This window comes from Pagrus pagrus, assembly GCF_965226575.1.
Source record: "Pagrus pagrus genome assembly, contig: HAP1_SCAFFOLD_85, whole genome shotgun sequence".
In the NCBI taxonomy this organism is placed as follows: domain Eukaryota; kingdom Metazoa; phylum Chordata; class Actinopteri; order Spariformes; family Sparidae; genus Pagrus; species Pagrus pagrus.
The window spans coordinates 89,045-161,133 of record NW_028175378.1 but is presented as its reverse complement, the minus strand read 5'-3'; the positions used below and the strand labels follow the sequence as shown (position 1 = coordinate 161,133).

At 42.0% G+C, this 72,089-nt stretch overlaps 1 long non-coding RNA gene across 4 annotated transcripts; it reads left to right on the top strand.

Moving 5' to 3' along the window:
* Nucleotides 1-17,744: 17,744 nt before the first annotated feature.
* Nucleotides 17,745-68,261, top strand: LOC311253953. 4 transcript variants are annotated; one of them, XR_014622088.1, is made up of 8 exons: nucleotides 17,745-17,826; nucleotides 19,770-19,932; nucleotides 21,151-21,258; nucleotides 32,016-32,135; nucleotides 43,954-44,110; nucleotides 51,198-51,854; nucleotides 52,371-52,499; nucleotides 67,477-68,261. It is a non-coding gene; the product is annotated as an uncharacterized lncRNA (long non-coding RNA). The 4 variants fall into 4 exon arrangements; XR_014622089.1 differs by having other exon boundaries at nucleotides 32,013-32,135; XR_014622087.1 differs by lacking the exon at nucleotides 32,016-32,135.
* The last annotated feature ends 3,828 nt before the right edge of the window (nucleotides 68,262-72,089 follow it).

Sequence of the window (72,089 nt, the reverse complement as noted above, 5' to 3'; positions counted from 1 at the left end):
CAATTAAGGTATGGCTCACGAACACTCCATAACTACAGCACAGCAAAGGTCAAGGGTTTTTACACAGACTAAAAAGATGATGGAAATATCAGAGAGGATTGCTGAGCATGAAAGTGAGGAGCCGATTACAAATCAACATGTGAACCACACCTTAACAGACCCGAATGAAGGAATTGACCCAGATAATCACTTCTACTTTAACATGACTGAGAAATGCCAGTGCTACACTGAAGATCAATACAACGAGAGCATTGAGATGGATGGGAAACTGTCTAATTCACTTTAATAGCAGGAGTCTATAGACCAACTTCAACCACATCAAGGAATACCTAACATCACTTCAAAAATCCTTTCATCATTGCGGTGTCGGAAACATGGATTAATGAAGACGAAGGCACAGATTTTTGCCTGGATGGATATAAACTTGTTTGTGTTAACAGAAGAAACAAAGGTGGAGGAGGAGTGGCCCTGTTCATTGACAATAACATCAAGTATGAGACTGTACAAAATATGTCTAAAGCTGTTGAGCACTTAATGGAATGTGTGACAATTGAAATCTGTGACAAAAGGTAGAAATATAGTGGTAAGCAGATTCAAAAATAGAAGATATCAATGAATGTGTGGGAGGAATAATCTCAGAAACTAGCCAAAAGAGGGTTTTTATCTGTGGTGATGTAAATATTTACTTACTCAACCCAAAACAAAATACAGTGATTGATGAGTTCACTAATATGATGTATACGATGGGCTTACAACCTCTCATTACACGACCAAGCAGGATCACAACACACAGTGCTACTCTAATCGATAATATTTTCACTAATATTATATTATATTATATTATATTATATTATATTATAGGGAATGACATAATAAGAGGACTACTGATAAATGATACAAGTGACCACCTACCAATCTTTGCCATCTATGACTGGAAACACACTGTGAGACAGACACTGAACAAAAACACATATAGAAGGGTCAGGACTGAAGAAGGAATGAATACACTGAAAAATGAACTACTGAGGCAAAACTGGAACAATGTTTACAATGAAACAGATGTGAATGGTGCATATGATTCCTTTTTGCAAGTATTTAAAACGCTGTATAACAGACACTGTCCTGTGAAAAAAAGACAAATCAAAATAAGGAGGGGAAACCATGGCTAACAAACATTGCTAAATGCCTGCAGGAAGAAAAACACCCTGTACGGACAGTACATAAAATTAAGGACGGACCAGTCAGAAACGAGATACAAACGATATAGAAACAAACTAAATAGCATCCTAAATGATCACAAGAAAGAATACTACAGTAATCTACTAGCAGAAAACAGGAACTATACCAAAAAACTATGGGATACTCTAAACGATGTGATCAAGAATAAAAATACAAAACCTAGCTACCCTCCCTACTTCAAGGATAATACCATGAAGGAAGATAACATGAGAATCATAGCAGAAAGATTCAACAACTTCTTTGTTAATGTGGGGCCAGATCTAGCCAAGGACATTCCTGACTCATCCCTACACTGGGACCACTTTGATAAGGACAGAGGCAGAAATCCCAGCACAATGTTTCTCATACCAGTGAAGGACATAGAGATTAGACACCTGGTCAACAAATGCGTAGCAAAAACATCCACTGATGTCAATGACCTCGACATGAAGCTAATTAAGAAAGTATTAGATGGAATCATTTCACCTCTAACACATCTGCAACCTGTCATTTCAAACTGGGACATTTCCCACCAAAATGAAGTTGCAAAAGTTGTGCCACTGTTCAAGAAAGGTGACATACACGAAATTACTAATTACAGACCAGTCTCAATACTGCCACAACTGTCAAAAACTCTAGAGAAACTATTTAACAATAGGCTAGACAACTACATCAACAAACACAATCTGCTATACGATAGCCAATATGGATTCAGAAGAAACCACTCGACTGCTCTAGCTTTAACTGAGTCTGTGGAAATCATTACTGATGCTGCTGACCAAAAACTACATTCAATAGGAATTTTCATAGATCTGAAAAAAGCATTTGACAACATTAACCACGATATTTTGATAGCTAAACTGGAGAGATATGGTATTAGAGGTATAGTACTGGAATGGGTCAAGAGCTACCTACACAAGAGATCCCAATATGTTAAAATGGGTGATAACACAATAACTTGCTTGGACATAGTTTATGGGGTCCCACAGGGGTCAGTTATGGGTCCAAAGCTGTTTATACTATATATAAATGACATATGCAAAGTATCCAATATTCTGAAATTAATATTATTCGTAGATGATACTAATATTTTCTGTTCTGGGGATGACTTGAACCAATTAGTGGAAACAGTCAATAATGAAATGGCCAAGCTTCATATGTGGTTTAATATAAATAAACTATCACTAAATCTAGAGAAAACTAAATACATGCTGTATGGGAAAAAAGGCTACAAGAAGAGTATTAACATTCAAGTTAATGGAGTGAATATTGAAAGGGTTAGTGAGAACAAAGTGCTGGGAGTGATTATCGATGACATGTTAAGTTGGAAGCCATACATAAGACACTTAAAAAGTAAGCTGGCCAGGAGTGTGTCCATACTTTGGAAGGCACAAAAACTACTAAATCAGAAAGCACTTTATCTGTTGTATTGCGCACTAGTCTCTCCACACCTACAATACTGTACAGAGGTTTGGGGACACACTTATAAAGGCAACACACATGCCCTGCTAATACTCCAAAAAAGAGCTTTGAGAATTCTACATTATGCCAATTACAGGGAACATACAAATCAATTATTTATCAAATCAAAAATACTCAAATTATATGATTTAATAAACCAATTGTACCCAAACAATAGCTGACATTGAAAGCACAAATGTCAACTTGTGTGAAGAACTCAGCTGACTCCTGTAAATCGAGACACTAAGGAGAATCAATTGGTCCATGATGGAGTTGCTAAGCTGGTCACTGAATGCGATTGACAGACTGTTCTCAACAAGGCGTGTGGGTTCTGGTGAACCTACATGCCCGGACGGGACTTTCCTACCTTCCTATCGGAGTCAGGAATTGAGTCTCTAAACGACCCGGACTGATTTGAATACTCCAGCCCTCGCGCTGGGTATCTCCTCCCACACTATGCCAGCTACCTTACTCGCTTACTTGTAAGGTAATTGGCATAGTGTGTAATCTTAGCTGCTGGCATGAGAGACCAGACCTGAGAGCACCAAAACGTTATCTGCAGTAAAGCAATCACTACTTTGTTTTGGAGCCGGAGACAGGGGTTACACCTGCTACATGTCTGCTGTGCTACTATCAGTTATATGCAGGCACGGACACAGAAAAGTTGCTTTGCGTTGTGTATTGCTCGTTGCCATGGTCATGCGATGCCATCCTCACGTCTTCCTCCTGGCAGGAAGAGGTGGGAGGCGCATGCAGTAGGGAAAGGCACTCAAACCGGCCGCTTAGAGCAGGGCTGTGAAACTGGTGTGTAAAGAACCCTGCTGTGCTTAATCCTACGTTTTTTTCAACCAAAGCATGTTACTATCATTTCATTTAGACCATTTAGTCACCTTTAAAGGACACAACAGAACAGTACTCAGAAATCACCATTAATCATCTAATGAAGAGTGTAAGTGTATTTCACATCTCCATTTGTGCTAATCAAAGGTAATTTGGTGGGAGTGTAGCTGACGCTCGCCATAGCATCTATGTGTTACCATGGCAACACCGAAGTTGGGTTGATATCACATTTGACTTCTGAATTATTATTATTATTATTATTATTATATGATGAAACCTAAATGCAGTTTAATTCATGGTTCTGCTGTCAGACTTGAAATGTATGAAATGTTTAAGTTAAAATAGTGGTGAGAGATTACTTCCTGTCGGACTAACATAAGATGTGAGCTGGAAGTTGTGAGTGAGAATTGGGGAAGAGAGAAAGACGAGAGAAAACTGTCTACTACTGGCTAATCAGGTGCACACGGTAATTATTCTATACATTTGTGTACGTTTTGTTTGGGAAAATAATTTCTGAAAGTGATGTATGTAAAATGTGTTTTGTTGCAGTTTTCACAGTGCTCCGTAACTTTCAAAGAGAGAAAATAAATTGGTTGTGCACATCAGTAAGAGTAGTGATTCCTTTAACCAGAGTAGATACAACAAGTACATAGCATACATACAGACCACAGTACGAGTACACAGACCACAGTACATGCAGTCCACATACCACAGTATACATACCACGGAACATAGTATACATACCACAGTAAAAAGGATTGAATCCTCTGGAAGCCCGCCGCGAAGGCGCGGACCCTCTGGAAGCCGGCGGCGAAACCGGCAGGAACCCACTGGAGGCCAGCTGGGAAGGCTCGGAACCTCTGGAATACACAGTATGAGTACACAGCATAAATACAGACCACAGTATGAGTACACAGATCACAGAACAAGTATACAGTACGAATACAGAGGAGACAACACGCAGACCACGGTACAAACAACAAATACACAGTACGAGTCCACAGCACAAAATACACAGCAGGAAATGCATAGAACGAATGCTGAGTACACAGTGCAAATACACAATACCAAGTTCACAGACCACAGTATGAGTTCACAGCATACATGCAGAGCACAGTACGAGTATACAGCATACATACAGACCACAGTACGAGTACACAGACCACAGTACATGCAGTCTACATACCACAGTATACATACCACGGAACATAGTATACATACCACAGTAAAAAGGATTGAATCCTCTGGAAGCCCGCAGCGAAGGCGCGGACCCTCTGGAAGCCGGCGGCGAAACCGGCAGGAACCCACTGGAGGCCAGCTGGGAAGGCTCGGAACCTCTGGAATACACAGTATGAGTACACAGCATACATACAGACCACAGTATGAGTACACAGATCACAGAACAAGTATACAGTACGAATACAGAGGAGACAACACGCAGACCACGGTACAAACAACAAATACACAGTACGAGTCCACAGCACAAAATACACAGTAGGAAATGCATAGAACGAATGCTGAGTACACAGTGCAAATACACAATACCAAGTTCACAGACCACAGTATGAGTTCACAGCATACATGCAGAGCACAGTACGAGTATACAGCATACATACAGACCACAGTACGAGTACACAGACCCCAGTACATGCAGTCCACATACCACAGTATACATGCCACGGAACATAGTATACATACCACAGTAAAAAGGATCGAATCCTCTGGAAGCCGGCAGCGAAGGCGCGGACCCTCTCGAAACCGGCAGGAACCCACTGGAGGCCAGCTGGGAAGGCTCGGAACCTCTGGAATACACAGTATGAGTACACAGCATACATACAGACCACAGTATGACTACACAGATCACAGAACAAGTATACAGTATAAATACAGAGGAGACAACACGCAGACCACGGTACAAACAACAAATACACAGTACGAGTCCACAGCACAAAATACACAGCAGGAAATGCATAGAACGAATGCTGAGTACACAGTGCAAATACACAATACCAAGTTCACAGACCACAGTATGAGTTCACAGCATACATGCAGAGCACAGTGCGAGTACACAGACCCCAGTACATGCAGTCCACATACCACAGTATACATACCACGGAACATAGTATACATACCACAGTAAAAAGGATCGAATCCTCTGGAAGCTGGCAGCGAAGGCGCGGACCCTCTCGAAACCGGCAGGAACCCACTGGAGGCCAGCTGGGAAGGCTCGGAACCTCTGGAATACACAGTATGAGTACACAGCATACATACAGACCACAGTATGAGTACACAGATCACAGAACAAGTATACAGTACGAATACAGAGGAGACAACACGCAGACCACGGTACAAACAACAAATACACAGTACGAGTGCACAGACCAAAGTACGAGTCCACAGCACAAAATACACAGCAGGAAATGCATAGAACGAATGCTGAGTACACAGTGCAAATACACAATACCAAGTTCACAGACCACAGTATGAGTTCACAGCATACATGCAGAGCACAGTACGAGTATACAGCATACATACAGACCACAGTACGAGTACACAGACCACAGTACATGCAGTCCACATACAGTATACATGCCACGGAACATAGTATACATACCACAGTAAAAAGGATCGAATCCTCTGGAAGCCGGCAGCGAAGGCGCGGACCCTCTCGAAACCGGCAGGAACCCACTGGAGGCCAGCGGCAAAGGCTCGGAGCCTCTGGAATACACAGTAAGAGTACACAGCATACACACAGACCACAGTACGAGTACACAGCATACACGCAGACCATAGTAGGAGTACACAGACCACAGTACATGCAGTCTATATACCACAGAACATAGTATACATACCACAATAAAAATGCACAGGCCACAGTATGACTACACAGACCGAGTACACGGGTACGAACACCAAATCGCAGTACAAGTAAACCTACCACAGAAGGAGTACACCAACCACAGTAAACAGTACACCGCATACCACAGTGTACATACCTCAGACCACAGAACAAGTACACGGTACAAATACCGAGTACACAGACCAAAGAACTAGTACACAGTATGAATATCGAATACACAGTACCGAGTACACAGTCCACAGCACGAAATACACAGACCAGGGACCACAGTAGACAGACCAAAGTACAAATATACAGTAAGAGTACACAGCACGCAGATCACAGCACAAAATACACAGTACGCGGACCACATTACGAAATACACAGCATAAAGACAGAGTACACAGCATAAACACAGACTGCAGCTTGTTCTTCATGTGCAGCTGTTTGTTAAACAGGTAACAGACAGAAAATCACAGGTGCTGTCCACAGCACATAGCACACAATATGCAGACTGCAGCACAAAATACACAGCAAGCACAACAGTCAAGCAAAACTTTGTCGTCTTTTCAAAGATTTTTAAAAACGGGTATAAAGAACAGGATTGTAATCTAGGACAGTAGCTGAAATAATGCAAAGTACTAACTGGAAAATAAATCATATTTTAAGCCATCCCTGAATCAAGTTGATTTCCAAGTGCAATGTTATGCCCCTGGTCTAGGGGAACCCAGGACATAACTGGATGGGAATCTACCCATTCTTTTCACTCCAAAAGTCAGTGTCACAGAGGAGTCACATTAAAGAAGCATTTATTTTGCTTCAGAGGGAGAACAAGGCTAACACAACAAACAAAATCCGTTTACCCTAACTTCCTGCCTCAAATCAAAAATATAAAGACAAAATCTTCCCTCACTCCTAAATCAGTATAAACAGGAGAAAAATGGGTTATCAAAAGAAAAAGGCTTCTCCCTCCTACTATGCTAACACACAAGTAGTCTATTAATGAATTAAAAAGGACAGGTAAAACCAAATTCAACCAGTTCAGGCTATGAAACACCTTGAAAAACCTTGAAAAACCTTTTTTCAGTCAAATACAGCTTATGCTACTGTACAGTGCAAAAAGAGACTTCTCTCGCTCAAAATTGACATAAGCCAGTTTTCACCCTTAATTAATTAAAGGACAGGTAAAACCTTGTTTGTCATGAAATGGATCCAAATTCAACATTCAGGCCAGGAAACTTGCTTGAAAAACCTTTTTTCAGTCAAATGCAGCTTATGCTACTGAACAGTGCAAAAAGACTTCTCTCGCTCTGAATCACTCAAAATTGACATAAGCCTGTTTTCACCCTTAATGAATTAAAGGACAGGTAAAACCTTGTTTGCAATGAAAGATCCAAATTCAACCAGTTCATGCCAGGAAACTTGCTTGAAAAACCTTTTTTTCAGTCAAATACAGCTTATGCTACTGTACAGTGCAAAAAGAGACTTCTCACTCAAAATTGACATAAGCCAGTTTTCACCCTTAATGAATTAAAGGACAGGTAAAACCTTGTTTGTCATGAAATTGATCCAAATCCAACATTCATGCCAGGAAACTTGCTTGAAAAACCTTTTTTCAGTCAGATGCAGCTTATGCTACTGTACAGTGCAAAAAGAGACTTCTCTTGCTCTGAAACGCTCAAAATTGACATAAGCCAGTTTTCACCCTTAATGAATTAAAGGACAGGTAAAACCTTGTTTGCAATGAAAGATCCAAATTCAACCAGTTCATGCCAGGAAACTTGCTTGAAAAACCTTTTTTCAGTCCAATGCAGCTTATGCTACTGAACAGTGGAAAAAGACTTCTCTCGCTCTGAAACACTCAAAATTGACATAAGCCAGTTTTCACCCTTAATTAATTAAAGGACAGGTAAAACCTTGTTTGCAATGAAAGATCAAAATTCAACCAGTTCATGCCAGGAAACTTGCTTGAAAAACCTTTTTTCAGTCAAATACAGCTTATGCTACTGTACAGTGCAAAAAGAGACTTCTCACTCAAAATTGACATAAGCCAGTTTTCACCCTTAATGAATTAAAGGACAGGTAAAACCTTGTTTGTCATGAAATTGATCCAAATTCAACATTCATGCCAGGAAACTTGCTTGAAAAACCTTTTTTTCAGTCAAATACAGCTTATGCTGCTATTAAGTCCACAGCACAAAATACACAGCCCACAGCACATAGCACACAATATGCAGACTGCAGCACAAAATACACAGCAAGCACAACAGTCAAGCAAAACTTTGTCGTCTTTTCAAAGATTTTTAAAAACGGGTATAAAGAACAGGATTGTAATGTAGGACAGTAGCTGAAATAATGCAAAGTACTAACTGGAAAATAAATCATATTTTAAGCCATCCCTGAATCAAGTTGATTTCCAAGTGCAATGTTATGCCCCTGGTCTAGGGGAACCCAGGACATAACTGGATGGGAATCTACCCATTCTTTTCACTCCAAAAGTCAGTGTCACAGAGGAGTCACATTAAAGAAGCATTTATTTTGCTTCAGAGGGAGAACAAGGCTAATACAACAAACAAAATCCGTTTACCCTAACTTCCTGCCTCAAATCAAAAATATAAAGACAAAATCTTCCCTCACTCCTAAATCAGTATAAACAGGAGAAAAATGGGTTATCAAAAGAAAAAGGCTTCTCCCTCCTACTATGCTAACACACAAGTAGTCTATTAATGAATTAAAAAGGACAGGTAAAACCAAATTCAACCAGTTTAGGCTATGAAACACCTTGAAAAACCTTGAAAAACCTTGAAAAACCTTTTTTCAGTCAAATACAGCTTATGCTACTGTACAGTGCAAAAAGAGACTTCTCTCGCTCAAAATTGACATAAGCCAGTTTTCACCCTTAATGAATTAAAGGACAAGTAAAACCTTGTTTGTCATGAAATGGATCCAAATTCAACATTCAGGCCAGGAAACTTGCTTGAAAAACCTTTTTTCAGTCAAATGCAGCTTATGCTACTGAACAGTGCAAAAAGACTTCTCTCGCTCTGAATCACTCAAAATTGACATAAGCCTGTTTTCACCCTTAATGAATTAAAGGACAGGTAAAACCTTGTTTGCAATGAAAGATCCAAATTCAACCAGTTCATGCCAGGAAACTTGCTTGAAAAACCTTTTTTCAGTCAAATACAGCTTATGCTACTGTACAGTGCAAAAAGAGACTTCCCTTGCTCTGAAACGCTCAAAATTGACATAAGCCAGTTTTCACCCTTAATGAATTAAAGGACAGGTAAAACCTTGTTTGTCATGAAATGGATCCAAATTCAACCAGTTCAGGCCAGTTCAGGCCACTTGCTTGAAAAACCTTTTTTCAGTCAAATGCAGCTTATGCTACTGTACAGTGCAAAAAGAGGCTTCTCTTGCTCTGAAACGCTCAAAATTGACATAAGCCAGTTTTCACCCTGAAATGCCAGATTGTAGTGCAGCCGAGTTACTTACAACTGGTTTACGTCACAAACAAAACACTGGTCAAACCAGACACTGGTCCATGTTGGAAGTGGAAGATTGGTGGAAAGGGAGATTGCAGTAAGCCGGTGGTTTAAAAAGGGCTGCTCTCCTCCCTCTGACCAATCCCATGTCAGCAATCAAGCTGAGCAAGCCAATCAGCAGGTCCAACCTGCTCTCAATCAGAAACACACACAATCACACAGAGACTGCTCACACACAACACTGAGGAGGAGATTAAGATCAGCAGCAAATGAAAAAAAAAAAAAACACAATCATGACTCAGGGTCACAACAGTAGGCCTAAACTATATTCACTATATATTTAATCACATAAATGTCTGAACTGATTACACTTAAATTGCAGACACGTGTTTGCTTTTATCACTATTGTCACTACTATTTGATCACAGGTAGGCCATATCCATGGACACCGCAGGAAATCGGTGTTGGGCTGTCGAGGTCATAAAACAGCCGTCATCAGAAACGGACATTGCTTCACGTGACGCTGCAGATGAAAGGACGTCTCACTTGTATTCAAACAGATTTCTTTGGTCCTCTCTCCTCCTGTGGTTTCCTCGGGTCTCTCCCTGAATCCTTGGGGGCTGGACTAAGACACAAGGAAAGGACGCAAGAAAGGACGCAAGTGAGTGAAACGTGGATGCAATTTACTGGCCAAATTGGGGCCCTAAGCAGAATTTTATTTTGAGGCCCCCCCTCCCCATTACAAAATGACTCTTTCAACAATGGAACAAGCCTTTTACAGATGCACACGTCTGCATTTTCTGGATGCAAAGTCATCAATGAGGTCATCATATGACAGCTGCTGTGCCACTTCTGAGTTGATGCTTATGATAGCCAGGCCACTCAAGCGTTCTTGCGCCATTGATGAGCTTCAGTTTTTGCTCAGCAAAGGCAACTGTAACAGGGAGAGTTACTGCAATGGTGCTAGCCAAATGCAATTAATGCAAATACGACTACAACTAATAATAATATGCATTATGATTTGATTTGATGATATTTCTATATTTAAATATTTTTATGTACTTATTTATACATTTAGTAATTAGGTTCTATATTCACACTGCTGTTTGCTGCTGTAACGCTTTAAATTTCTCCATTGTGGGTCAAATAAAGGATTATCTTAATTTATCTTATTTTATCTAATCTTATACTGTTATGAATTAAATTCACCAAGAGATGGCGACATTTTACCTCCATAAAAACAGCCCAAAACTTCTACTGATAGCATAGATTGATAGGCTATAAACCTGAGCCAACATATGACCACCAACTGGTCAATTAACCGCTCCTTTTTCAACAGAGGTGAATGTAGATGCAGTTAACAAGACATTCAATGAATGATAATCAGGGCCGCTGGAAAATTTAATCTCCAGTCCACATCTAGACAGATGTGGAACCATCTTCCTGTTTTGGTCCGGGAGGCGGACACCCTCTCTACCTTTAAGAGTAGACTTAAGACTTTCCTCTTCGATAGAGCTTATAGTTAGGGCTGGTCCAGGACAGGCCCAGGCCTGTCCTGGACCAGCTCTTAGTTATGCTGCTATAGGCCTAGTCCGGGGGACAATGACACACTGAGCTTCTCTCTCCTCCCCTCTCCTCTCCTCTCCATCTGTATACATTATGCCTGTATACATGCCCCATCTCTGCATGTCACTGACTTACTTCTTCCCCGGAGTCCTTGTGCTTTCTAGTCCTACAGGCTCCCTTGGATCCTGGCCGCGCCCGGGTCGTGGATCATGGATGCGCCCACTGCTATGGCCCTGCCTGATCGTGGATGCGCCCACTGCCATGGCCCTGCCTGATCGTGGACGCGCCAACTGCTATGGCCCTGCCTGATCGTGGATGCACCTACTGCCATGACCCTGCCTGACACCCACCACTACTGTCGCTAATATTAGTCACATCTCTGTTACATACGTTACACTACTATTATCGTACTGCATTGCTACATACCATCCTTGCCATTGATCACTACTACTGTTATCACTAGTAATCACATTTCCATGTGCATTTCATCATTATTGCTGTAACACATCTTTGTGTACTTTCACTCCTGTCAACCATCGCTTATAATTGAATACATTGTGATCTCGTTGATCTGCTCTGTACATGCGACATCTATTGCACGTCTGTCCGTCCTGGGAGAGGGATCCCTCCTCTGTGGCTCTCCCTGAGGTTTCTTCCGCATTTTTTTTCCCTGTTAAAAGGGCCTTTTTTTGGGGCAAGTTTTTCCTCACTCGAATCGAGGGTCGAAGGACAGAGGGTGTCCTCTCTGTACAGATTGTAAAGCCCTCTGAGGCAAACTGTGATTTGTGAATTTGGGCTATACAAATAAAATTTGATTTGATTTGATTTGATTTGATTTGATTTGAATTATCCTCTCTTCTGTCTCATGATTAGCATGCTAGCAGCTGGGGTGTTTATGCCACAAAGTTTTCTTTTTTATTTCAACAACATACCCACCTTCAAGTGAAGCACGAGCCTCCTCTTGTTTAGACTTTGTCTTTCTTTTGCTTGCTCCCGATTCATATTGCCATTTGGAGGCCATCTCTCCACCTGCATACAACTGCCTGTTGGAGCATCTGACCGCTGATTGGTAAGATGCTGCGTGCTGTCAATCGTTGCGGCAACGTGCGCCATGTCAGATTACTCGTCTCTTTTTTTTCTCTCCTGCCTCGGGCTGACTCGGTGCTCTATGTGCCTCATGGCAGCGATGCGCATCCTTTGCACATTTGCAGAGAATGCGCCCCCTTGTGCAAAATGGGGCCCCCCACGGATCATGGGGCCCTACGCACAGCGCGTGTTCTGCGTTTAGGGAGGGGCGGCGCTGGCAATTTAGGTGAAATGGGATGCACTTCTGCTGTGAACGGTTGTTAAGCTGTCTAGGGAGGGAACTCAGAACTGCATTGTAGGTGGGTGATAGGTAATGTCGTAGACCACCTCCTCTGTTCAAAGATGGTTGTTCCAGTTTGACATAGATGGACTCTTTTACTCCTCTTTCAAAACATCTGTCTTCTCTGGACAGGATGTTTACATTGTTGTCCTCAAAGGAATGATTTTTCTCCTTCAGATGTAAGTGGACAGCAGAGTCTGGACCTGAGGAGTTGGCCCTCCTGTGTTGTGCCATTCTTCTATGGAAAGGTTGTTTTGTTTCCCCAAACAGTATTATTTAGTTGTAAAGCCTGAAGCTGCTCCTCTGTCACTAACATAGTTTATAACTCCATGGTATCATAAACTGTTTGATATAAATAATCTAAATTCAAATATACTGTTATATCCCACATTGTTATTTATTCAACTGAACATCACCCTGAAAGTTTTAGTGTAGCACAGAGTGTAGAAGATCAATTGACTACTGTGTTGTTGTTTTTCTTTACTTTTTCTACAAGTGGAGTTTTGTAGTGTATTCCTGTTAGTCATTATATTTCATATGACGTTGTGCTCAGAATGCCGAAAGGCCTTGAAATTGTAATTTCCTAGAGAAAGATATCTGTATACAGTAATTGATAAAATAAAATAATAATAAGTATAACCAGTATAATAATACTGGACCAGTACTGAGTGATAAACCTACACTTGAACCACAGATAATGATGATGGAATTAGTAAAGCTCATACCAACAATTGGAAAGTGTGTATGTTGCAGCTGCAGGTGTGCCACTGGAAGCACAATGACATCATGACTTGTAACCAGGCCACTCTTGTCCAGGTTCCCAAGCCTCCTCTGTACACCTCACAGCTCAACCGAGAGAGGCGTCACCATCAGAAGCAACGCTTAGCACAAGAAGCTCAGGTGTGATCCACATTAAATATTGATCGTTTATATTTTTTGCCTTGATGACAGAGATATACGGTGTTTTGTAGGCTAATGCTCACTGACATTGGACCTTAAATCTAGGCAAGCAGAAGTTCAAGTTTGTTATTGCTCAACACCTGTCATTGTTCACAGAGGGGATTTTGTTTCTGAGTCACTTTCTCTGTCAGGATGTAATTGGAATTCCAACTGATGGCCCTCTAAATTGATTAATTTGACTAAAGTTTAACAAACTTTTCTCCCAGCACAGTTGTTTCACATGTCAAACAAAGAAGAAAACAAATGAGTGACATGAGTTTGTTTGTCTTGCTGTTATTATTGTAAAGTCTGTCCACTTTGTCCATGTAGATGGTCCAGACTTAAATAGCCCAGTTTGAGATGAACAGGAAGAAACTGGTTACTTATGGCTTTGCTTCCTCATCAAGGCGAAAGAGAAAAAAACATTTCCATGTTAACATTTAAGTAGAATTATGTATTTTTTTAATTTAGTTTAAGGAGTTTTATAGCAATATTTACAATCATACATTAGAAACATGACATTATGTTTGATTAGAATCTTTTTTATTCCAGTGGTCAGCCCTTGCCTGGAGACTTTGCTCTTCCTGGCAGCAGTCAGGGCTGTGACGCCTGTTCAGAAAGCAGCTGTACCAGGAGCGGAGAGAGAAGGATTTTCAGGAAGCTCTGGAGAGAGAGGTGGTGAGATAGGATGAATAAGGAGGAAAAGAAATCCTCTCTATTGTCACTTCGTATTAAGCATATTAAGCACAGGCTTGACTTTGTTAGTTTGTGCAGTATCATCAACAGGGTGTTAGGTATTATGAAGAGAGAGAGAGGGGCAGGAGGCGTAGTAAGACTATATGACCCATTACATGAACAATTATATGTTTATGCTATGTTTATGTTTAACAGCAATAACAAATTTAGTTAAGAATGCACAGATACTTGCATAAACACTGTTGGGACCCACAGATGAAGTCATTCATTGTGGATTTCAAAATGGACTCTGAACTGAACTCAGTGTCCCAGAATTCCCCATTCTTCACACCTAGGTGCAAAATTCAGCTTTGAGCTACTATTGGTCAGGGTGACAGACCCCCCTCTGATCAGAGAGTCAAAACTCCAGCGCCTTCCTTTGTTCTCTCTCTTCTCCACAAGCTCTCTTCTCCTCGCGCCTCTCTTCTCCTCCAACTTCTTATCCTCAAGGGCTCCTCTCCATCTCCCCCCCCCCACGGGGCTGCCTGCCCTCAAGATCTCTTCTGGGCCTAACAGCTGCGGAGAGCTGCAAGCTTCATTTGCAGCAGGCCCAAAGAACTTCTCCTCACTGCAGCGACACGAGGTCCTGCCAGTATTCCTGATCAGTTAGCACCAGCAGCTGCGACGCAAAGCTTGCCAGCTAACTTCACAATCTGAGGAACATCAAGCAAGTTAGCACTGAGCCGCTATCCCTGCAAAGGAAAGGAGCGAACCGTTTCCTCCTCTGCCGACTTTCATCAGTCCTTGCACAGCAAGAACAACATTCAACAATGGAATCCCAACGTTCTCCTGCAACCACCAGCACCTTTTCTTCAAAGACTGGTAACGTTGAACTGGGCTTAGATAGCATAGCATAGCACGGCTAAGCACAGGACTTTAAACTCTGGTTGATGTAATGCAATTTATGTGTGTCCACTGTTTGAGTGCTATTGTGATCTCAGGTCAGGTTATTGGTAGTTTGCTTTCCTAGACGGCTAATTTGACATTAGTCGAATGATGCTTCACACAGACTCAGGGTCTTTGCATGCAACAAACCATCTTCTATAACCTGGCATCACGTCACACACACACACACACACACACACACACACACACACACACACACACACACATTCCTTAAGCCTGGAGCATATCACACCCACATGTGATATCAGTGACCACCATTGTTTCTTTGTTCTGCCAGACACACACTCACACACACACATACACATACACACACACCTGTATATAGTACATGTTAGTTAGTGTGTTTTCATCTTTGTGTTGAATAAAAGACTTTTTAACCCACATGTTGTCTATTTAATATTGTACAAGAGTGAATGTTGCCAACCTCTACTCTGTCAAGAGCTCCAAAATCCTTCGACCATTACTAGCTGTTATGGTGATATTGGTTGTAGTTATTAAATTAATTATTAATCAGAGTTACAAACAGTTTAGTACCTTTCCTGAGACTGATTTGGTGAATTGGCTATATTTTCCCTTCTTCAAGGGTGGTGCCCCAAGGTGATCTAATGTTAATTGGATCTTATTAGTAATCATAATTAATAATTGTCCCTGATAATCATTAATTATTATTGATAGCCAAATTTAACCCAAAACTCTTGCATGAAGCACTATATTATGGTGCCTCATGTGATGTGAGCACAACAACACTTTGCAAAGGATGATGGCTACAGTTAAGCATGGTTTCAGTGTTAAATACACAGTATGCTCGTCTTCATTTGTCCAACAATCCTAGAGCAGATTGTCGAGCAATTAAGTGTCAGACTCTGCGGTTATTTTCCATTTTCCAACTTTTTTAGGAGATTTAGGGAGAAAATCACAAAATCAAACGTACATCCATACTAGCAGTTTAATGAGTTATTAATTATGGTGTGTCCATTGACAAACTAGGGAGATGATAAAAATATTCCTTTCTTTTTACTGAAACCTTTAAAGGAAAAGTTCACTCTAAGTCCGGTGTAGTTTCTTATTCCTCAAAGTGCAGCTGGAGACCCGCGGGGGTACCCTCCGGCAGCAATAATCCATATAACGAGCGTTAATGGCGTCTGAAACGAAAAGGTCCATAAAACTACAGAAAAACTTTGTAATATTCCTCCATACTGCTCTTCCGCTGCAATCCAAGTGTCCTGAAGTGGTGACATCCAGAGTTTACTCGAAACAACGTCATTTAGTACATTTTTCTAGCCTAAACAGTCACTATACTATATTTGTTTGGAGGCATGCTCCCGCGTTCACGCGAGTCTCCCTCACAGCGTTTGCACTACGGAAGCCGTGCCAAACAAAATCAACGAGACTCGCGATAGATACACACCTGTAGTTACATCCTCCATTAAACCCCAACTAGTGTTCACCCAAAGGCATGCGGGAGACTCCAAGGTCAACTGGAAGAAGTTTCTTTGGTCTGATGAGATCAAAATGAATCAGACTAGATGCTATGTTTTGCAGACACCAAACACTGAACATCACCACAAACATACCATCCCCCCTGTGAAGCATGGTGGTGGCAGCATCATGCTGTGGGGAGAGGGTTTAATGAATGAAGCAAAATATAGGGAAATCCTGGAGGACATCCTGATGCAGTCTGCAACTACTACTTGGGAGAAGATTTATTTTCCAGAAAGACAATGACCTGAAGCAAACAGCTAATGCAGCACAGAAATGGTTTAAAGACAACAAGGTGAATGTTCTGGAGTGGCCCAGTCAAAGCCTAGACCTCAGTCCAATAGAGAATTTGTGGCTGGACTTGAAAAGGGCTGTTCACACCCGACCCCCATTCAACCTCACAGAGCTTGAGCAGTTTTGCAAAGAAGAATGGAGTAAAATTGCAGTGTCCAGATGTGCAGGCCTGATTAAGATCTATCCACACACACACAGAGTCGGTGATTGTATTGAGGCCAAAGGTGCATCTACTAAATACTGACTTTAAGGGGCAAATACTTATGCAGTCACTTATTTTACATTATATATATTCAGTTAATTTACATCAATTTGTAGAAATCTGTTTTCACTTTGACACTGAAGAGGTTTTTTTTGTTATATATTTTTGTTTTGTATATATTTTCTATATTGTCCATGATTCCATTTCTAAAAGCAATGAAAAGCATGTTAATTGAGATATGAGATCTCAATATCTGCTCTTATGGCAAGCAAAATGATTTGTGACAAAGCCCCTGCAGACCAGACTAGGAAACCCGTTTAATTCGCTGAGTAGCACGTTACCTTCCCTTCATTAAATCGCCATTACATTGTCACTTCCGCCGGTAGGCTTTTAATGTGAAATCTAACAGGAAGTGGACTATCATACAACCGCCAGCGTTACAGCGCCGTGCCACCGCTGAAGTCGATGAAACAGGGTATAACAAGCAGCGTGTTCAGTAAGTACTAAGTATTTCATTAAAATATACAGTAGCGTAACCATGACAAGCCATGACAGTTTGATGCGTTGTGTAGCCATTTTTTATTTACTAAAACTGTCGGCTTTCTTGTTTAAAGGTCGCTTGCCGAACACAGGTGTATCATAAATTAGCACTTGCTAACACTCACAGTCAGCTTAAGACAGTTATCAGAGTTTTCGGTCACCAGGGTGGACTGACTCGTTAAAATTAAGGTCATTTGTATGTTCGGGTGTCAGTTATTTTATTTATTTTTTATATTTTATGTTTGCCACGGTAGGAATGTAGCGGCTATATTCACTGAGTCCATCACACCTGGTGTGGGGGGATGGGTGGTTGGTTTCGCAGCACAATGCACTTGACTTGATCGCAATTTGACCTGAAGTCATGCTTATGTGGGCTACGATAATCCAACCATATTGAAGTGGGCGACGAGGACGAGGCGCAGTTAATATCGAAGATTTAGTGTTGGTTGGTTATAGTCATTAAACAGTGTAGCAAGCCAGGTTTTGCTTAGAATATTAATTAAGAATGTAGTGGACGTGTAACCTAAATCATGCCAGTGGAAATCAAATTCAGAGAATGTATGTATATATATATATATATATATATATATATATATATATATATATATATATATATATATATATATATATCTCATAGAAGAAAATAATAAATGAACAATATGTTAAATGAAGGATTTGGGGCCCCCACTGTACTGATTGATTTCATTACACAATAAACTCAATATTTCACAACTAAGTTCAAGCTGGATTTAACAGAAATTGAGCTGGAATAGCACAATTAAAAAAAAAAAGAGATGGTAAAAATGGAATGTTTACGCTTGCTGTTTTTCAGTTTGCTAAGGGGAAGAGTCCATATGCTACTTGGGTAACATATTGTTTAAAACCCTGTAACCTTATTTTACTAGAACTGATGCCTAAGCTATCTCATTTTTTATTAATTTCTTTGCAGTTTGATCCCAATCTGAGTCATTTAATATTTAGTATCTGCCGATACCAAGTCCCGATCCGATACTTAGCCCAATATTTTCTTAGAAAAATTTTTCTTGCATTACGAAAAAAAACACCTGCATCCAAGCTGTTCTTAATAGCTTTTTTTTATTTTGTTGAAACAAAGTAAATACTTTCATATGGCTCTTTCTTATTCTGCATACCCTATTGCAACATTGGTTTTCATTAGTTTAACAAAAACAACAAGTAAACAAAGTCAGTAAGTAAACCCTGATCCTCTACCACAGAGGTGGGCTGGTTATCCAGAGCGATGAATTCAATGACCTCTGTAATATTTGTTGCCATGTCGCTGACTCGAGGATATTTCTTTTTCCTTTGGAAAGTATCCACGAGTGTTTGTTGCTTCGGTGCCTTTGCCTGTATTGCTTGAGTGAACTCGTGTTTTTGTTTATGTGCTAAACAGATAATAAGAATTTTTTATCTATTATTATTTATTGTTTCTAGAGCAGCAACAGTAAACAGCAGGAACATCACTATATAAACTAATATATCACTGGAAATGAGTCAAAATGTAGGTAAACATAAATACATATTCCTTAAAATCATAATATTGAGTGAAGTTTAGAAAGGATAAAGAATACAGACGTCAGTCAGTAACAGCCATTCACCCTGTCCTCCTCCCTCTGCTGAGGTGATGCACTGCCTGCATGTATCACCTCAGCAGCAGCTTCGTGGCTGAAAACATTTTTTTCTCATGTTGACCCTTTTCTTTAAGAGCCCCAGCATATAAAGACAGGGCATGAGCACACCACTACCACTTTTTCATAAATTCAAATTAGTCATTATTCTCGCTCTTTATCTACAGTGTGTATTTTTTAATACATTAAGCAACAGATCAAAAAACAATTGTAGTGGACATAATTTTTTTTTTGTCTTATTTTTTTCTTTCAGGACGTGGTTTATTCACCCAAGGTTCATTCTGCAAAGGAGACTTTGTAGTTGAATACAGGGGAGATTTGATTGATGATGACAAAGCCCAGAGGAGAAGAAGCTCTGACCACTCCTCATGCTCTGCATTTTTGTTTGCATTCAAGTGGAGAGGGAAAACATGGTGGTAAGATTTTCAGTTACTATACTGCTTTATAGTTATATACATTGTTAAATTTGACATACAGGCTTGCACAATCAGTGATCGCCATTTTGCCATCTGCTAATATGATCCTGCAATGTAAATGAAATACATTTCGAAATGTATCAAAGTTAAAACAAATAATTGTATAGGACCTGTAGGAGACTATTTTCATTTCTGTAATATTTTCCCCCTCCCTTTACTTGTTTTTTTATCCTTTTTAAGTATTGATGCCCCAGAGAAGACGGTTTATTTGGGTGTTTAGTTAATGATGATGCTCTCATGGGTAACCACTTCTTCTTTTCTACTTTGTGTATGGACTTTTAACTTTGATGTGAAGCAAGACTTATTTTTTGTAAGATTTCTACATGTTTTATCCTGCCTTAGGACAACGGATAAAATTTAGCAACTGTGCTAACTCCGGCATATTTACATTGATGCTTTTCGCTGATATGTTGATTAATATGCATTGTCCTAATCAAATAGATAAATAAATAAATAAAAATGAACACAGACATCCAAATTGTAAGATGAAAAAAATTGATGTGGAAGGAAGACCACACTTGTGTGACATAAAGGAAGGTGAGGAAATTACATATGACTATGGAGGAGATGACTGCCCATGGCGAATGCAAGTTTGTGTCACAACTGCACAGTGTTTAAGTGTGTAGGGTTTATTGTCTCAGAATAACATGGTGGTTGAATGTAGCGTCATTTGAAAAATAAATGAAATCTAATCAATCTGTGTATGAATACTTTCACGAATTTGACATTTAGGACAGATCTGAACTTTAATAGACATGTTTTCCTTTGGCAGAAATATTACTCTAATCGGGGACATTCACAACGTCCCCACAGTGCACTTTTACTCTGGTGTACGAGTACAAACTTTTTTTGTTTCTGATGACCTGGAGACAACTGGTCCCCATAAATGATGACAACGTGGTGTGTGAAATGTCCCCACTAAGCTTCTTGTTTTCAAGATGTGTGACAGCACACAATAGCTGAAGTAATTGTAGGAAAAATGCAGTAGAATTGGGTGTTTGTTTTCCTCTGAAGTCTGGTGTGTAGGCATGTCTTTATCTTTAGAGCTACGTCCTTAAGAAAATGTATTACTCTAATTGAATATTATTAGTGTTAACATCAAATTGACCAATTGCTTAACATATTTTTTATTTTTTTTCTTCCATGAAATCATTGCAGACGACCACAACCACAAGGGATGTTCCTCCTGTCACAGGCTCCAACCATGCTGTCGTTACAGAGATGGAGATAACTGATGCTTCTTGTCCACAGGACACTTATCAACAGGTACGTTCATAGTTGATGTTAACTTCTGGAGTCTCTGTGAGTCTTCTTTTAGTGCTGTTGTTATCTTTAAGCAAGTAAATGCAACAAGTAAGGTCATTATGAGGGAAATCTATTGTGAATCAGGTGAGCCATACAGTTTGATCTACTGCACCCATAAGGCAGATGATTTAAGGGACATTTAGGATAGATCTGAACTTTAGTAGACATTTTCCTTGGACAGAAATATTGCTCTAATCAGGGAAATTCATGACGTCCCCACAATGCACTTTTACTCTGGTGTACGAGTACAAACTTTGTGTGAGGTTTCTGATGACCTGGAGACAACTGGTCCCCATAAATGATGACAACGGGGTGTGTGAAATGTCCCCACTAAGCTTCTTGTTCTCAAGATGTGTGACAACTAGACTTTTAGTCAAGACTGCCTAAACCGAGACCAAGACACTACCAAGACCAGAGAGTATCGAGTACCAAGACCAAGGCAGACCAAGTCAAGACCAAGACTAGTTCAGCTCAAGACCGAGACCAAAAGAAAGCTATTTTTTTTTGCCATTTTGCATGAGTTGTAGAACATAAGCACCATATTGGGTTCAGCTGCTTAGTATAAATATGAGATTGTATTATTTCAACTACAGGCACAATAATACAGAGACAGTGCATGTATCATAATGCATCAAATATGTGTAGCAATTGCATGACCGCTATTTCTACACTATTTGAGGATTGACTTCTTGAGTGCTGTTAAGGACTGACATGACTATAGTCCCAAAGTCATCTAACAAAATAACAAGCCTCCAACACCACCCTGCACCTCAAAAAAAGTCTATGAGAAATATGTTATGATTTAAATTAAATATGATTTAAATTGTACTTAATTTGTAGATGAAACGTGAATTTTAAATATAAAAGATACACACAATTATCAACTTGAAATTGCATTATTTCCAATTATAGTAGCCAAATTACACCGTATAATATCAGCATCACTGAAATGGCATAGGCCTAATGCTTAATCAATCACAACGATATGCAAATATTATTCAAAGGCCAATGATGCCATATATTTATTCAAAGGCCATTATATGGAGGGTTTCCACACTGTCCAGGCTGACAGGGACTGCACTATGAGCGGTAAGCGCAAAGGAGGGGGGCTTGCTGTTTATGTGAACAACAGGTGGTGCAATCCTGGTCACATTACTATCAAAGACCGCATCTGCAGCCCGGATATTGAACTGTTAGCTGTGGCTCTCCGTCCCTACTATGCACCCCATGAATTCTCACATGCTATTGTCGTGGCTGTGTATATTCCACCGTCCACTAACCCGACGTCGGCATGTGACGTCATCCACTCGACAATAGCCGGACTACAGACTGCTCACCCGAGTGCTCTCATTATAATCTCGGGTGACTTCAACCATGTCTCCATTAAAAAAACACTCCCGAAATTCACCCAGTATGTGACCTGTAAAACCATAGAGGAGAAGACCCTGGACCTGCTGTATGCTAATGTAAAGGACGCATACACCTCCACGTCTCTCCCCCCACTGGGAAGATCAGATCACAACCTGGTGCTTCTCACCCCCTGCTATGTGCCTCTAGTGAAGAGGCTGCCTGTGACCACAAACACAGTGAGGACATGGTCAGAGGACTGCTATGAGGCACTGCAGGGCTGCTTTGAGGTGACTGACTGGAATGTACTCTGTGAGCCACACAGAGAGGACATTGATGGCCTTACTGAGTGCATTACGGACTACATTAATTTCTGTGTGGAGGGCATTGTCCCAGCAAGGACTGTGCGCTGTTACCCAAACAACAAGCCTTGACTTACAAAAGAGGAGGAGCTGAGGGACATTCAGAGGGACCTGAATGTCAAGATCAAAGAGGCTAAGGACGGCTACAGAAGGAAGCTGGAGTGGAAACTCCAGCAGAATAACATGAGGGAGGTCTGGAGTGGTATGAGGACCATTACCGGCTTCAGACCAACTAGCGGTGGAGCTGATGGTAGTGTGGCTAGGGCCAATGAGTTAAATCTATTCTTCAATAGATTTGACACTGCAGCCCTGGCCCCTGCTGGCTCTCCTGTTGACTGTCTCCAGCCACCACAGCTTCAGACCCCCCCTCCTCCTCCTGCTAGCACCCCATCCAACTTCTTGAGCACCTCACACCCATCCCCCACTCCTCACACCTACTCTGGCTCCCATGCTACCTGGCCTCCTCTCATTGTGGACTCCAACTCTCCCCCTCCTCGACCTGCACTGTTTACACCGCTTCATGTCAGGAGACAGCTGAGCAAACTCCCCGCCGGTAAGGCTGCAGGCCCTGACGGTTTCAGCCCACGGGTTCTCAGAGCCTGCGCCGAACAGCTCTGTGGAGTGCTTCATCGTGTCTTCAACATGAGCCTTAGCCTCCAGAAGGTCCCTGTGATATGGAAGACGTCCTGCCTCGTTCCAGTGCCAAAGACGCCGCAGCCCAGTGGTTTCTCGGACCGGTGGCACTGACGTCACATATCATGAAGACCCTTGAGAGACTCGTCCTGGAGCAGCTCAGGCCTATGGTCAGGCCGCACCTGGATCCCCTCCAGTTCGCCTACCGGCCCCGGATTGGAGTCGGGGATGCCATTATCTTCCTGCTGAACCGTGTCCACGCCCACCTGGACATGCCGGGGAGCACTGTGAGGGTCACTTTCTTTGACTTCTCCAGTGCTTTCAATACCATCAGGCCTGCTCTACTGGGTGACAAGCTGACGGCGATGCTGGTGGATCCCCCCCTTGTGTCCTGGATTGTGGATTACCTCACTGGCCGACCACAGTACGTGCGCTTGCGGAACTGTGTGTCAGATGCTGTGGTCAGCAACACCGGGGCTCCACAAGGGACTGTCCTCTCTCCTTTCCTCGTCACACTTTATACCACGGACTTCAGCTACTAGACAGATGTCCCCATTATGGACATCTAAATCTACCCAGCTCAAACCAAACTGGGGACAAGTAGTGGCGGCTCCAGAGATTTATTACTGGGGGGTCCATGGGGGGGGGCCGGATTGTTTATAGGAGGTGCTAGTGAATTCTGACACAACAAACACCAAAAAAATTATCTTAATAATAAGATTTATTGATCCCAGGTTAATATACTGTACATAAGGGTTTTGTGTTTTGCTTTACTTCAATTATCAAAACAATCATACAATCAACCCAGTATTTATGTCCCCTAACCAAATAACATGACGGCACAAAACAAAAACAGCAGCTGATCACCATCACTCCAAAACTAAATAGAAAGGGTTCCAGATCTTGTCCGACTTGTGTTTCAGGCTGTAACATGTAACATCATAAGCACTGTGAATTATTTTAACAAGCACCACAGAGAACATCTGTAGATTTACAAAATAGTGCAACTGTGAGCAGCAACAAATGTAGCACAGTATATAGTTAAATATACAAAGCCATCTAACAAAATAAACTGTTACAGGCTACATAACTTGTGTGTCACTCCTCTTGTGTGTCCTATAAACTCCTCTCCACTCCCATCCTCCTCTGTTCTCCCCTCCTTTTAGGGCTCCACTGAAACTAACAAACAATAAGTAGCATAATTCAGACCTGTCAAAAAAGAATTGTGTACTCACTAGTCATAAGAGAATGATCCGCCTGTTGTTGTGATTAGCTGCGAAGCGGTCAATGACTGCATCCACATCCAGTTCTTTGGTCCTTTTTGGAGCTGATTGCCAGCACACCCAGATTGCTGGTTCGGGCATCTCCACTTCTGTTCCTGAGGTAGGTTTTTAAACGCCGTAAGCAGGAAAAACTCCTCTCACATGCAGCTGATGTGATGGGCAGTGTCATGGAGATGCACACAAGTTTGCACAGGTCGACAAAAGCATCCTTGTATGTCCTCAATAGCACCAGCACATCATGGGTGGTGCTGACAACGTCCCCACTTTGTTTTTTCCTCACAATAAGTCTTTTTACCTGGTGAAGTTCTGCTCCAAGGTTTTCCTCCAAGACTCTATAGTGTTTAGCCATGGGCAAAAGGGCATTTTTGTCCATGAATGTCTTGTGTTTGGGGTTAACAGCTGCTGCTCCTTTCAGAATGTGGCAGCTTTCAGAAGAAAATCGCCTGTTCAATTCACTGATTAATCTGTCGATTACTGGGGAAAAAGCAGTGCTTGCAATAGTCATCTGAAGTTTCCAGTGGCTCTTTTGATCCTGTTTGGCTCTTCACCACAAACTCCAGCAGGTGGCGGGGCTGTTTTTTTCTCCTCACTTGTGGGCGCTGCATGTCAATGCTAAGTGACTCACACATGTCACTGGCACAGTCCCAGATTTTTGTCCATGTTTCAGCATTGCGTTTGTCATTGAGGGCATCAACAACTGCAAAGACCAGGTCAATGGCAGATGCCAGCTCCAAATCTGTGGCCTGTAGATGATCAGATAAGGTTTTTGTGAGACTAAATATGCTCTCCAGCATATAGATGTGCAGAACAAACTGTGCATCAATAAGTCCAATCAGTGATTTCGCTTCAGTAGCTCTATGAGCATTCGTCTGGTTGCTCACATCCACAAGAGTTGCTAAGATAGAAGGGATTGTTCTTTTTATTGCCCACAGTGTAGAATATTGGCAGGCCCATCTGGTATCTGATAGTCTTTTCAGTTCTGCTGTTCGTTTAGTGGGCTCGAGTTCTTGCTGTTTCTCCATGAACACCTTGTGTGTCACTGCCCCAGAAAAAAAGTTGTACAGCATCTGGACTGTTGCAAAGCATTCTGCAACTGGTTTCACATTATGCACACAGTCAACTAAAACTAAGTTTAGTCTGTGCGCTTCGCAATGGATGTAAAGTGCATGTGGCACTTCTTGGCGAAATTTTTCATGGACACCGTTGTTGCACCCGGACATGACAGATGCCCCGTCATAGCACTGTGCAATGCATGCATTTTTGTCTATGTTGCACTTAGCCAATGTCTGTTTAACTGACTTGAGTAAAGACTGTGCATCCAAGCCATCTGCAGGGATAAAGTCCAGAAACTCCTCATGAATGTTGTCATTATTTAGGTAACGCAGAACAACAGATATCTGCTCTTTCTTGCTCACATCTTTTGTTTCATCCACCATTAGAGCAAAGTGCTCTCCTAGCTTAACCTCGTTGCTTACTTGTTCTCTCACCATGCTGGACATAATATCAATCAGCTCATTTTGAATATCATGGTGCACATATTTAGCATTACCGGGTCCACTAGATAATTTCTTTGACACAGTACTGTCAAATTTCCCCAGCAGATTTAACAGTTCAAGGAAATTACCTCTGTTGGTGGACTGCTCATCCTCTCTGTGCCCCCTCTGTCCAAACTGCAGTGACTCCACCACTGCTTGCATGTACTGCCTGTTTTCTTGTACAATCTTGCTATGTCCAGTATCAAGGTGCGTCAAAATCCTCGTCCCGCTTTTCTGTTTTTCCTTAAACTCACACCATCCTTCCATGGCTAGTCTGTGAGAAGCACTTGCATTGTGCTGAGCCAGTTTCTCTGCTCCTTTTCTCCAGTTTGTGAACCCGGCATGAGTGAAGCTCTTTTCTGTGTGACTCGGCCCATGGCCAAGGTGGTGGAAAAAATGCCTACAGGCATAGCAAATGGCCTCATCAATTGACAGCGAGTATTGCAGCCACGAATACTGTTTGAACCACAAGTAGTTTAAACTCCTTAAAGTTGGCTGGGAATGGGATCCAAATCTCTGACGCGTGTATGACTGGAGTTGAGGCCGCCTCGGTCCCTCTGCTGGGTCTTGGCTCAAATCCACAGGGCCACCAAGATTCCTGCCGCCCGTGACCACAGCTTCACCGCTCGTTGAAGCACGCCCTTCACTCTCGGCACCGTTCTCATTTTCGTGTCTGTTAGCATTACCTCCGGTCTCAGAGTCAGAGTCTGTTGTTGTTGGAAATAAACCCTCTGCGGATGCAGCAGTCGCCGCTGATTCCGCTGACGCCGTTCCAGTTAATGCCTCTTCCTTGTCTTCATCCTCCCCTTCATTCTCATTCTCCACGTTTGGCACCATCACTCTATCCTCCACGCTGGCGCTTGAATGTGTGTGTGAATCGCCGCAACCGCCATCGTCCACTCTCACTCGTTTTTTTGGGATAACGAAAGTAAATCGGTCCATGATGCTAACTCGCAAGCTAGCGGTTAATAGCCTACGCCAAGCAACGTCAAAAGGTCAAATGTAATGTGCCGTCTGCGTGCGAAACCAGCCAATCAAATCACGTGACACAATAGCAGCAAGGGTCATCATCATTTAAAAAAGTTATGCCGGTGGCGGCAAGGAAGAAGATCCGATGATTAAATGGCTCCTCGGGATCCCCCTGCTCCATGTTGATCCTTCTGAAGATCCCTGAGAACCTCTTCTCTAAAGACTTTTTTAGTGCTCTAACTATTGTCACAATCTGCGGCAGCTGCATCTTGTTGAGGTAAGTTCCAGGACGGTGGGGACCAACATGCTGATGGTAACCACAATATCTCCTTCTGTGAGGTCTGTTGCCTCAGAAAAAGGCTCAAGCAAAGTAAAAAGGTCTTTCAGCTGGGCCCATTCTCGGACTGAAAACGCAATATTATCTGTATCACATTCCTGCACATTTCTGTGACAGCCCGGTGGTCAAGTCTGGTGAGAGCTTTTAACTGTCTTAAGGTGCTATTCCAGCGTGTATTGTTAGCTGCCGGGATAGATTTATTAGCCCCAAAGTGGGTCTCAAACATGTCTCTGACCTTAGAACTGCTGTGAAGCAGGGTTGTGAACTTGGTGGCCTTAGCAATGGCTCTTGCAATTACCTTCACTTCTTTCATGCCATCACTGACGACCAGTTGGAGCGAGTGTGCGAAGCAAGACAAGCGTTCACCTGATGACCACGGCTGTTCAAAGTCTTCTACGTCCTCCCACATCATTTCATCATCAAGGTCATCACTGTCACTTTCAGGTTGCTCTGAGTCTGGCAATCTCACTTTAAGGGCCCGCTTCATGTTGGATATGTTATCCGTCAGAATGAAGCTTATTTTGTTGCTAATGCCATACTCCTCAACAATTTCATCAAATTCTGAGGTGATTCGTTCACCACAGTGCTTCCCTGTGAAACGCCGACAATCCAGCAGAAAGGATTTTTAACTGTAGGAGTCCTTGCCTTCGCAGGCAATATGCGCAGTAACCCCAAGGAAGGAGCGAAGCCTCCTGTCAGACCAGAGGTCGGTTGTAAGTGCAACACTTGCCTGAGCTTCCACCGCTTTGATGATGTCATCCTTAACCTTACTGACTAGATAAGGTATCTGCTTCTCTGTCAAGCTGGTCCTAGACACAGGAGTGTATTTGCAGTCTATGACAGAAAGCAAGCAAAATTTGGATTTTCTACTAGAGACAGGGGCAGAGAGCATCCAATGACATGGTCCTGGAGGATGGCTTGTGTAATGGCCTGTTGCCTGGATGAATGGGCATATAAGTGGATTCTTTGCGCGAAGGAAGGTATTGTCTGCTGTGTGGTGTCTGCCATTGCCAGTGATGCAGGTCCTGCATTGTACTCCAAGTACCTGCAAAATAGGGAAAGAGACATCTGTAAGACATCTGTTCATATTCAACCACAACCAACTGTCTTGCAAGTGATATGAAAATTAAGTGTACAGTCTGTAAGGGAAATTCTCCTTTGTGAGGTTGAGAGTTGCTAAATCTCAGAAGAATTGTAGACTCAGCGTGATGAATCGGATCTCTTTAATACATGCAGCATGGAGAGAAGACCTGAAGTGTTCTCTCCCGTCTTCCAAATGTTTCTGACTTAAACACAAAACAGAGTGGGGGGTTACAACATTTCTTCCCAGAACAATGACCCCTTGATGTTTGGTGGATCGTCTCTTTCCCAGGACAGTGACCCTTTTGATACTTCATTAGAATGTAAATTTCATCTACCATCTATCTTCCTGTAACACCCCAGACGAGAGGCAATTGTCTCTCGTCTGACTCTGACACTTACGGCAAAAGGGGTTTCTCCCCTTTTGCTCTCACATCCTGATATGGTGTTTACAGTATATTTCTTACTCAATGGAAAACTATTTAATTTCTCACAAGTCTAAACATCAGGTCTTTGCATTATGAAACCTAAATCCAATCCAGTATGACACATTAACAGATCATCTCTGTATTTGACTTTATCTTTTTGCATAACTGCAGCACTATGCCTGCTCCTCCTGTCAGCCAACTAACTCATGTGTATTGCTGCTGATAAGAAATGAAACCAATCTTAACAGAAAATACACTTCTGCTCTATAAGGTCTGATGTTGTTCTCTACAGAATCTGTAGCTTAAACCATTCTGCAGCTGTAGTGGCATGATAGGCTCATAGGGCCACACAGAAGTGGACTTAACCGTGTTAACCACATCACACATTATACATACATGTACCATAAGGCTGTGTGTGTGTGTCTGTGCGCGCGCTCTCACGGATTGACAGACTGTGTGCAGCGACACTGTGCCGTACCGTATCCACCCCCCCCCCTTAAGACAGTGATGAAAGCCATGATCCCAAACAAAGAAAATACTTTCTTTATGTTGTACTGGATGACTGCGGTATGGAGAGTCCCACCATATGTGACGGCACAACACCTGACTTGGACATCAACTACATCGCATCTGTCACCACTATTGAAGAAGAACCCTGCTCAAGTCAGGACCCCAATGGCAGCGTAGTTGTTGGTGCTTTCCAAAAAAAAATGGCAAAAGAGTCTACAATAAGAGACACTTCTGTGTCCATTGCAGTAAGCCATATGCCAAAATTGCAAGGCATCTTGAAAGTGCACACCAAGATAAAATGGATGTGTCAAGAGCTCTTAGCTTTCCAAAGGGATCCAAAGAGAGAAAACAACAGCTAGAATATATTCGTCACAGAGGCAACTATGTTCATAATGCTGCTGTCATGGAGTCGGGGAAGGGACAACTTGTCCCATTGAAACAGCCACCAAAAGAAGTGCAGGCAACTGATATCATGAGCTGTGCGTACTGCCAAGGACTCTTTACAAGAGAGGTTCTGTGGCGACATGTGCAAATTTGTAAACTCAAGCCTGGGTCAATCAAACCAAAGCCCGGAAAGAACCGTGTTCAGGCTCTGTGTACATACACAGGTCTTGTGCTTTTGCATATGAACAGGCACTTGTGGGAAGTTGTCAGTGCTATGAATCCCAGTCCTGTCAAAGAAATTACAAAAAAATGACCGCGTAATTACTGAGTTTGGAGAGCACATGCTCAATAAAGGTGGGATGACAGCAAAAAATCAACAGTGCACTCGAGAAAAAATGTGTGAACTGGGACGACTGCTGGCTAATGCCAGGAAATTTACATATTTACATTACACAATTTACAATAACAAAGATGGAGGATTTTATTAATTATACCTAGAGTTGGTCAGAGCTGTCAAAGTGACATGTGGCTATGAGAGCAGCACAAACACTTTTGCCATTCCGTTACTTGCAACTAAACTTGGAAACTCTCTGGTAAAAGTCAGTAAGCTCATCAAAGCTCAGGCGCTAATATCCAATGATCAGGAACTTGTGAAGCATGCCACAGAATTCCAGCAAGTGCACAGTGAAAAGTGGAATGCAATGGTTTCTGCAACAGCACTGAGGAACATTGTTGAAGCCAAGTGGAATGCACCAACTCTAATTCCCTTTTACTGAAGAAATTCAAAAAACGCACCGGTTTCTAAATGACTTCCAAGGTGAATGCAGTGGTGCGCTGTCCGAACGTCCTTCTACAAAGGCCTGGATAGATCTGGCAAAGGTCTGTTTAAAACAAACCCTGCTATTCAACAGATGCAGGGAAGGATGCATTTTTGTCAAGGGACACATCTGAGCCCCATGAGGATTTGAACTGGGCACTGTCTGAGGTGGAAAAAAGCTCTGCAGACATTTCTCAACGATTATCATCAGAGGAAAGCGAGGCAGACCAGTTCCAATTCTTCTGACTTAAAAAATGCTCTGTGCATTAGACATCCTTGAGAGGCTTGAGGGGTTCTTAAAGACAATTGTTACATGTTTGCGAGACCTGCAGCTATGTCACACTTCCATGGTTCAGACTGCATTCGTGGCTTTGCAAATGCGTGTGGTGCAAAGTGTCCCAAGGCATTGACATCAACCAAACTGTGAAAGCATTCTGCGACCCTTTCAACAGTCCTGAACAAGACAGACATGGAGATGGACCAACTGGCCAACTTTCCACGACATCAGACTACATCGTGAGTTCTATCGACTCGCTGAGAAGACGCTGCAACTCGCGAAGATCAGCAAAGTTTTTATGGCACTTGAGCAGGAAAGATTGGTCGAGTTCCATGACAAGAATTTGAATGAAAACACAATTGATCCAAATAGTATGTTTGATTTCCATTTTCCTTTGTCTACCATTCTTTTTGTTTGACCAGATTTATAAGCTTGGTATGTCTCCTGCAGACAAAGTTCTGGGTAGTGTTGATAAAGATGGGTGCAGAGAGGAAGGAAACCATTCACCTTCTATTGATGGTATTTTTTATTTAGTTTTTAAGTAGGTTGTTGTACCATTTATTTTTGTCTCATATTCAAGATGACGTCTTTTATGGTACATTTCCTCACAACGTTCAAATACATTTGCAAATTAACACAAATATAGAATTTTAAAACTTTAATCTTTTATGGCACTGAAGTGTTTTGACACTTTATGGTCAGCATTGTTACAGCACAACTGAAGAACATGTCTGACTAAATTATGTATTTCAGCAGAAAATAATGTTGCAGGTAATGAGGGGGATAACATCCCACTAACACGCAAGAGACGCAAACAACCATCAGCAGAGGATGGCGCATATTCTGGAGATGGTGCTGTAAGACCTTCTTGCAAAGGTGAATTTTTACACAAGATCAGTAGATGAAAAGCGTTTGAAAATAAACAAAAGATTCCTTCCATCTTTTCAACCCTGAGTTTGGGGGTGCAGAGGCATTGTTGATGATCAGGTAGAATAAAACAGTCACAACCTGGTATAGTTTACTGCAACCATTACTTTTACTGAAAATATTTGAATTACATTATCCCAATTCTGCTTAAATTCTTCAGTAACATTTGCAGTGAAAGATATTTCCTTGTAAGTGTGATATTATTTATTTTACTTTAAGTATAGGTAAAGTAAAAGATCAGAATACTACGCCCACCACTTCAACCAAAAATATAGAAATATAGACACTGCATTGGCTGCTGGATTGTACCTCAACGTCGCCGCCATATTTGACCTGGCAAAGACTCGCCTGTACACGAATACAAATAAACAAGGGAACTGTGGTTTTTCTGGGTGAAAAGTGCTATAGCATTGTAATTTCTCAACTGGTTTTGAGAGTAGTAAAAAAATAGTATTAAACCATTGAATATAAAAATGGCTCATTGAAATTAGTTGAGAAATTCAAATGTTATAGTGCTTTTTAATCATAAAAAGCTCTGTAAGCTTTACTTATATACATTTACAGGCCAGTCTTGCCCAGTCTGATATGGTGGCGAAATTGATTGCGGTAATAAACCAAAGTCAGTGCAGCATGTACATGTACATGCCTTTTGTAAGCAACATTAACACGTCAGACTAAATAAGAGCTTGAGTCCCTGTGAGCTTCAATAGATTAAACAGTGTTTAAAAGATTGGTTAATTGAGCCTTTTTTCAGGTAAATACTGGATGTAATTCAGTGACAGTGAAGAAGTTGATTGTAAATCAGTTCTACAACATTCAAATGCATTTGCAAATGATGAATGCAAATACAGAATTTTAAAACTTGAATCTTTTATAGCACTGAAATGTTTTGACACAATTTTTTTTTTATGGTCCGCATTGTTACAGCACAATTGAAGTATTGTCTTGTGACGAAGAGGACATCGTCACCTTGCTTTGCACACATGGCACCACGCACTTTGGACTACAGTTTAATAATTGCACAGACACTTTAAGAGGAGCACCAGCACTTTATTGGAGATTTGCACAATACATTTTAACACTATTTTTTGCACATTTGTATGGATATGTTTATCGTATTTATTGAACGTTTATTGTCCTTGGTCGGGTCTTGGTATTGCAGGTGGGTGCTGTGTGTGCCACGCAGCTCCACCTAGAGCAGAGGGACAGAGGGTTAACAGTGCATAATAATTGTGTTAATTGCTTCAACAAGGAGCTAAGCTAAGAATGTGTATTGTGTTGCTCAATAAGTGCATGCAGTGAAGAAGTCAAGTGTGTTGTGTACTCACCGGTCTTGTCTTCAGGGTGTGCAGTCAAAAGGCTTCCCCCAGTAAAAGGGTAACCAAGTGTAAATTGGTGTGGGGGTAGTGGATGTGTGTATTGTATTTTAGTAAATGTAATATGAAGTGGGATGTGTATTTTTTTTGTTAGGGGAGGCAAATGAGGGTGTGTATATAGGTTACTGATTAGGTAGTGTAAATATAGGAATAAAAATGGTGGATTAAACATGTTGATAGGCAGTGGATCCCTGTGGATGGAATCTTCCAGGGTCATTAGCTGTGACACCAGCTGTCGTACTGATGTGTTTATGCTGTTTGCTGAGATGGAGGAATAAAGAACCACCTCTGTGACCCACCTTAAACCTGCCTGTGGATCATTTTTTGCTGCACCATCCAGCCGTAATTGTGGTCATTCTCACAAGTGGTGTCAGAAGCTGGGGCCCACGTTACAGCAAAGGATGCCAAGGCAGGGGAAGAAAAATGGCCAAGAAGAACCAGATGAGGGGCCCTGCGGAGCAGGTGCTCCAGACACCATGACGGATGCTAAAACAGAAGACAAGCTGGATGAATTAGCAGGTATGGTGAAATCACTCATGCGAGCACAAACGGAGAGAGACCAGCAAAGAGAGAAAGAGTCCTCACTTCAAGAACAGCGATGGAGACACATGCAGTATCAAGTCTCCCAAATGCAGCAACAAGTTAACATGAGGAGAGAAGAACAAAGAACAGAGCCGGACACTATGGATGAGAGTCAGCGCCCACAAATAAATGACGAAAATTATGGTGATTTTGATGACCCAGATGAAATGATGAGCCAGGCAAGTTGGGTTGTCAGACAGAGGGAACTCAAGCTACTGCCATTATGTCCAGATGATGACATTGAGCATTTCTTAACAACATTTGAGAGAATGGCCCAGGTTTGTCACTGGCCTAAAGATGGATGGGCTGTGCGTCTGGTCCCTCTGCTCACCGGCAAAGCCCGCAGCGCTTGTGTTCTGATGGACATGAAAGAATCTGAAAGATATGAAAAAGCTCCCCAGACAAGAGGACATCTTCCAGACCCGCTGCATCCGGAAGGCTAAGAGAATTACCAGAGACAGCACACACCCTGGTCACTGCTTCTTTGCCCCGCTGCCCTCAGGAAGGCGCTACAGAACACTGAGCGCCCCCACAACAAGACTAAAAAACGCCTTTTACCACAGAGCTGTTACACTACTGAACTCCACCCCCCTCCCACACTGATCCCCCCCCCCCCCATCAACACACACTTACACACACACACTGCACTACTGGTCCCTTTAAGGCTTGGACTTCTTTGCACACATTTTAATTATTGTTATTGTGAACTATTGTGTATATATTGATTGTTTTCTTTTATATTTTTATATTTATTTATATGTACAAGGCAGCTGGAAGGCTACTCCAACAAAATGTCATTGCCTCGACAATGACAATAAAGACTATTCTATTCTATTCAAAGTTAAAGCAGCAATTCTAGCAAAATATTAAATTACACCTGATACTTACTGCAGAAGATTCCAGTCCCTCAAGTTTGAGCCTGGTGAAGCTCCAAGAGAGCTGTATGTGCATCTAAAAGACCTTTTTTGCAAATGGGTTGTAGGAGATACACTGTATTAAAGGCAATGTATTAATCACTGAAGATTAATAAAACACTCGTTAATGGGGCACCACCTCCGATGTTTTGTCTATTTGAATAATCCGGAGGTAATTAATCAAATCCGACTAAACAAGGTTAACTTGTATCAATTTAAATCAATTTAGTTAGTCTCATAGCTGAATTAGTGACTTCTTTATACAGTTTCCTCGATTCTCCACATCAAAGCAAGTAAGCACAGACAACGACGTACGGTTAAATATGTTTATTTACTAAATAAATCAAGGTGAATAAATGAAATGATGATTCAGACAACAATAAAACAAACAGAAATGTGAAGACTATATGGTTAAAGTGACAGGATTATTTAAGGTGGATGAGCGATGGTAAAGTCGTGAGTCTGGGCAGCATTCAAATGTTACGAGAGTAATTTTGATACTAACGAGACTCTAACCGGACTTGTCTTGTGAAAAGATTATTATGAATTAGGAATTAAAAGAACACCAACTCATGAACGTTTAGTGAAACGTGTGCAAGATGCTTAGCCTACTTTGTCTGAAGAGTGGAGAAGCCTTTCGCTTCGATCTTTCTGCCGGATTTCGTCTGAGGGATTGCTGGCTCGCGGTAGCTGCGGGTCCCGAAGAATGAGGGAAGATGCGGTCGATCCGACTAAACAGCAGGCGGCTCTCTCTCTCGTCCAGGTGTCGGAGAGAGATCAGCTGGTCCAGCGCTCAGCAGAGGATGGTCCGGTTCGACCTCACCGCAGGCGACTCTCTCTCTCGTCCAGGTGTCGGAGAGAGATCAGCTGGTCCAGCGCTCAGCAGAGGATGGTCCGGTTCGCTGCCCAGCGGGATGGTACCGCTCGTGAGCGTAGAGGGCAGAGTAACTTCAGCTTGGCACAAAGTCCTTGAAACAGGCAGTGACACTGCGCGTTTTGCTTGGCGTTTTAGTCTTAAAAAGACTGTTGTTTATCTTCACACTCTGAGTGGTGACTTTTAACTCTAATTCAACTGATATTTAACTTTCCTGACGAGGATAACGAAAGGATGACGCTGGCCTGGCGTTTCCTCAGTTGTTTCTCAATACAAGAATAATTAAACTGAATTCTGTTCCACTGAATAAAATAGTGATACTTAACAAAAATAATAAGGACGGAACTTACTTCTATTAACGTCTAACAAAAATAAAAGCTCTTAAAGATTATCGCACGTGGTCGATTGTACGGAGATTTTTATACCTAGGAGCTTGTTACAAAAGAAGCAAAGTAAAGTGTTGAAAAATTTAGCAAAGAAGAGAAAGAGAACGAAGAGGAGAGAGCGAGGGAGTTCTGTCCCTTGGCTTTAGTAGTCCCGGCTTGCAGGCGGACCAAAAGGGGCGTACCGACCACACTCCTAGTGTGGATGTTTTAATTCCACACCTTTAAACTTGATTAATTCCAACTATCAAGTTAACGCTTCGAAATCGCGCTTAGCCTTTCTCAGAACTTTACCATGGCAAAAGTAGATGGACTTTTGTGAAACAATAAGACAATATGATCTGATTAAAATCATTGAACACTTAAATGAAATCAACACTGGATCAGAACATAAGAATACACTTGAAAACAACGTAGGACTGATGAAACTGGTCGCTTATACATGTTCCTTCTAGTGTTAGCTTAAGGCTTGTGAAGAAAAACATTTTACAGACTTTTAAATTGTAGTTTATAAACACGTTAGAAAACTAAAAAGATCTCCGACAGTCTAATCCAGTTAACCATAACTTACCACTAGATGGCACTGTGACTCCACCAAACACCAGACACCAGTGAGCATTAAGCAGGATCTCAGTCCATGTTCATCACAGAAACTTAGGAATTGGTTCAGTTTGATGAGCTTATTTTACTGGATTTCAAATTGTAAGAATTAAACAGGTGAGACTCTGATTTAATGGTTAATTAGAAATGCTTCTGAAGCCTAGAGGAAACTCTGACCATTTGTTTGGAATGTACCAAAGATAAGACTGAGCCAGATGTGTCGTTAATCTCTTCAAAGAGAGGAGGTAGAGAAAGGGGGGTTTTCCACCGTCCTTTTCTCTAGTGTGTGTATTGGAAAGTAGGGAGAAGAAGAACACGTTTGGGGGACAGATAGCACAATCGGTCCATCAGACGTGTTACCTAATTACAATTATAAAGACATTATATCACAAACAATTTTATCACAAACAATCCTGGTTCCTTTGGTTGAGGTTTTAAAGGAGAAGTAGCTTCATATGTTTCCTTCGTTTGACCTGTGTGAAAGGAATGTTCCGGTTTGTTAGGTCAAAAAGAGTTCGTACAGGGGTTACCATCGTAAATTAATTCAAACTGATTCCCTCTGGTGGTTTTATGAGAGAGAGTGTTGTTCTCCCTCCTAAGAGATGACACGGGGAGACATCCCGGCGTCTCCATCCTGATAACGTCCTCACACAGATGGAAAGTGTTAATAATGAAAAAACAACAGGGCCTCAGCAGATCAAAGGTCCACATGAGAGCATTAGGCATGTTTCCCTACATATCCCCCACTTCGATCAAATGACCGTAGTAGCGGGAATCTTGATCGATGAAGTCATGCCGTCCATCGCTGAGGAACACAAGTGTTACACTTCACGATCAGAGTTGGTGTCTTGTTATTAGCATATGCTGAGGTCTAATATAAAAAGTTATGATATATATATATATAAAAGAAAAGAAAAGGAACGATAATAATACTGACAATCCTAATTCCTAAGGGTTAGTAGGAGGTGCTAATCGTGTAGGATTGTCGGGACCTATACTAGAGTTAGTAACTGTCATCAACTAACTGTAACAGATTCGGTGTCACTACTACCACTTCGTCAATGCTCTCATTGAGTTCATCTGGTACTTCGAGTCCGGTACCAGGGTAGTTTGGTGACCTTCCACGCCTAACCATCCGAGCTAATCCACCCGTGCATTTGTCGAGCTTACACTGTAAGGCCTGAGTGCGCTTCAGGTAGAAGAAGGCTATGCCGAAAGTTATCAGGTATCCTAATGCTACAGTGCAGGCTAGGACCGTGTCAGGGGTTGACCAGGCGTAGGTGATGGGTTGAATGGGGGCGTTGCCTTTTGAGGCTATTTCTTTGAGTACATCATCGACGGGGGTTATGTCGATGGTCTGGGTACCCTCGTACTGTAGCTAGGTGATCGTGTTTGGATCTAATTCAAGGGTGTGTTTGCTGAAAAAGTCAGACACCTCGATTTCACTCTCATATTGATTTGGGTCTAAATGGTAGAGAGCGAGATCGTCAGTGTGCAGGATAGCGTTCTCTGGTACGCTAATCCATAGGTGGGATCTTCTTCTGATCCTTTGGAGGAGGGTCACGTTTGGAGGAGGATTTGGCCGGCTGGAGCGGTTTGGCACTAGAAGCTCCTCCCAACTCCAGCAGCGGTGTTTCAGTAGAAACGCTCAAGATATTTGTCTCTGTGGACTTGCCTACGGTTTGTCTTTGTTTAGAAAAACCTTTTGTGGCTAGTTCGCGTAGTTGCTGGCTAGTGAGGGTTTCTGGACATGCCATGACACCAAGGTGGTGACTAGTCGTGGGATGGAGGTTTTGTACAAACAGCGACTTGAAATATAACTCTTCCTCCATCTCTGTCTCGTTCCTGGGCCCGAAGTAGGCTTCATGGAGCCTCTCGTAGTACTCCTGAGGGGATTCTTGCCTCCCCTGTTTGACAGCTAACGCAGCAGTTAGGCCTGTTTTTGGTGTGTAGCTTTTAAACTCATCCGTTAATGCCTTACTGAGGGCCTCATAGCTCTCTTTGATTCGGCGAGGTTGTCGCTCGATGAATTTGCTGACTCTCTGATTAGAGGTTACTCTAATTAGATAGATTTTGTCATCGACAGAGACGTCTGGGAATTTCCTCAGATAAAACTCTATGTCTTTCAAGTAAGCACTGGTGTCGTGAGTGCCACCAGGCTTGGGATCGAAACGGGTTATGTTTCGAGCCATTTTATCTAGGTCTAGCTCTTGGCTTTTTAGGACCTGTTTTAGCCCTGAGTTGTCTTCCTGCAGTTTAGTTTGTTCATCCTCTTGTGTTTTAACTTCAGACTCCAGTCGTCTGCTGTAGTCTGTTGCACTAGTTAGGGCTTCCTCTGACTCAGTTAGAGACTCCTCTACTTTGGCTAAGGACTCCTTTGTTTCCCCAAGTTGCTTTTTAAGAGTTTTGTTTACGTTTTTTCTGGCCTTCATTTCAGTTAAAGCGTTATTTAGCAATTGGTTACTACGCTTTTGTTGGGCAGACATCACGATAACTATCATCCCTAGCATTTTCTCCTTGGCTTTTCCTTTCATTTCTTCGGTCATGGACTGGGCTACTAATGCGGACATCACGTCATGTAACTCACTAGGGTCGGTCTTCTGGATTTCATCTGCATATTTTGGTAGCGACTCTTTGGTGAGATCAGATATTGCTAGATCTAGATCGTCTAAGGGATTCTTTAGATCTATGTCGTCCAAATTTTCGGACTCTGCCATTGTTTTAGTTTGTTTTGAAAAATTTAAATCTTAAATTTATTTGCTTTGTTTATTTTATTTTATTTGGGCTTTAAATTCTAATTGTCTTCAATTAGAGGTAGGTTTCGCTCTGATTGACTTAAACCTGTGAAATTCAAAACAAGCAAGCGTTTGGATTTTAAAGAATCTGAAAGCTGATGTGTTAACAACAAAGGTTAAAGTATTTGACCTCACTGTAAGGCTACTCGGACGTGTAGTTAATGGCTTACTTCCTTGACTAACATGCGTTGTAGCATATCAAAATCGAATTCAAAAGTAACCTTAAAAAAAAATTCAATTGAATTTGGATTAATTTCAAATCTGGTTAAAGTTATTAAATGCAGTTTACAAATTAATTAATTTGATTTAACCTGAATGATGAGACACTTTAATCCACTATAGTAGTTATTGTAGTATCACAAGTTTACAATCGTACCATTTAGCAAGTACCTATATGTAGTGATAGTCTATTAAAGCTGAGGGACCAAATTCAGTAAACCAAGTTAGCCAGCAGAGGGTGCTATTTAGACGTATTTGTTGTTAACAGAATCAGCAAACAGGTGTATTGTTACAAACTTAATCTTTACCTGAATGATCATTGGAGGAAGCTATCATAAAAATAAAAGTCTTTAGTAGAGTCGAGCAGCAGAGGGCGCTATTACGAATTTAGAGGTTTTAATAGAGTCGAGCACTAGAGGGCGCTGTTACAAATTTAGAGGTTTTAATAGAGTCGAGCACTAGAGGGCGCTGTTACAAATTTAGACTTTTAACAGGCTAGAGGAAGAGGGATCAGAGGGGGGACTTTTAACTCCGCCCCCTGATATACCCCCCTTGTCTTAACAGAATTAGCAGCAGTTCAGTTCACTTTTTCACACAACAGCAGAGACTGGGCGCATTGACTTCTTATTACAGACAGTTTTCAGCACATCAGGAAACACTCAACCAGCAACCAGCATTGCATTCAATGTTAGCTACAATTTTAGCTGATAGAGGTTATCTTCCCTCTTTTACACAGCCAAATATACTGTCTCTGATCGGATTGTTGCCACAGCAACCAATCTTGATACTACAGGAGTAGTACCATAAACAACCTCTCACTGTTTACACAGTTGTTTCCTGTTCAGGTAGCTAATCTAAATCAGAAAACACGAGGGTCTGATCAAGTTACAAATATTTCTGGAACATCGCAGCAAATACGAACTTTCTCAGGATGAAACTATGCTCTGGCGCAGCGCAGCAGCGAAGTATTCATCAAACCGGTTAACTTTAGAAGTGTACGCGACACTTATGCATGCAAATAACTCACAGCCCTGATTCAACACAGGATCTGTTCTTGAACCTTAACGCACGGCGGCGCTGACAACTTTTAACTCACAGATCTGGTATTACAGCGCAGAATCTGTCTCCATTCATTCCAACATGCAGCGATGTTGAAATTTATCACTCACGGATCTGGTGCTCACGCAGCATCCGTACACATTAATCTCATATTAAGCAGCACACAGCTCCGCGGAGTTTTATGCTCACACACAATTCAAGGTATTATGCAGTCAAGAATATAATGTTAAGTATCGCATTAATCATTCAGTGGACAGCTAAACAACGTTAAACAGCTTGGGATTTGATCTACAAAACCGATGTTTGTCTGTACACTTAATTTAATGCAGAGAACCGTGGTTATAAGTAGCCTCACGCGGACGGCACCATCTTTAATGTAGGAGATACACTGTATTAAAGGCAATGTATTAATCACTGAAGATTAATAAAACACTCGTTAATGGGGCACCACCTCCGATGTTTTGTCTATTTGAATAATCCGGAGGTAATTAATCAAATCCGACTAAACAAGGTTAACTTGTATCAATTTAAATCAATTTAGTTAGTCTCATAGCTGAATTAGTGACTTCTTTATACAGTTTCCTCGATTCTCCACATCAAAGCAAGTAAGCACAGACAACGACGTACGGTTAAATATGTTTATTTACTAAATAAATCAAGGTGAATAAATGAAATGATGATTCAGACAACAATAAAACAAACAGAAATGTGAAGACTATATGGTTAAAGTGACAGGATTATTTAAGGTGGATGAGCGATGGTAAAGTCGTGAGTCTGGGCAGCATTCAAATGTTACGAGAGTAATTTTGATACTAACGAGACTCTAACCGGACTTGTCTTGTGAAAAGATTATTATGAATTAGGAATTAAAAGAACACCAACTCATGAACGTTTAGTGAAACGTGTGCAAGATGCTTAGCCTACTTTGTCTGAAGAGTGGAGAAGCCTTTCGCTTCGATCTTTCTGCCGGATTTCGTCTGAGGGATTGCTGGCTCGCGGTAGCTGCGGGTCCCGAAGAATGAGGGAAGATGCGGTCGATCCGACTAAACAGCAGGCGGCTCTCTCTCTCGTCCAGGTGTCGGAGAGAGATCAGCTGGTCCAGCGCTCAGCAGAGGATGGTCCGGTTCGACCTCACCGCAGGCGACTCTCTCTCTCGTCCAGGTGTCGGAGAGAGATCAGCTGGTCCAGCGCTCAGCAGAGGATGGTCCGGTTCGCTGCCCAGCGGGATGGTACCGCTCGTGAGCGTAGAGGGCAGAGTAACTTCAGCTTGGCACAAAGTCCTTGAAACAGGCAGTGACACTGCGCGTTTTGCTTGGCGTTTTAGTCTTAAAAAGACTGTTGTTTATCTTCACACTCTGAGTGGTGACTTTTAACTCTAATTCAACTGATATTTAACTTTCCTGACGAGGATAACGAAAGGATGACGCTGGCCTGGCGTTTCCTCAGTTGTTTCTCAATACAAGAATAATTAAACTGAATTCTGTTCCACTGAATAAAATAGTGATACTTAACAAAAATAATAAGGACGGAACTTACTTCTATTAACGTCTAACAAAAATAAAAGCTCTTAAAGATTATCGCACGTGGTCGATTGTACGGAGATTTTTATACCTAGGAGCTTGTTACAAAAGAAGCAAAGTAAAGTGTTGAAAAATTTAGCAAAGAAGAGAAAGAGAACGAAGAGGAGAGAGCGAGGGAGTTCTGTCCCTTGGCTTTAGTAGTCCCGGCTTGCAGGCGGACCAAAAGGGGCGTACCGACCACACTCCTAGTGTGGATGTTTTAATTCCACACCTTTAAACTTGATTAATTCCAACTATCAAGTTAACGCTTCGAAATCGCGCTTAGCCTTTCTCAGAACTTTACCATGGCAAAAGTAGATGGACTTTTGTGAAACAATAAGACAATATGATCTGATTAAAATCATTGAACACTTAAATGAAATCAACACTGGATCAGAACATAAGAATACACTTGAAAACAACGTAGGACTGATGAAACTGGTCGCTTATACATGTTCCTTCTAGTGTTAGCTTAAGGCTTGTGAAGAAAAACATTTTACAGACTTTTAAATTGTAGTTTATAAACACGTTAGAAAACTAAAAAGATCTCCGACAGTCTAATCCAGTTAACCATAACTTACCACTAGATGGCACTGTGACTCCACCAAACACCAGACACCAGTGAGCATTAAGCAGGATCTCAGTCCATGTTCATCACAGAAACTTAGGAATTGGTTCAGTTTGATGAGCTTATTTTACTGGATTTCAAATTGTAAGAATTAAACAGGTGAGACTCTGATTTAATGGTTAATTAGAAATGCTTCTGAAGCCTAGAGGAAACTCTGACCATTTGTTTGGAATGTACCAAAGATAAGACTGAGCCAGATGTGTCGTTAATCTCTTCAAAGAGAGGAGGTAGAGAAAGGGGGGTTTTCCACCGTCCTTTTCTCTAGTGTGTGTATTGGAAAGTAGGGAGAAGAAGAACACGTTTGGGGGACAGATAGCACAATCGGTCCATCAGACGTGTTACCTAATTACAATTATAAAGACATTATATCACAAACAATTTTATCACAAACAATCCTGGTTCCTTTGGTTGAGGTTTTAAAGGAGAAGTAGCTTCATATGTTTCCTTCGTTTGACCTGTGTGAAAGGAATGTTCCGGTTTGTTAGGTCAAAAAGAGTTCGTACAGGGGTTACCATCGTAAATTAATTCAAACTGATTCCCTCTGGTGGTTTTATGAGAGAGAGTGTTGTTCTCCCTCCTAAGAGATGACACGGGGAGACATCCCGGCGTCTCCATCCTGATAACGTCCTCACACAGATGGAAAGTGTTAATAATGAAAAAACAACAGGGCCTCAGCAGATCAAAGGTCCACATGAGAGCATTAGGCATGTTTCCCTACAGGGTTAAGCCAGAGAAATCAACAGTTAAAGAACTAGTTGACACTATTATTCTTGAACAGTTCCTGAGGATGGTCCATGCAGAGCTGGAGATCTGGATCAGAGAGCATGACCCCAAGACAGCAGAGGAAGCTGCACGCCTGGCCGGCGTCGTCACATCAGCCAGAAAAGGAAGCTGAGCTGCCACCTTTGGCTGGGAGAACCACCAGGTCCATTCAAGTAAGTCCTCTGGGGGTAAACAGGGGCTTGGTCAAGTCACGAGGTAGATGGTTTTCAAGTGATGGGCAGTTTACTCCCCAGGCCACAAGCTATGCTAAAAGTCGATGTCAGGTGTTACCACTGTAATGGTTTAGGGCATAGAAAACCATTTTGCCCAGCTTTGAGCCACACTAAACCATCTTTCCTTTGTTCTGCTCCAAGGCCAGCTACAGTGGGTACAGTGAGGGACGCAGGCCATGCAGCCCCAGTTCTGATCAATTGAAAGCGTGAAATAGCATTACTTGACTCTGCAGGTTTTCAGACTGTAGTTTTGTCCGGTTTGGTCCCCAGAGATAAATGGAGTAAAGACAGATCACGGATAAGCTGTATTCATGGAGATGAGCATGTTTATCCTACAGCTGAAGTTTATCTGACTGTGGGGGGGGGCAGACTTTAATGTTGCCTGTGGCATTAGCTCCAACATTGCCATACACTCCAGGCCAGTGGTTCTCAACCTTTTTAAGTCGCGACCCCCAATTCAATATGCACTGCTGTCCGCAGTTGAATACATTGTGATCTCGTTGATCTGCTCTGTACATGCGACATCTATTGCACGTCTGTCCGTCCTGGGAGAGGGATCCCTCCTCTGTGGCTCTCCCTGAGGTTTCTTCCGCATTTTTTTTTCCCTGTTAAAAGGGCCTTTTTTTGGGGCAAGTTTTTCCTCACTCGAATCGAGGGTCGAAGGACAGAGGGTGTCATCTCTGTACAGATTGTAAAGCCCTCTGAGGCAAACTGTGATTTGTGAATTTGGGCTATACAAATAAAATTTGATTTGATTTGACCCCCCCCCCCCCCCCCCACCCACACACAATCAATACACCGTAGGCTACGTCGAATTTACAAATCAGACAAGCACTTATAATCACACTTCAGCTATTAGTTTCTTTATCATTTTATTTTGAAACACTTTTGAATATTTTGAAAAAGATAAAGCAGCATCAAGAGTCTGACTTTTCACGTGAGCTACAGACCGACGATGGTCGCTACATCCCATCATATTGCTGGTAGTTGAGCCGGTTAAAATGTAAACAATTAACGCAAACTTTTTTTCTTTTTAATGAAATAAAATGATAACCAGCACATGCTAATTAGGAAGCCTTAACAAAACACACTGGGGAGAAAAACTGCCCATGTTTCATTTTAAACATCTATGTTGCTGAGAGCTTAAACATGAAAAAGAACGTCATAACATTGTGTCATAACAACAACTTAACAAGTTTTGTTAAAACAAACTCCTAACTCTATAAACGTTGTCTTCTTTTTTTTTCTTCACAAAGCCAAATAGCTGCAACCACTATGTAATGTGATGGCTGGGCCTTTTGTTTGCCTCTTGTTTGAACAGAGCAGCTGCAGTCTTGGCTTTATGTTAGACACGGCCACGCGAAGATCACTCTCAACTCTGAGGAGTCGTGATCTGTATTTGTTTTTCAGTATTTTCATCTGTTTTTTGTTGTCAGTGCAGAAAAGGTCTTTTCACACAGATATGTGGATGCAAATGGAAATAGTACATCGGTTGCAGCTTTTGACAGTGCTGCGTACTTTGTTGCTACTTGACAACCAGGACTCTTCCAGTGCGCATGCCGAGATAGCAGTCTGTAACGTGCGGTCAGAGGAGAGATCTAGCAGGGCGTCCTGCAGCTCTGATGGCAGGTGATGTGCGGTGGAGCCGGTGAAAGGCTGGCGTATCCAGTCGTACTTTTCCGGCGTGTCATCATTTGGGAAGTACTTATTGAAACTTTCAAGCAGGCTTCTGAGGTGAGAGGCAATAATTCCTTTCATAGTTTGAATGGTTATGTCGTAACTCTCCATAAAGTCATCAAGCTCAGGGAACATTTCAACACTTGCACAGCCCACCACTTCAGCTTTCTCTTAAATGCCATGACCTTTTCAGAGAGAATAAGGACATTTGTGTTTGGGCCTTGTAGGGACAAGTTTAAGCTGTTTAGTTTGTCAAAAATGCTGGCTAAATATGCGAGGCTCGTGACCCACTTTGGGTCAGTCAGATAGTCAGCAAGGGGAGAACTACAGTCTGATAAAAATATGCGGACCTCCTCACGCAGTTCAAAGAGCCTCGTTAAAACTTTGCTGTGAGAAAGCCACCTGACCTCTGTGTGAAAGAGGAGTGCTTCGTGGTCTGATCCCATTTCATGACAAAGTGTGGCAAAGAGTCTGCTTTGCAGTGGCCGTGATTTAATGAAATTGACAATCTTAACTGATGTTTGGAGGACACCTGCCAGCAAGTGCTTCCCTGTGGATCATACAGTGCAGAAATTTCACATGGGGGCTACCTCTAACACGCAGGCCCTCAAACCTTTTCTTGCCCCCTGCATAGCTCCAGCTCCATCTGTGCACACAGAGACACAGCTCTCCCATCTCAGTCTCTCTTTTTGTATGTTACTGTTGAGCTTGTTGAAAATGTCCCGTCCAGTGCATGTTCCCTCCATTGATGAGCAAAACATGTCCTCGTAGCTGTACCTCACAAAGGCCAGCAGCTGCGCATCTCCTGACACATCTGTGCATTCATCAATTTGCTCTTCCTCACTCTGTCAATGAGTTGCTCTTTAATGTCATTTGCTATGTCCTGAATGCGGCGCCCCACGGTGTCATTTGACAGGGGAATGGTTAAAGAGTGTTAGATATTTTCTCCCCATGCATTGCTCTTGTGATTGCTACAGCTGCGGGACGGATGAGACTCTCCGCAATCGTGTGAGCCTTTTTCGATTGAGCCACCAGATATGCGACCTCATATGAAGCTGCCAGGGCCTTAGCAGGGACTGTAGAATATTCACTCACCACTGTTTTTTGCCTTTTTAGTTCTTGCTCCCTGCGCTGAAAAAAATCAATTGGCTTATAAGTTAAGCTGCTGTGTTTTGTCTCTAAATGTCTTTTTAGTTTTGCTGGCTTCAAGCTCTCAGTGCCATACGTTTCTCAGGTGGTGGTTCTGGTGGCTGATCTTGGGACCCCTGCTGCTGCTGCTGACTGTCTTGTGCTGGAACACTTTTTCTTTTAAGCCATCGCTCCATTTTTCCAGCTAGCAAACTTGCTGCAGCTGTGGCTAAAACAACAACGCGCCTTTTTTCTCTCTCTTTTTCTTTGTTTTTATTTCCCCCCACGGTGAGAGGCGGGGTAGAGAGAGAGCCGTGTCTGTATGTGTGAATGAGAAGGGCAGACATGCAACTGGTTTTGAGTAATAAAATGCCTGTTTGAGACCAACCGCTCGTCGTCCTTGTAACATCCGGTTGGACGCTCATTATTTTGCGCATTTATATTTTTCCAAAATGATTTGGCGACCCCCAGAAATCATCTCGCGACCCCAATTGGGGTCAGGACCCCGAGGTTAAGAAATGGCTGCTCTAGGGGATGATGTACCCACACTCTATGACCTTATGACCCCGCCAATATGCAAACCTGACGCGAGCAGTGAGGAGGATCAGAGTTCAGTAGCCGATTTCAGTGAGCCATTGAGTGATTCAGTCACATTGCCTGTGTCACCACCAGAGTGCAGAGGGAGTCCTCAGAGAGCTGCCTTTCTTTGGGGTAGACTGGGAAGCAGGGCCAGTTAAACCTCACAAGTCACAAGCACAGAGAAGACGGGAGAAGCTAAAGGGTTCACTTAGACAAGGAGCACAAAGCTCTCCTTAACCACCAGAACTGCTTGATTTTGAGTTTCCCCCAGATCTGAGCTCACTGCAAAAACAAGATGTGACACTGAAGCAGTAGTTTGAAAAGGTGACAGATGTGGAGGGTGTTCAACAAAATAACCCAAGCTGTTTAGATGATGACACCTACATGGTGAAGGAGGGTCTTCTCTATCAGAAAAGGGGAAAAACTGAGACTTTAGCACTGCCACAACAGTTCAGACAGAGAGTTATGGAGATGGGGCATTCTATTCTATGGGCAGGTCACCTGGCTTTCCAGAAAACTCTGAACAGGATTGGAAGCTGCTTTGTTTGGCCAGGGATGAACACTCAAGTCTCTCAGTGCTGTGCTTCCTGTGAAACCTGCCAACTAACCTCTGCTAAAGGAGTTACACGTACCCAATTACAGTCTTTGCCCATCATTGATACACCTTTTGAGAGGATAGGCATGGACATTGTAGGCCCATTTGAGAAAAGTTCCTCAGGCCACCTTTACATTTTGGTCATGTGCGACTATGCCACACGGCACCCTGAAGCCTTCCCTCTCAGGTCTTTCAAAGCTAGACAAGTAGCAGATTGCCTTTTACAACTTTTTTCTAGAGTAGGCATACCCAAGGAGATTTCAACAGACTGTGGGACGGATGGGCTGATGGAGCGCTATAACCAGACACTGAAAAACATGCTGCGCAAGTTTGTGTCTCACACAGGTTCGGATTGGGACTGCTGGCTGCCATACCTGCTGTTTGCGTACAGAGAGGTCCCATAAGCATCTACGGGCTTCTCTCCGTTTGAACTGTTGTATGGGCGCCAGGTGAGAAGACCGCTGGACCTGCTGAAAGATTACTGGGAGAGTTCGAAGCCAGAAGGAGAAAATGTGGTGGCATATGTGGTAAAAATGAGGGAGAGACTGGAGAAGATGATGGCGCTTGTACATGAACACATGGAGTCGGCTCAACAAAACCAGAAGGTGTGGTATGATCAAAAGGCCAGAGAGCGGGTCTTTCATCCAGGCCAAAAAGTACTGTTGTTGTTGTTGTTGTTGCCAACCAGTGAAAGCAAGTTGCTGACTAAGTGGCATGGACCATATGAAATCAGCAAACGTGCGGGTAAGGTCACACATGAACTTTTTATGCCGGACAGGTTTAAAAGATACCAGACTTTTCATGTTAACCTGCTTAAGGAGGTCCAGGTGCGTTCAGAGCCTGTGCACCAGCAGCATTTGGTCCGTGCGGTGCAGGAGGAGGATACTGTTGACAAGTTCTTCCCAACTACCACCACAACAGCAGAGGGCCCAGAAGTGGACCTGTCACATCTGTCTCTCACCCAACAAGCAGAGGCGAAGCCCCTGCTTGACCCAGAACTCTTCAGGGAGACACCAGCTTTCACCTGACTGGTGCGGCACAGGATTCGGCTGAAGGGAGATGCCCCAGTGCAGTAGAAAAGCTACAGGATTCCTGAGCGGTTGATTCCTCTGCTGCAAAAGGAAATTAGGCTGATGTTAGAGCTGGGAATAACAGTGAGTGGCAGGCCCATTGTATTGGTCCCAAAGAAAGATGGTACTCTCAGATTTTGTATTGATTTCAGATACCTGAATACAGTGTGCAACTTTCGGTACATCACCACACTGGACCTCAGCAAGGGCTACTGGCAGGTTGCCTTAGCACCAGATGCCAAGGGGATGACAGCTTTCAGAACACCATTTGGTATGTATCAGTTTAAGGTCATGCCATTTGGTCTCCAGGGGGCGCCAGCCACGTTTTAAAGACTAATGGACCATGTTTTGAGGGATTTATCTGACTGTGTGGCTGCATATTTGGATGATGTAGTTATTTTCAGCCAATCATGGGAGGAGCATATGGTGCACCTGCAACAGGTGCTGCAGAAAATGGAGGCAGCTGGCCTCACCATTAACCCTCACAAGTGTGCTGTTGCCCAAAGAGAAATGGAATACTTGGGTTACGTCATTGGATTTGGACAGATTAAACCACAGCTGGGGAGAGTGGAGGCCATCCAATCCTTTCCTGTTCCCACCACCAGAAAGAGACTGAGGGGATTCCTTGGTCTGCTGGGTTGGTATTATAAGTTTGTGCCTCATTTTGCAGATAAAGCTGTTGTGTTGAATGATCTAACCAAAGCCTCTGCTCCAAACAAGATTCAATGGACTGATGAGTGTGACAGAGTCTTCAGGGACCTCAAGGAAGCCATCTGCATTCACCCAGTCCTCCACAGTCCTGACATTGAGAAGCCTTTCATCCTGCTCATCAGTGGGCAAAAACATCTCCTCCACCCTCACTCTCAGGACTGGAACCCCTCAGGGCTGTGTGCTGAGCCCAATGCTCTTCACACTATTCACACATGACTGCACCCCCATCTACCCCTCAGACACTGTCATTAAGTTTGCCGATGACATGACTGTAGTTGGCTTGATCTCAGAGGAGGATGAGACAGCTTACAAGGCATGAGGTGGATCATCTCATACAGTGGTGCGGAGCAAACGACCTCATCCTCAACACCTCTAAAACCAAGGAGATGATCGTTGACTTCTGTAGGACTAAGGTGGAACCGTACGCACCCCTCCACATAAATGGGGAGACGGTGGAGGATGTAGAAAAGCTGAAGTTTCTGGGAGTCACACTGTCGAACCAGCTGGCATGGACGAACAACACCATGCAGCTGGTCAATAAAGCTCAACAGAGACTCTTTTTCCTGAGGAAACTGAAGCGGGCCAAACTACTCCTCAACTTCTACAGAAGCACCATCGAGTCCATCCTGACCACCAGCGCCACAGTGTGGTACGCCAGCTGTACAGCCGCAGAACGCTACAGTCTCTATCGTGTGGTGAAGGCGGCTCAGCGCGTCATCAGGTTGAAGTTCCCCGAACTGGACACCATTTACACAAAAAGGCTCAACAAGAAAGCCCTCAGCATCCTTAGAGACACCCCACACCCGGTCACTCCATGTTTGAGCTGTTACCATCTGGCAGAAGGTTCAGGACAATCAGAACCAAAACAAACAGACTAAGAAACAGCTTCTACCCCAGAGCTGTTGCCTACATCATCCCACTTCTATCATAACAGTCACTGTTATACACACGCATGTTATACATGCTGCTGCTATCACTTATTATTATTATTATTATTATTATTATTATTATTATCATTATTTGAAGCTGCACTGATACCTTTCTGCTGCACAGACATTTTATTTTATATATACTGCTGCTCTTGTCTTGTTTTGTTGATCTCCATGTGTGCCTTTTATGTTTTTTAATTTTTTTTAATATATGTTTTATATTGTCTAACTAATTGTTGTCTTTTACCGAGAATAGTCTAACAAAGTTTCATTGTACACCCAGTATAATGACAATAAAAGATTCATTCATTCATTCATTCATTCATTCATTCATTCAGACGGACACTTTTGGAGTGGGCCTGGGAGCAGTGTTTCTGCAGGAGGTGGAAGGAGAGGAGGTGGTGGTGGAAGGAGAGTTGGAAGCTGCTGGACAGAGAGACAAAGGTACTCTACAGTGGAAAAGGAGTGCTTGGCGATGAAGTGGGCCATCGACACCCTCAGATATTATCTGCTGGGGCGGCACTTCTTTCTGGAAACTGATCATCGGTCTTTGCAGTGGCTTTATCGCATGAGGGATGCCAACATGCGCATCGCTAAGGTGGTACCTGGCCCTGCAGCCCTATGACTTCACGGTGCACTACAGGTCAGGGAAGTCAAATGTGGTGGCGGACTGTCTGTCCAGAATGTCAGAGGAATGAGGTACTGTTCTCTTTGGGGAGAGGGAGGAGGAAATGTGACGAAGAGCACATCGTCACCAGGCTTTGCACACATGGCACCACGCACTATGGACTGAGTGTGACTACATATGCAGAGGAGCAACAGCACTTTATTGGAGATTTGCACAATACATTTTAACACTGTTTTTTGCACATTTGTATGGATATGTTTATCGTATTTATTGAACGTTTATTGTCCTTGGTCGGGTCTTGGTTTTACAGGTGGGTGATGTGTGGGCCACGCAGCTCCACCTAGAGCAGCGGGACAGAGGGTTAAAGGTGCATATTAAATGTGTTAATTGCTTCAACAAGGAGCTAAGCTAAGAATGTGTATTGTGTTGCTCAATAAGTGCATGCAGTGAAGAAGTCAAGTGTATTGTTTACTCACCAGTGTTTGTCTTCAGGGTGTGCAGGCAAAAGGCTTCCCCCAGGAAAAAAGACAAAGTGGGATGTGTATTTTTGTTGTTAGGGGAGGCAAATGAGGGTGTGTATTTGTTACTGATAAGGTGGTGTAAATATAGGAATAAAAATGGTGGGTTAAACATGTTGATAGGCAGTGGATCCCTGTGGATGGAATCTTCCAGGGTCATTAGCTGTGACACCCTATAAATGGGGGCCATTTTAACAACCTGGGGGAGGTGGTACTGATGTGTTATGCTGTTTGCTGAGGTGGAGGAATAAAGAACCACCTCTGTGACCCACCTTAAACCTGCCTGTGGATAATTTTTTGCTGTACCATCCAGCCGTAATTGTGGTCATTCTCACATGTCTGACTGAATATTTTGTATTTCATAGAACCATCAGCAGAGTAAACTATTGCAGCTGATGAGGGGGATAACATCCCACCAACACACAAGAGACGCAAACAACCATCAGCAGAGGATGGAGCATCTGGAGTCGGTGCCAGGAAACCTTCTTCCAAAAGTGAATTTTGAAACATTTTCATTTATTTGGAGTAACATAAGTAGATCTGGGTGTGTAAAATAAATTTAAAAAACGCACGCCTCAGTCTGGTGGCACCCTAGTACATTTAGTCAAGTAATGTATTTAATTACAAATTTGAGATACTTGTACTTAAATTTAGCCTTTTCTTTTCATATTACTTTTAAAGTTCCACTTTACTACATCTTAGAAGCAAATATTGCACTTTTTTCTCCACTACATTTATCTGACAGCTATAGTTATTACCAGTTACACTGGAAATTATTATTTTTTTGCACAAAAATGAAGGGCTTATACAATATGGTTTGTTATAAATTCAAGTATTCATCAGTTTTTACATATTTTGCTTATATTTGATTAATCAGTTGATTGACAGAAAATTAATTGATAACAATTTTGATAGTGGTTTCAGTTATTTTTCCAGTAAAATCATGTGGTTGCCGCTTTACAGCTGGTATGACATTTGCTGCGTTTCCTTTAAATCATTTCAATGTATTTATAATGTTCAGGTTTGGACTGGACATTGTGAAGGTGTCACTTGGGCCTCTGGCTTACTGTGACCACAGTTCTCAATATTTTTACCGATCAAAGGATTAATGGAGAAAACAACCAGCATGAAAATAACCATCGGTTGCTGTCCTAAACAAAATATTACAAAATCCTACCTTTACGTTATTGTAATCATTCTTAATGCCGGTCATCGGGTCAGAATTTCTGTTATCTGGTTAGATTAGTCATAAAATGGAAACTATTTTTCATGGTGGAGTGCTGAGGATGAATCGAGTCTCACAGCCTGTGGAAAGAAGCTTCTTGTTAGTCTAGTGATGCAGCACTAAAACAAACAAGCTGGTCAGGCCTGGTATTATTTGTTGTGAGCGCCTGTTCATAAGTGGACAGCTCCAAGTACAGGTGTGAATGCCTTAGGATTTGATGACTCAGACCGCAGTCAGTGGTGGTCTTGGCCACACGTGACCACATTCTTTTAGCACTGTGTAAGCACATGTGTCCTGGACCAGATTGAAGCACCGCCTGTTCAACTGATATTTTCTGTAGAGTGCTGATCACACTAAGACTCATTATGGGCATAGCCCCTTCAGAAACGTCCATAATGCAAAATAATTAATAGAATAAATGTCTGAGGTAAAACACAGCCCTCTATGCACTCTCCCCTCTCCTCCTCTCCTCTCCTTAGCAGCGGCAGTCAAATTTCAACACTTTTATATTACACTTTTGTATTTTTTCTGCCAGCTTTAAGCCTTAATACTGCAGCCTTTTACTATAGGTAAACTTATTTTTTTACTTGCGGACACTCTATGATGGCAGGCCGAGGGAGAAATGATGCTTCTAAAACAGGCTGCGACAGGCCCCAGCCATCACCTGAGCAGCTAGATGCTAATGCTAATGCCACTGTGGCGAGAGCGGGTGTGAGTGTGTGTTTGTGTGAGCGTGTGTATGTGTAGTGTGTGTCGTCAACAACGCCACCTGGGATTTTAACCCAGGAAATAGCCATACAAGGCCAACACTAGGGCTGCAACTAACGATTATTTTGGTTGTCGACTAATCTAACGATTATTTTTTCGATTAGTCACAATTATTATTATTATTATTACCTCATATTCTCAGAGCAAATTAAAAACCCATGAAACATGTATTTGAAAACATAATATTTTGAAACAACTGCATTTTTAAATTGTTATTTTAATGAAACATAAATTAACAAAATAATACATTAAAGTGCAAGTTGTGATAACAAAAACATAATGTACAAATAACTTTACTATACTATAACTATACCTTTTTGAAATATTGCTGCCAAGTCCAAAATTTCAAATAAAACTAGTAAATGTAAATAAAATAAAAAAAATCCAGTACAAATGACTGTATAATTCACAAATTCTTCAAATTGCAATGCAGGAATGTGAGCATATCAACATACTCAGGTGTGAGGCTGGCTCTCTTCTTGGAGGTTATGTTCCCAGCAGCTGAGAACAGTCGCTCAGAAGGAGTAGAAGTGGCAGGAATGCACAAGAATGACCAGGCTAATGATGCAAGACTTGGATATTTTGCTTCATTTGACTTCCACCAAGATAGGGGATTAAAGTACATCAGTACCTGCAATGGGACAACAGATGAAAATTAGGCTTGTGAAAAAGTATGGCATGTTACAGTTGATGTTAAATGTTAATTAATAAGAACTGTTCTTATTTAAACACATAAATCTTGCCTCGTTGGTGATAGCTTGGTTGTGAGCATCCTGTTCAGCAGTCTCACTGTCAGTATCTGTTGAGGAGTCACATCCAAACAGTGAATCAAGAGACCCATTTGAAGTTCTCTTAGCACATGTAATGGCTTCCTCATTCTCACTGGCACACTGCCTCTTTGCAGTTTCTTCTTGCATGGACTGTAAGGCAAGAGATTGGACTTTACTTTGAAATTTCTGACACCAGGTTCAGTGTTCAGTTTCTGAAAACGCGGGTCCAGTGCAGCTGCAATGATCTGTGTGTTTGTGTTGTCATCTTTGACAGTGACTTCTCTGGACCAGCGTGCAGTTGTCTCCTGTGAAGCAGCTGCCTGGAATGCCAGAAACAGAAGCTGTATCATAGGTGGTCTGAGTGGACTTCTGAAGCCCTCTGACCAGAGGAGGCAGGGCAGAGGCGGTAGCATAGGTTTCACCACTCAGGTAGACAGTGGCACTTTCAAAGGCCTGAAGAGCTTTTGCCAGTTCCTCAAGCAAGGCCCACTGGTCTGGTTTCAGGTCGAGATGCTGTTTCCCTTTCTGTGTTACTGTTTGGGTTAGACAATGTTGCAGTCAGCGGCCATCTCTGTTCTAGCAGACGAGTCACCATGTAAAAGGTGCTATTCCACCTAGTAGAGACATCTTGGATAAATTTCTTCTCTGGGATTCCCATTTGTTTCTATTTGGTCTTCAGCTTGCTTGAGGCTAGTTCACTTCTTTTGAAGTGCTCTACAAGACACCTCGCTGCTCCTAGTGTTTTAGTGATCTGAGGATGTTTCAGAGCATGACCGATCACCTATTGTGGCCAAGTGTGGCCTGCACAGCGGACTGAATTCCACCCATGCTTTTCTTTCAAAATGTTTGCAGCCAGCACTGTGTCAACATTGGAGCCATTGTCATGGACAACAGCCACAATCTTGCTAGCAGGGACCTCAAACCTTGCCATGGCATACTCAATCCATGCAGCAATGTTAACTCCAGTGTGTCGTTCTTCCAGTGGCATGGTGGTGAGGCAGAAGCTAGTGAGTTCCCAGTCATCACTTAAAGTGACAAGTGATGCCAAAATATGCCTCTGTGGCAATACTGGTCCAGGCATCAGCTGTCAGGGCAATCTTGCTCTTAGTTGATTTAAGGACGTCTATAAGATAGATTAATGTTGAGTCGGTGTGTAACTATGCCAAAACAATGTCGGACTCCGTAGTTTTCTCCGGGCCCCTGCCAAACCTAACCAGTGATGACATGTTCAGCCGCATGTCATCATTCAACCGCTGGCTGTCAAGGTGGTGTCCAGCAAACGATGTGGGCTTTGTTGATAATTGGCGGACTTTCTGGGGAAAACCTGGTCTCATTAGGAGAGACGGCATCCATCCCACTTTGGACGGAGCGGCTCTCATCTCTAGAAATTTAACCCATTTCATTAGCCAACAACCAGCCTGACAACCCAGAGTTGAGACCAGGAGGCAGAGCTGCAGTCTTACACGCTTCTCTGAGCTTCCATTAGATCAGTTGCACACCCAAAACTCCATTGAGACTGTGTCTGCCCCCCGACCACCTAAATTAATTAAATTAATCAAATCAAAAGTCCACAGAAGAGGAGTTGTGCATGAAAATCTAATAAAAATTAACAGCAACTCTGCAATCTCAAAACAAGACAAGAGAATTAAATGCGGACTCCTAAATATCAGATCCCTGTCATCGAAAGCTGTACTAGTAAATGACTTAATTTCAGACTGTAATATTGATTTATTCTGTCTTACTGAAACTTGGCTGCATCCTGAAGAATATGTCAGCCTGAATGAATCCACTCCACCCAGTCATATTAATACTCACATTCCTCGAGGCTCCGGCCGAGGAGGTGGTGTTGCAGCTATTTATGACTTAAGTCTGTCAATCATTCCTAAACCTAAATTAAATTATAACTCATTTGAAAGCCTTGTTCTGAGTCTTTCACATCCAACGTGGAAAACTTTACAGCCAGTTCTATTTGTTGTAGTGTATCGAGCACCTGGTCCTTACTCAGAATTTTTATCTGAATTCTCTGAGTTTTTATCAAGTCTAGTCCTCAAATCAGATAAAGTAATTATTGTAGGTGATTTTAATATTCATGTGGATGTCGTTAATGATAGCCTTAGTACTGCATTTATCTCATTATTAGACTCCATTGGCTTCTCTCAGTGTGTACATAAACCAACTCACTGTTTTGACCACACTCTTGACCTTGTTCTAGCTTATGGTATCGAGATTGAAAATCTAACAGTTTCTCCACAGAATCCTCTTTTATCAGACCATCACTTAATAACTTTTGAAGTTCTATTACTGGACTACACACCATTAGGCAAAAACTCCTTCACTAGATGTCTATCTGATAGTGCTGTAGCTAAATTTAAGGAAATTATACCGCTGGCACTAAATTCAATGCCATGTCTTAATATAATAGAGGACTCCTCCGCTAACCTCAGTTCCTCACAAATCGATCATCTTGTTGATAGCACTGCAGGCTCATTGCGAACAACACTGGACTCTATTGCCCCCCTGAAAAGGAAACCTATAAAGCACAGGAGGTTAGCACCCTGGTATAACTCGGATACCCGCAAATTGAAGCAAACATCACGGAAATTTGAAAGGAAATGGCGTTCCACCAACTTGGAAGAATCCCGCTTAGCCTGGAAAGATAGCCTTAAAATATATAGGAAGGCCCTCCGCAATGCCAGAGCAAGCTATTACTCGTCATTAATAGAGGAAAACAAAAACAACACCAGGTTTCTTTTCAGCACTGTAGCCAGGCTGACAGAAAGTCACAGCTCTACTGAACCATGTATTCCTACAACGCTCAGTAGTAATGACTTCATGAGCTTCTTTAATGATAAAATTTTAACTATTAGAGACAAAATCCATCATCGCTTGCCCTCAACTGGCACTATTGTATCTTTAAACACAGGAACCTCAGAAACAGTTGTAAATTCTGACTTATATTTAGACTGCTTCTCTCCCATCGACCTCCACCAACTAACTTCGATGGTTTCTTCATCTAGACCAACAACTTGTCTCCTAGACCCCATCCCAACTAGGTTGCTGAAAGAAACCTTACCTTTAATTAGCACATCTCTACTAGAAATGATCAACCTGTCTCTATTAACAGGATACGTACCACAATCCTTTAAACTAGCTGTAATTAGACCGCTCCTTTAAAAAGCCTAATCTTGACCCAGAAGCTTTAGCCAACTATAGACCTATATCCAACCTCCCTTTCCTCTCCAAGATCCTTGAGAAAGCGGTCGCCAACCAGCTATGTGACTTTCTTCATAAAAATAGTTTATATGAGGATTTTCAATCAGGTTTTAGAGCACATCATAGCACAGAGACGGCACTGGTGAAAGTTACAAATGACCTCCTCATCGCTTCTGACGAAGGACTTGTCTCTGTCCTGGTCTTACTAGATCTTAGTGCTGCATTTGATACCATTGATCATCACATTCTACTACAGAGACTGGAACACTTAATTGGCATTAAAGGACCCGCATTAAACTGGTTTATGTCCTATTTATCGGATCGATTTCAGTTTGTACATGTTAATGATGAGTCATCCCTGTATACCAAGGTTAGTCATGGTGTTCCTCAAGGCTCCGTGCTTGGACCCATACTATTCACCTCATATATGCTCCCTCTAGGAAATATAATTCGGAAACACTCCATAAACTTTCATTGTTATGCAGATAATACACAGTTATACCTATCAATAAAGCCAAATGAAACTAATCAGCTTACTAACCTCCATGCATGTCTCAAGGACATTAAGATCTGGATGACCTGCAATTTTCTGCTGTTAAACTCAGATAAAACCGAAGTTATAGTACTTGGTCCTAAACACCTTAGAGATGCATTATCTAGTGATATAGCGAGTTTGGATGGCATTAACTTGGCCTCCAGCACCACCGTCAGGAATCTGGGAGTTATCTTTGATCAAGATATGTCCTTCAACTCCCACATAAAACAAATTTCAAGGTCTGCATTTTTTCATCTATGTAACATTGCAAAAATCAGGCCCATCCTGTCTCAAAAAGACGCAGAAAAGCTAGTCCATGCATTTGTTACGTCCAGGCTGGACTATTGTAATTCTCTATTATCAGGCTGCCCTAACAAGTCTCTAAAGAGTCTCCAGCTGGTCCAGAATGCTGCAGCACGTGTACTGACAGGAACTAAGAAAAGAGATCATATTACTCCTGTATTGGCCTCTCTGCACTGGCTCCCTGTAAAATCAAGAATAGAGTTTAAAATCCTTCTCCTCACTTACAAAGCTGTTAATGGTCAGGCACCATCATATCTCCAGGAGCTCATACTACCCTATCACCAAACTAGAGCATTACGCTCCCAGAACGCAGGATTACTTGTAGTTCTTAAAGTCTCCAAAAGTAGAATGGGAGCCAGAGCCTTCAGTTATCAAGCTCCTCTTCTGTGGAACCATCTTCCTGTTTTGGTCCGGGAGGCGGACACCCTCTCTACCTTTAAGAATAGACTTAAGACCTTCCTCTTCGATAAGAGCTTATAGTTAGGGCTGGGCCAGGACAGGCCCAGAGCGCTAGTTTCTAAGCTGCTTCGGTCGTGCCAGCAGCCTGGACCCGATGCAGCTGGACTCACGAGCGGAGCATTAATGCACATCTGTCTGCAGCTGCTCCAAACACACAATTTGAAGGGACAGATTAGATGTTAATTTTGTTAACAGTGACTTTGTTGATACTGCTTTAATCGTAGAATGGAGCCACAACGGGCTGATTTCAGCCAAGAGCAGCAGGTTGTTTTAATGGAAAGTAGGCTATGAGCGATACAAAAAAGCTGATCACAGCCTGAAGCAACAGTGTTGCTGCAAATATAACAAGAGGAGGCTGCTTTTAATTTCTGACAGCTGAACATTGCGCTTTTAAATATGAAGCTTACCCAAACAAAAAACTAGAGCAACAACTGTCATTTTTTAAATTGTGTTTTCATATATTTCACCGATTGTAATAGAATGCGAGTGTGTTTTATTGAAAGCGAGACTGGGTGTGTGTATGAAAATCGCTACAGTGAACTGGTGCTTTGGTTTTTAGGTGCTCTACAATCTCATAGTTTCAAAGAAAATGGATTGATTGATTTATACTTAACGAAATGAAACGAAAACAATATATATTATATTACTATATTGTTGCAACTTTAGAAAATATAATCCAGGGGAAAAAAGGCTTACAAACATGGACCAAAACAGCTCAGTAATACGCACAAAAATCCAAAAGAAACGAAAATGAACTAAAAAAAATAACTAAACATCATGAAGTGGTCTCAATCTGTGTTTTACGCATGCCTCTGTGCATCTGGCACATGTGTCTTGGAGTTCTGAATGGAGGCTGTATGTTCAGCTCCCCTTACATGTGAAATTTATTACATGAAACACGACGAAATTTCTTCACTTATGAACTGAAAAGTGTGAGGAGAGCTACTGTAGGAACCGGTTTTTCTGTTCAAAGCAAACAGCTGTGTGAAGTACTGTGGGGGGCAGGACTTTTGTCTGACAATGTACTTGAGTGAAGTATCCACAAACACACCCCTTGGTCAGTGTAAGTGTGACTCCATCTCTTTTTACTTTTTAAACACACACTAAAATTATGGAGCGTGAGCATGTAGTTGACGCGTGTCTTAGGCCACAAAAACTCCACAGTTCTTCTTTCTCACGTGGGTTTATTGAAACCTTTATTCAAGTTACAACAAAAAATAAAACTGTGTAGCAATCCAAAATCAGGCAATAATCATTAGCACGGTCAAAAACTAGTGTGCTCTCCTCGCCTCCATAATCATCACTGAACCAAAGTACGCACGCATCACGTTACGCACATCTCAGCCAATAAGAAGAGCGCAGTTGTTATTAACTAATAGGCACTCTTATAACCTCAAATATACAAAATCAGAATAAATCCAACAAATCTAAATTATTTATCACCTTATGTGTAATATACAAAATGGCTCCAACAGTCAGAGATAAATGGAGGATGCTAATGTGTTACATTGTGTCCAGCTGTCGTCACAGCAATTATTACAAGCACACCTATTGGTCAGAGATAAATGGAGGCGCTAATATGTCTATTAAGCTCATTACTTTCAATAGAGCCGAGAAGGTGGAACATAGGAAAATATTTTTCATTCTAGTTTTAGAGGCTGCATTTAAAAAAAATATATATAAAAAAATAAAGTTATTACTTTACATCACGTTCATAAGATGTATAGTGACTGGAATTCAGACTTCCCAAAAATATAAGATATATACATGGTAGCCTACGTGCTTCAAATAAAACATTTTTATTTAAAAAATCGACAGGTATACAGAACAGTGCAGTATGATATACAGTAGGTAATTTAAAGCAGAGTGTGTCCTCAGATCTGCGTAGTGTGCGCATCAGTCTTTCAGCAGGAGATCCTTCGGCCCTGGGCATTTTTCGCCGTCTGCCATGCAGTCACATGCCAGTCGGTCCTCCCTTTAATGCTATGACCTGTTCAATGACTTTGTCCAAGTGATCTATGTATTTGTTGCAGGCCTCTTTGGTGAGCTTATATTTCCAAAATGACTCTCTTGCGGAGATCAGTTCATCTCTGTTTTTGGGTTTGGCCTCACAGCGAATGTAGCGTTTCATTGAAGCCCAGACTAACTCGATCGGGTTCAGATCCGGCGACCTAAGAAATTTTTGCTGAGCATAAGGTTTGTTCTAAATTAAATAAAAGCCTGTCCCATACAGACGCGTGTCTCTCTAAAGGGGTCCGCTCGGCACACACACACCCTCCAAAAAAAAAAAAAAAACTATTGGCAGGAGTCCGGGCCATGAGAACCGGCAGTCTACCTCTCGTATGGATAATCCAATCCTTGTTGTGATAGACTCATGTGTTTTCATAATCTACAGTAGCCTATCATAAAGTGGATACAATCACCGCAACTCTGTCCGGAGCTTCGCTACTTTTATTTCCGTATCCTTGGTAACAGTAACCCAGGTACAAGGATCCCCCCCTCCCCGCTTGACTTGAAATTAAAAAAAGTGACACAGGCTATTGCCCGTTCATTCATGAGAAATCATCCAGCAACACACTCAATCAAACAAGGTGGGGAATGAGAAATCTGCGGCACTACTGTACAGTAGTTCGCTCATTTTAAAAACACAGACGGGTGTGTTTCGAGCTGACGAGACTGAGGACCGAAAAAAGAGAGTGAGACGTATACTGTAGCTGCCGTCGTTACATTTGTCTCATTGAAAAACTATACTGTATTACAGTGGCGAGCGGTGACCTTTTACTGTGGTCATGCTGAAGTGTCAATACCATGCGCGCCCGTAAGGGGGGTATTTATTTATTAATAAAAAATATAATATGGTTTTTAACTACTACAGTGGAAACCGCTTATAGTGATCACGTTGGTCCAGAGTACATTTGATCACTATAAGCGGTTGATTGCTAAAACCGAATTGTTATTATTTCACTTATTTTTTTGTGCAGAACATAATCTAAATGCCAGTTGTATAGTTTTTCAATGAGAAAAATGTAATGAAACGGTCGTCAGCGCGATCCTCTCGTCAGCTCCAAACTCACCCTTCTGCACCTCAATCACAGACCACAGCTGGTTTTCCACACAGCATTTACAGTAACTCACGTGACACGTCTCAGATCAGTAGGCGCTGCTGCCGGTGTGTTTTTAAAATGAGCGAACTAGGCTAGTAGCGCCGCAGATTGACAGATCTGACACTTGTTTGACAGAGTGTTTCGAGATGGTTTTCATGAAATAACAGGCAATATGTCACTGTCAGACCGGATCGTTTGACGGGAGGGGGGGTCGGCCAGTTTTTGTGATATTTACTTCAGGAGTAGGCCGTCCACTTGAAATTATAGTTTTCTTTTCCTCAAAAGTTCTCCGCGAAAACGGCACTGAACGCAAAGACTGAATAGAATTAATATTTTCACTCATTTTGACCGGGCTACACGATGAAATGAACCACTGACAGTTTCCCGCTGAACAATTCAAACAAGTCAGTTTTGCGCATGCGCGTTGGCAGATAAGCTTCTTCACTGACAGCTTTTTTGCCATTCAAAATGCTCATCTACAGTAAACACAGCCTCTAGCAGTAACTGTACTACTCTGTGTCACAGTGCGCACGCGCGAACAAGCTTTCCAGCTTTTCGCAAGCAAAACGGGACAGATTAGGCACGGATTTAAGACCAAAACAGTAGAACTAAGGTATTGTATAATTGAACACACTGCCAGATTAATATTTTCAATTATTTTTATTGAAGGGCTTGGGCATGCACTGCATTTATAGCTTATTAAGACCGCTCGCCCATGCTGTATTATTATTATATTGCATTCCCCATTTGTGTTCACTGCTCCGTGCTGCTGTCTTATGGAGGCGTCCTGCTGCTCACAGATGCCACCTGGCGGTTGTTTGGGCACATTGCAGCTTCTGGTGAAAACACAATTACTCCTCCAAAAAAAAAATCTGTGTGACTCTCCTGTGACTCACGCGTGAAATTCTCCAAATGAAACTAGTACCCACTGTACAGTGACACGTAAATTTAATACCATATATTGAAGATAGGAGGCTTCTGCTTGACAGCGACGATATGCTACAAACCACTACAAAACAGATAGGCTACGGCTGTAAGTCACTGATAACGAAGACAAATAACTTTTATCGGTTCAACTCGTGAATTTACCCTTCTGGCGTACATGCCACCACAGCTCCAGGGTGCTTACGTTTCAGGTGCTCATGCATGGCTGTAGTGCTGCCATGAAATGACAGCTGTGTTTGACAAAATTTGCACATCACATGTGAGTGACGCCGAGATCGAAAAGTGGCCAAAGGTATGTTGATTGCCGCTCAGCGGCTTATACCGATGCCTAGAGTCTTATGCCGTTCCACGGAGAGGTGGCCAAAGTTATGTCTATTGCTGCTCAGCGGCTTATACCTATGCCTAGCTTTATGCCGTTCCTCGGAGAGGTGGCCAAATTTATGTCGATTGCTGCTAAGCGGCTTATACCGATGCCTAGAGTCCTATGCCGTTCCTCGGAGAGGTGGCCAAAGTTATGTAGATTGCTGCTCAGCGGCTTATACCGATGCCTAGCCTTATGCCGTTCCTCGGAGAGGTGGCCAAAGTTATGTCGATTGCTGCTCAGCGGCTTTTACCGATCCCCAGACTCTTATACCGTTCCTCGGAGTGGTGTGCCGCTGATATTCCGCCGACACATGACGGTGTGTGCCGCTAGAGAGCGTTATGCTTCTGAGAGACTGTTGGATGGGTACCGTCCCCTGATGGATATGCAAATGTAATGCCACTGGGCTGGTTTTACGACAAGTGCTGCCGTAAATGTATACATTGTTGTAGTCTTTTTTGACAATGCTAACTTAACACATTGCCGTAAATAAAGGAACGTAGGCTATGTGTTTCTTTTGGATGTTATGTTGGTGGGATGTAGGCATATAGACAGTAATTACACTTGGGATTCTTGCGATATGATAGCAAAGTAATATGTCTAAATTTGGGCCTATACACTACTTAAAGCTAATGAAAGCGATAGCCTTAGCTAACATGGCTACTGTTAGCCCAGCCACCGTAGCCAGTCTGACTAATCGATAGCAGAAACTTTGAGCCAACCAACTAAACAATACTTACTGACAGGCTTCCTTTACTAGGAGAACACAAGAATACATTACTTTGTATAAAATCTACTTCGACGAACATTAACCATTGTGGCATATTATGTATCATGTTCATTGTACATTGAGATATGTTTTAACTATTGTCAATCAATGTGTGTGTGTCTTTGTGTGTGTATGTGTGTGTGTGTGTGTAGCCTATGTGTATGTAGGCTATATATATATATGATATCAGTTATATATACACACAAACACACACACACACATATATATGTATATGTATGTGTATATACATATATATGTATATATGTGTATATATATATATGTATATATATATATGTGTGTGTGTGTGTGTGTGTGTGTGTGTGTGTGTATATATATATATATATATATATATATACACAGTACAGACCAAAAGTTTGGACACACCTTCTTATTCAATGAGTTTCCTTTCTTTTCATGACTATTGACATTGTAGATTCACACTGAAGGCATCAAAACTATGAATTAACACGTGGAAATATGTACTTAACAAAAAAGTGTAAAACAACTGAAAATACGCCTTATATTCTAGTTTTTTCAAAGTAGCCACCTTTTGCTCTGATTACTGCTTTGCACACACTCTGCATTCTCTTGATGAGCTTCAAGAGGTAGTCACCTGAAATGGTTTTCACTTCACAGGTGTGCCCTGTCAGGTTTAATAAGTGGGATTTCTTGCCTTATAAATGGGGTTGGGACCATCAGTTGTGTTGTGCAGAAGTCAGGTGGATACACAGCTGATAGTCCTACTGAATAGACTGTTAGAATTTGTATTATGGCAAGAAAAAAGCAGCTAAGTAAAGAAAAACGAGTGGCCATCATTACTTTAAGAAATGAAGGTCAGTCAGTCCGAAAAATTGGGAAAACTTTGAAAGTGTCCCCCAGTGCAGTCGCAAAAACCATCAAGCGCTACAAAGAAACTGGCTCACATGAGGACCGCCCCAGGAAAGGAAGACCAAGAGTCACCTCTGCTGCGGAGGATAAGTTCATCCGAGTCACCAGCCTCAGAAATCGCAGGTTAACAGCAGCTCAGATTAGAGACCAGGTCAATGCCACACAGAGTTCTAGCAGCAGACACATCTCTAGAACAACTGTTAAGAGGAGACTGTGTGAATCAGGCCTTCATGGTAGAATAGCTGCTAGGAAACCACTGCTAAGGACAGGCAACAAGCAGAAGAGACTTGTTTGGGCTAAAGAACACAAGGAATGGACATTAGACCAGTGGAAATCTGTGCTTTGGTCTGATGAGTCCAAATTTGAGATCTTTGGTTCCAACCACCGTGTCTTTGTGCGACGCAGAAAAGGTGAACGGATGGACTCTACATGCCTGGTTCCCACCGTGAAGCATGGAGGAGGAGGTGTGATGGCGTGGGGGTGCTTTGCTGGTGACACTGTTGGGGATTTATTCTAAATTGAAGGCATACTGGACCAGCATGGCTACCACAGCATCTTGCAGCGGCATGCTATTCCATCTCGTTTGCGTTTAGTTGGACCATCATTTATTTTTCAACAGGACAATGACCCCAAACACACCTCCAGGCTGTGTAAGGGCTATTTGACCAAGAAGGAGAGTGATGGGGTGCTGCGCCAGATGACCTGGCCTCCACAGTCACCGGACCTGAACCCAATCGAGATGGTTTGGGGTGAGCTGGACCGCAGAGTGAAGGCAAAAGGACCAACAAGTGCTAAGCATCTCTGGGAACTCCTTCAAGACTGTTGGAAGACCATTTCAGGTGACTACCTCTTGAAGCTCATCAAGAGAATGCCAAGAGTGTGCGAAGCAGTAATCAAAGCAAAAGGTGGCTACTTTGAAGAACCTAGAATATAAGACATATTTTCAGTTGTTTCACACTTTTTTGTTAAGTATATAATTCCACATGTGTTAATTCATAGTTTTGATGCCTTCAGTGTGAATCTACAATTTTCATAGTCATGAAAATAAAGAAAACTCTTTGAATGAGAAGGTGTGTCCAAACTTTTGGTCTGTACTGTATGTATGTATGTATGTATGTATGTATGTATATATATATGTATGTATGTATGTATGTATGTATGTATGTATGTATGTATATATGTGTGTGTGTGTGTGTGTGTGTGTGTGTGTGTGTATGTATATATGTATGTATGTATATATGTGTGTATATATATGTGTGTGTATGTATATATATATATGTATGTGTGTATATATATATATATATATATATATGTATGTATTTATATGTATATGTATGTATATATATATGTATGTATATGTATGTGTATGTATGTATATATATATATACACACACACATATGTATATATACGTGTGTGTGTGTATGTATATATATGTATATATATATACATATATATGTATATATACATATGTGTGTGTATGTATATATGTATATGTATGTATATATATGTATGTATGTGTATGTATATATATGTATGTGTGTGTATGTATGTATGTATATATATATGTGTATGTATATATATGTGTGTGTGTATGTATGTATGTATGTATGTATATATGTATATATGTATATATATATATATATGTATGTATATATATATATATATGTGTGTATATATATATATATATATATGTGTGTATATATATATATATATATATATGTATATATATATATATGTGTGTGTGTATATATGTATATATATATGTGTGTGTGTATATATGTATGTGTGTATATGTATATATATAAATAAAACTGATGTGGATATTATGACTGCCCCGTCTGTCATAGACCAAACTATCACACACAGACACAAACACACACATACACACTGATTTAATGCAGTCATATGGACAGTGTGGTCTGCAGAGTAAAGTAGTAGAGCTGTGAGTGTTGGCTCTGATCAGTCCAGTTCTGTCTGTCTGCTTACATTTATTTTAAATTATCTGAAGCCTTGAATCCCAAACCCTTCAAAATACATGATGCTACTTTTACTGTATACTTCTGGCTTATTGTGATAAAGTGTTGGAAATTTTGTGTCTCAATTTAATTGTTACTCCTATGTTTCATCTAGGTCTCGGACCATGCTATTCTACACATGTTCTTGTCCTTGAATATCACAAGTCTTCAGCCAACACTGCACCCCTACTACCGACACACCACTCCTGCTTCAGCACCATATGATGTCCTGCATCACATAACACTGATCCAGTGGAATAAGCCTTTCAACATCGACATACCACTACTCTTCCAGAGGTATAAGCCTTTAGGCATGGACATACCACTACTCCATAATTAAAGGTATAAGCCTTTAGTTATAGACATACCACTGATGATCCAGAGGAATATGTCGTTTTTATGCCAGTGGCCACCAACTGGGATTTCAATATTGTTTTGAAGATGTGGGTACAAAATGAATGTGTCACAAGTCACCATTAAATTTGTTTACTCATTTGGATCATTTGTTTAGGCTGAGACGTGATGTTTATAAGTGACTGTGTGCAAGGCACAAGCTAAATACATAGCGTAGCTATACAATGCTTTCCACCTTTGTAGTAAGTAACATTGTTATGATGCAGTAAGTAGTGCAGCGGCCTTGCAGTGAAAGGAGTTTGAACTGATCATGTGAACTTTATTTATCCATTGTTTTTTTTTTCCTCTTTTGCAATAAAGACATCCTTTATCCTGTACAATGTGCAAATAAGAGCATGTCTTAATTTTGGAGCTTGACTAAGAAAACACATTGAAATGTCTTAGTTGAAAGCCAGTATTGCAAATCCTGGTGGAAATATTGTCTAAATGTGAATTTGTCATTGTTGTCTTCATATACTCAATAAAACATTTGCACTTCTGAGCCAGTCGAATGTTGTGTTGCTAGTGATTTCTGTTTAACAGAAAAATGCTCACTGGAGGATTGTTGTAGACATCGGGGTGTTTTTCTCATGAGCTTAAGAAATGAGAATGTGTAAATGTATTGACTACGCCTGGAATAGTTCACTGCTGCCAATGTCCAGATGCAGGTTCCTATATCTGCCAGGGGGTGGCACTGTAGACATTTGATGACTTGTTTTCATTCATGGTCTAACAGCCACTGAACCTAGACCTGTTTACAGTCTGGCTAGTTGTGATAAAGAAAGTGCTGAAAATGTGGCGTCTCAATTTAATTGTTACTCCTATCTTTCATCTATCGGATCATGCTATTCTACACATGTCTATGCAGCAGCATTTGTTCAGAATTAGAATCAGATTCAGAAATAGTTTATAATCCCTGAGGGGAAATTGCTCCCATTCAAAATTCAGAATATGCAGAAATAATAATAATAATAATAATAATAATAGGAGTTGAACAAAGTGTTGAATGTACTCCTGTGGCTGACCACCACGTCATGGCGTGGATGAGAGCCATTGTTCAAGATGACATGTAACTTGGACAGCATCCTCCTCGCTGACACCGCCGTCAGAGAGTCCAGCTCCACTCGCAACAACGTCACTGGCCTTGCGGATCAGTCTGTTCAACCTTTTTGCGTCCGCTACCCTCAGCCTGCTGCCCCAGCGCACAACAGCATAGTATAGCACTGGCCACCACAGACTCATAAAACATCCTGAGCATAGTCCGGGAGATGTTGAATGACCTCAATCGTGTCAGAAACTAGAGATGTATGTATATATATATAATAGTTACATATACCACTCCTGCTTCAGCACACATTTCCCTGAGATCATGGTAGTATTTTCATACATTAATGTAAAACAACAATTGCGCTTCCTGCTGGAAAGCGCAGGCGCAGACACTGTAAACACGAGCACTTATTGCCAGAGACCGTACTTGTGAAGCAAAATACACGAGTGAAAGAATTGTACAATGCTTTCCATTCTCGACTCAGTGGCGTACTAGATAGCGTGACCACCCGCCCAGGAGAATACTAAGCACGAGACCGCTGATCCAAAGGGGCTGCTTTATGCAACTTTCTCTTTCTTTTGTGCCATAAACAAACCTTTTATCCTTCAACTCCCACATAAAACAAATTTCAAGGTCTGCATTTTTTCATCTACGTAACATTGCAAAAATCAGGCCCATCCTGTCTCAAAAAGACGCAGAAAAGCTAGTCCATGCATTTGTTACTTCCAGACTGGACTATTGTAATTCTCTATTATCAGGCTGCCCTAACAAGTCTCTAAAGAGTCTCCAGCTGGTCCAGAATGCTGCAGCACGTGTACTGACAGGAACTAAGAAAAGAGATCATATTACTCCTGTACTGGCCTCTCTGCACTGGCTCCCTGTAAAATCAAGAATAGAGTTTAAAATCCTTCTCCTCACTTACAAAGCTGTCAATGGTCAGGCACCATCATATCTCCAGGAGCTCATATTACCCTATCACCCAACTAGAGCATTACGCTCCCAGAACGCAGGATTACCTGTAGTTCCTAAAGTCTCCAAAAGTAGAATGGGAGCCAGAGCCTTCAGTTATCAAGCTCCTCTTCTGTGGAACCATCTTCCTGTTTTGGTCCGGGAGGCGGACACCCTCTCTACCTTTAAGAGTAGACTTAAGACCTTCCTCTTCGATAGAGCTTATAGTTAGGGCTGGCCTGTCCTGGACGAGCTCTTAGTTATGCTGCTATAGGCCTAGTCCGGGGGACAATGACACACTGAGCTTCTCTCTCCTCCCCTCTCCTCTCCTCTCCATCTGTATACATTATGCCTGTATACATGCCCCATCTCTGCATGTCACTGACTTACTTCTTCCCCGGAGTCCTTGTGCTTTCTAGTCCTACAGGCTCCCTTGGATCCTGGCCGCGCCCGGGTCGTGGATCGTGGATGCGCCCACTGCTATGGCCCTGCCTGATCGTGGATGCGCCCACTGCTATGGCCCTGCCTGATCGTGGATGCGCCTACTGCTATGGCCCTGCCTGATCGTGGATGCACCTACTGCCATGACCCTGCCTGACACCCACCACTACTGTCGCTAATATTAGTCACATCTCTGTTACATACGTTCCACCACTATTATCATACTGCATTGCTACATACCATCCTTACCATTGATCACTACTACTGTTATCACTAGTAATCACATTTTCATGTGCATTTCATCATTATTGCTGTAATACATCTTTGTGTACTTTCACTCCTGTCAACCATCGCTTATAATTGAATACATTGTGATCTCGTTGATCTGCTCTGTACATGCGACATCTATTGCACGTCTGTCCGTCCTGGGAGAGGGATCCCTCCTCTGTGGCTCTCCCTGAGGTTTCTTCCGCATTTTTTTTCCCTGTTAAAAGGGCCTTTTTTTTGGGGCAAGTTTTTCCTCACTCGAATCGAGGGTCGAAGGACAGAGGGTGTCGTCTCTGTACAGATTGTAAAGCCCTCTGAGGCAAACTGTGATTTGTGAATTTGGGCTATACAAATAAAATTTGATTTGATTTGATTTGATTTGATTTGATTTGATTTGATTTGAAAATGTGCAAATTAGATCTTATCCTCATTTTTCTAATTTCTCACATCTAAGCCAGTATTGCAAATACTGGTGAAATGTGGTCTATATGTGAAGATTTAATCAACATCCTCATACCCAAATTTAGCCTTGTTCTAGCCTAGTCATCAGGTTTGCAATTGACGGCTATTACGCGTTTATTACACAGAAAGTTGCTTGCTGGGTAGTGTATACAGCTCATCCACCGCCTCTATACAACCCCCAATATCAATTGCCTTACGTCATACCACAAACGATATGAATCATAGGCTATGTAGGCTATAGCAAAGTAGATCAGCGCTAAGCCATTACCCATAGTTCAAGTGTGTTGCGTGAGGTCAGTACGTCTACCACTCTTTGATACCAGAGACAGTGTTTACCTGATGACTTGAAGACATGGCTGGTAAGTTTTGCTCGCATACAAGCTCTCACAAGGAAAAAAAAAAGTGGTTTCCATGATTTTACAGTATTCCTTACAATATTTAAGTAGTATGCTAGACTGGCAATGGAATTACTCTAACTGAAAAAAAAGATTAATATCACAGGAGTGGTCTGACCAGTGTGAGAGCATGCATAAAGCTGCCTTAGAAAATGTAGTGGACACAGTATACCCCTCTTTTATGGTGACATGGGATACTCCAAAAGATGGGTGTTTTTCTCTATATACACTGGCCAGATGGATAACTGGTGCAAATGTGGGCGCACTAGAGTAACCTTTGACTCAGTGTCTGGTAAGTGGAACTGCCAGTGTAGAGGGACTGGGAAATCACATTGTTGTCTCCACCGCATGCTGGCAATGTGGTGGATCTTTCAGGAATCCCCAGATCTTCTCCTGCCTAATTCAGACATCCTGATAAATGACATAGACGATCTGGAAACAGAAATACACATGTTGGAAGCTGAAATTTCAGCGTATGCCTAAAATGACAGAAATGTATGTCAAATGACCAACTATTTGTATACTAAAAAGAAAATCCCACCACTCCAGGAGCTACCAGTGGATCTCAGAAGTAAAGAGAAGGATCCCCCCAATGTTTTCTTTCCAGAAGAGACCACTTGCCCATATTGTCCGGGACCCACACCACCAGATCTACTGCCCTACAACATCATTACCACTCAGGCAACTGTTTATGGCTACACATACATTAAAAAAGGCAAGTGATGTTGATAGTTTAAAAAACATGCATCTGTTTCTGTCTGTCCTTTCTGACTG